The 72,089-nt window shown below is 44.5% G+C and overlaps 1 protein-coding gene and 1 long non-coding RNA gene across 4 annotated transcripts; both read right to left on the reverse strand.

Moving 5' to 3' along the window:
• Positions 1-887: 887 nt before the first annotated feature.
• On the reverse strand, positions 888-33,996 carry ADPGK (ADP dependent glucokinase). Of its 2 annotated transcripts, none has more exons than XM_061430294.1 (7): positions 33,684-33,996; positions 25,299-25,524; positions 21,763-21,825; positions 12,880-13,000; positions 8,409-8,605; positions 7,691-7,789; positions 888-2,477 (listed from the first exon to the last, which is right to left on the reverse strand). In XM_061430294.1, the coding sequence occupies exons 1-7, from the start codon at positions 33,914-33,916 to the stop codon at positions 1,926-1,928; spliced, it is 1,491 nt and encodes a 496-aa protein (XP_061286278.1). In that variant the 5' UTR covers positions 33,917-33,996; the 3' UTR covers positions 888-1,925. The 2 variants fall into 2 exon arrangements, with proteins under 2 accessions (XP_061286278.1, XP_061286277.1); XM_061430293.1 differs by having other exon boundaries at positions 888-2,480; positions 33,684-33,995.
• An 8,052-nt stretch (positions 33,997-42,048) lies between these two features.
• LOC133255740 (uncharacterized) lies at positions 42,049-47,905 on the reverse strand. 2 transcript variants are annotated; one of them, XR_009739039.1, is made up of 2 exons: positions 47,002-47,905; positions 42,049-45,946 (listed from the first exon to the last, which is right to left on the reverse strand). It is a non-coding gene; the product is annotated as an uncharacterized LOC133255740 (long non-coding RNA). The 2 variants fall into 2 exon arrangements; XR_009739040.1 differs by having other exon boundaries at positions 42,049-45,949.
• Between the last annotated feature and the right edge of the window lie 24,184 nt (positions 47,906-72,089).

Below are 72,089 nucleotides of genomic sequence, written 5' to 3' on the forward strand. Positions count from 1 at the left end.
CACTCAGGAATATAGTTTTATAAACAATACTTAAAAGAATTATTCCTATGATGTATGATGCATTTTGATACTTTATAACCCAAGTTGATTTAGTCATGATTAATAGTTCAAAACCCACCTTTTGGAAAACACTGCTGTCCACACCTCCTGATCATCTTCCTTGACATCACCAGCGAGAACTGGAGAACTTGTTGAGAATGTACTAAGGACAAGGGCTGCCTGTAAGAAAAAGATGACACGGAGAACATTGCTGCTTAGGGTTAGAACATAAATGATGAATTATTCTTTCTTGGGAAAAGAGAAATTTCTTCTCACTTAAGCTTTTCTAATAAAAACATAAGATTGTTGAATTATTTTTAATTGAGTTTCAAGGCAGACTGATGAGGTAGCAGCCAGAGATTTCCTTAATAAGCTCCTTGGCTTTGAATTTCAGTCTGCATAGTTCTCTAGCCTTGTCTTCAAAGGAGTAATCAAGCTGTTCCTTCTCAGCCAAACCAGGAGGGAAGGTCATAAATTGAGAACGCGAGGTGGCTTTGAGATTCCAGAAGCTGCTGCTGTGAGCCCAGCATGAATGATTACCCCTGACCCAAGAAGGCCTGCCACCAGTTGACACGTGTTCCCAGGGTTCTCTGAACAAATCGAGATGGCTCTTCACACACATTTTCAAATTACTGGGTCATATTGGCTTGACTGCTTGAGACTAGTATGTCACTTTAAACCAGAGGACAGACCTACAGCTCAGACTCAATGTGATGGGGAAGACAAGATAATCAAACACCTCAACAGCAGAGGAACATGTAAGTCACAAGTCAAGATCAAAATGATTTACATTTTAGCTGGCTCCAGAATCATGGGAGAAATGAAATCAATCACAGACAGACTTAGGATTCCAGAAATGTAAATCGTTTTTAATATATTTAAAAGCACGCTGAAGTCTCGATTTATAAAAATAAATACGTAATATGACAAATTTATTTATGATCCTGGGGCTCTTAGGAGGTTGAACTCTTTAACAGATGTGATGTATCACTGTAAAATATACATGATCTGTTATACACCCAGAAGCAGATTCCAGTTGTAAAAGTAAAATTCCTTTAAGGATCAGAATGAACACAGATCAGTCTTCTGCTATAGCAATCATGTCCAGAGCTGGGCAATGAAGGTGGGCCCAGGCACAGCAGCCTCTGACCAGCCAGTCTACAGTTAAGGAGCCAGGGCAGGAAAGTGCAGCCCTTTAGCTCACAGCACCACCCTGCAGGCCAGCCAGGCCCCTAACTGCAGAGTGACTGGTTTCCTCAAAGGCTCCACGAGGCACCCAGCCTCTGCTGTCTCTCTGAAACACAGGAGGGCTATTTTGTCCTTACCTGTGGCTCTGTCTTAATTTGGGAGCAGAAAACTGAAAAGGCGTATTCACTGAATATTGTCATTGTAACACTGAATGGAAATTATGATCCTGTCATGGGTGCTGAGCTGAGAGAATGCAAGAACTCACACTGGGCTTTCAGAGACGGGGAGAACGGGTGAGTGAGCATGCACATCTGAGGTGGGCAAGAAGGGAGTGCTTTCTCCAACTGACATGCTCTCATGGGCAAGGAGTCTGGCCTAAAATACCTGAAAAGGGGTTGGAGAATCAAGTTTTTACCCCTGTAACACACAACATAAAAATAAACAACGAGAACAAAAATCCAGTCTTGTTAGTAGATAGCTGAATTGCGATTAAAACCTGAAATGTTTCTGTGTAATTGTCAAAAGGCTGGAATGTATCTGGTACAGTTTAATCTGCTGTTGTTTCTTTGGCTGTCTTTCAGTTTGATCAACAGAAATGGTTTTTGACATTCTCAATCCTATTTCCCAGAGCACTGAATTCCTGTCATTTTTAGGTTGGCTAGTTTTCCTTCATCAGAAAAATGACCCCAACAACCTTCCTACAAGTGAGGGTGTACTTCTGAATAGAAGAGTCCTTCGGCTGAGATGGCATCTCCGAGGCCCACAGTTCGAACAGGATCTTTACACACCAACACTGGTGTGAAGTGGAAGGATACGCCCTCCCTGTGCCATTCGACCACTGGCTCATTTGGGTTTAACACAACCCTGGAGCCGGCCTCCAAACGGGAGGTCATGAACTCGTGGGGTGCCTTCAGAGATACGCGGCGGGTGTCTATGGTCTCCGTCGCGCAGGCCTGTGTCGCCGCCACGCGGGCGCCTGCAGCCACAGCAGCCAGCTGGTTGGCCCAGTGTCCATCCACAGTCGCCAGGATGTGGTAGGCCAGCGTGTGGAAATGGATCCTGCTGAGGTCGGAGGCTCTGCCTTCACTTTTCCCATGTTCCTTCAAGATCCAAAAGAGGATGTCGCTGACCACGCCCACATCAGGAACACCATTCCAGGAAGAAAGAGAAGAGTGAGGTCCAGATGCCGACTGGCTGAGAAATAACAGCTCCTGTTCATTCAGCCCCAGGGAAGTCACGGCAGGAAAGACCTGCTAACAGAAACAAAATGGGGGTCTCTTTCTGATGGACACCTAGCGCCTAACCTCCTAGGACATGGCCAGTGACGGAAGTCAAGGTCACTGTCTTGGCTCTCATACCTCTAGCTATCTCCACTTGCAATATCACACAGTAACCGGGAAGGTGCAGTGATGCTGTATTAGAGCCAGCCTCCTGTTACACGCTGGAGGACAAAGCAGAGTGTGCACTCTGGATTCCTTTCCACAGTGCCCAGTCTCTGCCTCGGCACACGCAGCAGAGCCTCTCACCACTGATGGGGCCTGACTCTCAGTTCCCGAACATCAGCAGGTGTTATACCCGCACAGTGGAGAAGAGCCCACCCCACAGCCAGGGTCGCCAGGAGAGTGCCTCATGTCAGATCTAAGTCTTTTGAGCAGGTGTGGATTATGAAGACTGTTACGCGATAATAACACTGTGGAAAACGGCACCGAACAGGAGCCAAGTCTTCTATTTTGAGGGGAACCACGATGTCCACCTCACTATCTTTCTTACTTAGCACTTCCTTCCTCAGAGCAGGGACTTGCATAAAGTGAATGTTTGTGCAAGAGAGATGAGCCCTGTGTGTATTTATATAAAAGTCAGGGGTGCTCATGTAACAGCACTTCTGTTTGCCGTATGGTCTATATCAGATGCCACGCTAATGGCTCTATTTCACTCACTTCTTGCTGTAACGCTCTGAAGGAAGGAGGGGTTGCCTCCACCTTACAGATAAGGGGACTGAAGCTTAGAAAGGTTAGGTAGTTATGCAGAAAATGAAAGATGGCTTTTTAAAGAAGTGAAAAAATAACCTCAAGGAAGAGAAATACATGAATAAAAATCATACTGAAAAGCACCAGGCGTGAACCCTAATGTAAACTATGGGCTCTACATGACGACGACTTGCCAGTGTTGGTTCACTGACTGTGACAAATATCCCATCTGCGGACAGGGGAGGCTGTGGCTGGGGGCGGGGGTGCGAGAGCTATGCGGGAACTCTACATCCTGCTCACTTCTGCTGTGAGCCTAAAACTGCCCTAAACACCTTTCACATGTTTGACTGATAAGAAAGCACATTTAAAAATCATGTTTCACCAGAAGGGAAAGAGACACATGTACCCCAATGTTTATAATAGCCAGGACATGGAAACAACCTAGATGTCCATCAGCAGATGAATGGATAAGAAAGCTGTGGTACATATACACAATGGAGTATTACTCAGCCATTAAAAAGAATACATTTGAATCAGTTCTAATGAGGTGGATGAAACTGGAGCCTATTATACAGAGTGAAGTAAGCCAGAAGGAAAAACACCAATACAGTATACTAACGCATATATATGGAATTTAGAAAGATGGTAACGATAACCCTGTATACGAGACAGCAAAAGAGACACTGATGTATAGAACAGTCTTATGGACTCGGTGGGAGAAGGAGAGGGTGGGAAGATTTGGGAGAATGACATTGAAACATGTAAAATATCATGTATGAAACGAGATGCCAGTCCAGGTTCAATGCACGATACTGGATGCTTGGGGCTGGTGCACTGGGACGACCCAGAGGGATGGTATGGGGAGGGAGGAGGGAGGAGGGTTCAGGATGGGGAACACATGTATACCTGTGGTGGATTCATTTTGATATTTGGCAAAACTAATACAATTATGTAAAGTTTAAAAATAAAATAAAATTAATTAAAAGAAAAAAAATAAAAAAATAAAAATCATGTTTCAGCAGGAAAAATAAGAGCACTGCAAAGAAGTAGAAGTAAACCTGTGCTGTGCTCATGGATGCTAACTTTGCAGGATCAAACTGCCAAATGCTTTTTACGCCCCAATCTAGCAGTTCAACTTCTGAGAATGTATCATCCACATGTACCTGGTCATGGGTCGAATTAAATTCATGTAAAAGGGGACGACCCAGAGGGAGGGTATGGGGAGGGAGGAGGGAGGAGGGTTCAGGATGGGGAACACAGGTATACCTGTGGCGGATTCATTTCGATATTTGGCAAAACATACAATATTGTAAAGTTTAAAAAAAAAAAAAAGTTAAATTAAAAGTTCATATTTGAACTTTGAAAAAAAAAAAAAGGTTACTCACTGCAGCGCTGTAGGAACAGAAAAGGGCAGTGAGCCAAACACTCGGCTCTGGCTGGCATTAAAGACCCTGTGTGCACCACGGCTGCTTCTACGCATGTGGCAGCAGGGAGACTGATGACTCTCCACGTGATGACAGAGAAAACATCTCCAAAATGCATCCAGTGGAAAAAAGCAAAGTGCACAACTGTCTATGCAGTATGCTATGCTATCTTTTGGGATAAAGAGGGATGAAATTATAAGGCTCTTCCCCATTTGCTTATATATGCACACAATGAATCTGGAGGGATGAGACAAAACTCGTAAGGAGGTTACTAACTGGGTACAAGGGCAGGAGGAAGGGAGATTTCACTGTGCATCTTTTAATATTTTGTGACTTTTGAACCATACATTACCCCATGAAAGACGTTAAAAAACAAGAGGTTAACTAACCTGCCTATGTTCACAGAACTAGAGAGTGGCAGGCAAAGCTGGTATTCCAATCCTGGTTTTCAAAATCTGTGCTCTCAAGCATCCTACTCTTGGATTTATCTGATCATTATTACTGTCCAAAGGCTGAACACCTGGGGGCCTGATGGCGAGGGAGTGAAGTGTCCCCCAAATTTCCTTTCTCTGAGCTTCCTGAAGTTCAACTGAAAGCACCAGGGTTGGGTTTTTGGTTTTCTCCTTTGGGTTCCACTGCAAAAGGCATTCACTTCCAACCTCCCCATGCTAGAAGGAGAAACACACACTACGAACCCATTGGTAACACACCCCGTGAAACACATCAAAATCAGACTGATTATAGTTTTTGCAGCCAAAGATGGAGACGCTCTATACAGTCAGCAAAAACAAGAGTGGGAGCTGACTATGGCTTAGATCATGAACTCCTAATTGCAAAATTCAGACTTAAATTGAAGAAAGTAGGCAAAACCACCAGACCATTCAGGTATGACCTAAATCAAATTCCTTATGATTATACAGTAGAAGTGACAAATAGATTCAAGAGATTAGATCTGATAGAGTGCCTGAAGAACTATGGACAGAGGTTCATGACATTGTATGGGAGGCTGTGATCAAAACCACCCCCAAGAAAAAGAAACACAGAAAGGCAAAGGGTTGTCTGAGGAGGCCTTACAAATAGCTGTGAAAAGAAGAGAAACGAAAGGCAAAGAAAAGGAAAGATATACCCATCTGAATGCAGAATTCCAAAGAATAGCAAGGAGAGATAAGAAAGCCTTCTTAAGTAATCAATGCAAAGAAATAGAGGAAAACAATAGAAAGGGAAAGACTAGAGATCTCTTCAAGAAAACTAGAAATACCAAGGGAACATTTCATGCAAAGATGGGCACAATAAAGGACAGAAACAGTATGGACCTAACAGAAGCAGAAGATATTAAGAAGAGGTGGCAAGAATACACAGAACTATACAAAAAAGATGTTAAGGACCCAGATAAACATGATGGTGTGATCACCCACCTAGAGCCAGACATCCTGGAGTGCGAAGTCAAGTGGGCCTTAGGGAGCACCACTACAAACAAAGCTAGTGGAGGTGATGGAATTCCAGCTGACCTATTTCAAATCCTAAAAGATGATGCTGTGGAAGTGCTGCACTCAGTATGCCAGCGGATTTGGAAAACTCAGCAGTGGCCACAGGACTGGAAAAGGTCAGTTTTCATTCTAATTCCAGAGAAAGGGAATGCCAAAGAATGTTCAAACTACTGCACAAATGCACTCACCTCACACTCTAGTAAAGTAATGCTCAAAATTCTCCAAGCCAGGCTTCAACAGTACTTGAACCATGAACTTCCAGATGTTCAAGTTGGATTTAGAAAAGGCAGAGGAACCAGAGATCAAATTGCCAACATCCATTAGATCATAGAAAAAGCAAAAGAGTTCCAGAAAAGCATCCACTTCTGCTTTATTGACTACGCCAAAGCCTTTGACTGTGTGGATCACAGTAAACTATGGAAAATTCTGAAAGAGATGGGAATACAAGACCACCTGACTTGCCTCCTGAGAAATCTGTATGCAGGTCAAGAAGCAACAGTTAGAACCAGATATGGAACAATGGATTGGTTCCAAACTGGGAAAGAAGTACGTCAAGGATGTATATTGTCACCCTGCTTATTTAACTTCTATGTAGAGTACATCATGTGAAACGCCAGGCTAGATGAAGCACAAGCTGGGATCAAGATTGCTGGGAGAAATATCAATAACCTCAGATATGCAGATAACACCACCCTTATGGCAGAAAACAAAGAGGAACTTAAGAGCCTCTTGATGAAAGTGAAAAAGGAGAGTGAAAAAGCTGGCTTAAAACTCAACATTCAAAAAAATAAGATCATGGCATCTGGTCCCATCACTTTATGGCAAAGAGATGGGGAAACAAAACAGTGACAGGCTTTATTGTTTTGGGCTCCAAAATCACTGCAGATGGTGACTGCAGCCGTGAAATTAAAAGATGCTTGCTCCTTGGAAGGAAAGCTATGACCAACCTAGACAGCATATTAAAAAGCAGAGACATTACTTTGCCAACAAAGGTACTGTCTAGTCAAAGGTATGGTTTTTCCAGTAGTCATGTATGGATGTGGGAGTTGCACCATAAAGAAAGCTGAGTGCTTTTGAACTGTGGTGTTGGAGAAGACTCTTGAGAGTCCCTGGGACTGCAAGATCAAACCAGTCAATCCTGAAGGAAATCAGTCCTTCACTGTAAGGATTGATGCTGAAGCTCCAATACTTTGGCCACCTGATGTGAAGAACTGACTCCTTGGAAAAGACCCTGATGCTGGGAAAGATTGAAGGCAGGAGGAGAAGGGGATGACAGAGGATGAGGTGGTTGGATGGCATCACCAACTCAATGGACATGAGTTTAAGTAAACTCCAGGGGTTGGTGATGGACAGGGAGGCCTGGCGTGCTATACAGTTCATGGGGTCACAAAGAGTCAGACATGCCTTTTTAGTTTAGTTGGCTAAACTGAACTAAATGAACCCATCAGTAACTCTGCCGTCTTCCTAACTTAGCAGGAGATCCTGCTCCAGGGCAGTCCTGGCTCCTGACTTGGGTCTCGTGGACCGGGTCTGGGTGAGATGACACCCACAGCACACTGAGCCCCGAGTACTGCCCGTGGGTTACCTGGTGCACAATGGTGCTCATGAGCTCCTTGTTGGTCATGCTGGCCAGCTCCAGGTGAACTGGAACACCCGTAGGGATGTCAGAAATGGAGGTCACGACCTGCAGAGACAAGAGAAGAGCACTGCCATCAGAAACAAGGAGTCAGGCAAGAGGGAAGGATGGGTCCAAGAGGCAGTGCATCCTCATGAGAGCTCCTGGCTACGTGGGCGACCACAGTCTCTGTGGACAAGGGAGGCTTTGCCCAACAGGGACAACTAGGCTCTGCAGGGAGGCACTGGGGTTAAGGACTTGGAGTGCACTGGGAAACCCCCCTGAACGTTCACACAGCCAGCCTCTTCCTGGGGACCTAAACTGAGCAATCGGCTTCAAGTGCTGTGTGAATCTGCAACACGCTGATGTGAATGAGATGATACAGAAAACATGAAGGACACAGACCACAAACACTGCAGCCTGCAGCCATGTTTGGTTTAGCACAGGAAGCAGAGGCTCAGGCAAGATGATGTTCTGACCTGTCCTACTCAAGCTGCCGCCTGCGCCTGGAAGAACACCGTGAGGTGCCCTGCTGGAGTGGGAGGCAGGCTTCTTGGCCTCCACGACCTATCCCGGGAGGCTGGGACCTAGGGCAAGGCAGTGCGGGCTGCAGAGGCCGAGAGAGGCGGAAATCCGAAGGAAAACATGAGCTGCCATCTGTGAAATTCTGTAACAGTGCCACCATTACCTCCAAGAGCCTCTTCCTCTGGAACTCCTTGCTCTGTCCCTCCATCATGTGCAATCCAGAGAGGACCACAAGGTCTGGCTGAAACTCCTCCAGGCTAGACACAAACACCTCCAGCATATTCATGGCCCCGTTGGAGAGGTCGTGGGAGAAGATGAACCGGTTGGCATGGGGAGCTTTTAACTGGTCCCACTCCTCCCCTAGAAAAGCCCAGTCAACACAACGGGAAGAAAAGGAAGAAGCTTTGAGTCTCCAAGCTGTGTGGGGAAGGCAGGACCTCACTGGAGCCTTGGCTCGGGGCAGGCGGGCCTCTGGATGAGTGAACCCCAGCTGCCATGGCCTAAGGGGAACACAGTGCCACGGCCAGGACCATGGTTGGCAATAAACCAGAAACCCCAACCCCACAAAAACACAGTATGGGTGCTGTGTGCCTTTGTCAAGGGCTGGCAGGGTCATGCCCCTCAAGTCCCAGGAAAGTTCTGTCCCCTCAGCCCTCATACCCAGGAGCCCGGGTCCCTCCCCACCCAGAGCATGACTCCCAAACCCCAGTGTGCAGCACACCGTGTGGGCCTGCATGCAGGACAGGCTGCTTTTCCTGAAGCAACTTCTACCTCACGGGCGCACCCTAGCACCTGTCACTTCGTTGGGACCTAAGGAGGCTGGAATTCCAAGAGCCAGGCTGACCACACCCCACCCCCCAGCCCTGCTGCCCAATGGTGACTTCTGGGCATTTGATCTGGAAGCTAAGAGTAAATGGCTGCTCCAGCCTCCTGTGAGCAAGCTTCTGTGGAATAATGACAGTAATAAGGAATAAAGACTAAGTTCACGCATTATTTCCTCCCTAAATGGTTGCTGACTGCTCAGCCCAAGGTGTACTCCCGCTACTCTGAGGATCCAGTGGTTTTCCTTTACACGGTTTGATGATCTATCACTTTGCTTTGAGTTTTCTACTGTTTTATCTAGTGTTCAAACCTGTATCATTACTCATCTTTGGGCCACATCCCCACTCAATACTGTGTGTCTTTGATTCCCACAGCCCAGTCACGGCCCCCTGCAGAACCTGCCCACTCAGTGTTCACTAATCTGACCCAAGCAGGAGGAGGCCAGGCCCTCCCCAGCTGGGTCCTGGGCAGCAGCAGCTGGGAGTCTCTGCAGCTACAGGAGTGCCTCTCAGCATCGGCCTAGTCAGAACCTAGTTTTTAATGTGCAGACAGCAGCCCCTGTAGATCCTGGTGTGCAGTTAGGTGGTGAAGTACCAGTTAAGATGCCCCCCACCCCACATACACACAGCTGCCACACACCCGAGGGGAGGGTGCTGGTGCCTGAGTCCTAAGGGAGGGCCGTGTGGGGCACAAGGTTTTTCCAAGCTCACTCTGCGCCACACCATGAGGATCCCACATTCCTCTCCTTAAAGTCCTGAAAATCTCAAAACTCAGCCTAAGGGCTGCCTAGGCAATTCCTTAAGGCCATGTCCCCCTGAGCACCAGGGGAAAGCAGTCACCCCCAGCCTGGGGTGCTGCCAGAAACTGGCATGATTTATGACCTGCATTTACACAGCTTTCCTTCCACGTGAAGCATCTGTCCCATTTACAAAACCAAAGTCCATATGATGAAGCCTAGTTTTTCATTGGTTTCATCATTTACTGGCTATTCCTTCAGAAAGTTTTTCCCAAGGCAGACTAACCCTGGCAGAGGGTCTCTACGCTGCAGGCTGATCTGTCCCCTGGGTCAGCGCCCCGCTTCCTTCCTGCCTCCGCTGGGCCTCTGTGTTTTTTTTTTGGGGGGGGCGGGGAGTGGGGTGGTGGCAGCCATCCTCCCCTTGCTCTGAGTTCAGCTTTACTGAATCCATTCCTCTGAAAAACATTTTATATGTGGGACATATGTATAAAAATCTATGAAAGCAGGAAAGAAAACATCACCAATTTCCTAAAACCTAATGTAATGGTTATATTTGTTAAAACACCACATTCCTTTCTTAACTCCTCACCCATATCTTATTCTTTGTCCAAAGAAAATGCCCCATGGTGATCCACAGAGCTGATGGCAGCATTCCCCCTCTGCTTCATCTCTGAAGACCCAGTGCAGGGGGCCTCACTGAACTGTCACCTCCGAGCAGACTCAATTCCAGCACCTTCTCCCCCAGGCCACTGCTGTATTAGAGGACTCGGCACGTGACTGTGCCATCATTTATTCAAGAGTCCATCTCCTGTAGTGATGTGTGGGTTGGGGAAGGGGCCCGTGTCTTCTTTTACCAACACACTTTTACTGCCTCACACCACACCTGGCATTCAGCTGCAAGACCGAAATCAGCAAAGGAACAGTGAAGAAGAGGACAGACCCATGACTCAGGTGCCCACAACAAACGATAGGGGTGTGCGTCCTAAACCAACACGATTCTGTACAATGGCAAAAACACGCAACACGGGTATTCTCTGCAGGACAAGACCGGGAACTGCTACTCAGACTGAAAGTGTGCAGAAGCACGATCTAACCCAACCTAGGAGAGAAGAGCCACACAGCATTCAAAACAAACGAATCTCCTCAGCAGAAAGGAGAGGGAGGCAGAAACAAACATGCTTCCGCAAGACAAAGACAAGGAGGGGTGTGGAGAGCTGACCGCTGCAGTTTCCACAGGCCTGGTGGGGTGGCTCGAGAAGCAAAATGACTGAAACGCAGACAGGGTGAGCCTGTGATAAAAGTCCATACCCTTCTTTTCTAGGTTTTGAATTTATTTCCTTAAGTGATCCCTTCTCTCAGTTTATGATCCTGCCCTTCAGCCAGTAAGTCAGCAAAACCAATGCAGTGACTCACTGGCCCAAAGCCTGAAAATAAGCTTCTCCGAGGAGGTCTGGTAGGAGAGAAGGGACAAATGTTGACAAATGCCCTCTGGGAATTTACCCATCTAGGTTAGAGGCGCTGGGGATGGATTTATGTTGAGAGAGCTGACCTGAGGGCTGCTGCCACCAGACTAGGTTTCCTCCAGAGGCTGATGAAAATGCAACTTCACACTGAGCTAACTGGAAGGCCGCTGCTTAGTACTAAGAAATAAGGCACAGAAAAGAAAAACCAAAGTGGGAAGCTTGTAAACCCAAGGATGGAAACAACTTCTTCTCAAGATAAGCTGTGCTGTCTTCTTTACCACATACAAGGCACAGCGGTCAAATACACCAAAGGCTTGGTGCTAGTTCTCTCCACTCCGTCATCACCAGAGACGATGACTGGAACAGGGACCACAGGTTGCGAAGGGAGCACCAACAAAGCGAACACGAGACGGACGTGGAACTAGCAGCAGCGGCAGCAGCGCCCCAAAGGCACACCTTCAGCTGCTCTAGACCCTTCCAGTCAACAGACTGACTCATGCCTTTCGCTGAAGCAGTTCACTGCTCACCACCACCTTCAGGCACTGAAAGCCATTACTCTGCTCACCCATGAAAACTGAGAGAAACTCAAAAACTGTGCAGATGGGAACTGCCCAGTCCAACATTCTGGCTCTAATTTTCAGACTCTGCCCTTCCTAACCCCCTCAATTCTACTAAGCATCCAAAAGAGAAACAGAAACAATTCTTTTTTTGTACTTGGAGGAAGGCGTAATTTTTAAGATGCACTATATTTTATATCTTAAAGTCAGTTACTCTAGTAGGTAAGAGCTTCTTAAGCATCAGACTTGGAAGCACTTGGCTAATGCTTATCAACTAAGCACTGCTTTAAGGTACCATTAGTCTATTTAGTTGCTTAAATCTTTAACTTGAGTTAACAATGTGATAAATCGAAAATTCAAGAGTTCTGTGCACAGGAAAGACACAACAGCAAATACATGGACTCAAGCAATTAAAATACATTCTGGTATTTAGGATCTCTCAGAAATCAGATCTGTGTTCTGTTTAACATATAAAATCTAGTCGGGGTAGGGTAGGATGGGGTGAATTTGGAATTCTAAATCTTGCAACATTATATAATGGGAAATAGTATGTGTTGTTAAATATAAAACGCTTCCACTAATGCACCCAAAGGAAAGGAAAATCCTTCAAAGGAAGTTTGCCAGAGGCCTGGAATTAATCCTGAGCAGCCTGGAACAGCTTGCCAGCAAGGCCGAGGGCAGAACCCAGCACAGAGCTCAGAGATGTTACCTGCCCTTCTCTTTTCTTTGTAATGAAGGAAAACTTTATATACATGTGTTTCACACATTTTCATTTAAGGTGCCTGCTCTCCTACCGCCTGATTTCTCTTGGGTTCAGATCAATCATACTTGAGGACCTGGGAACTTTATTCAGTGTTGTAATACTCTCCATTACTCTCCCTTGAGACAAAGGCCTGTATCAGCTCCATAGGACCAGGGACCAGGAAACGTGTGGTAAGGCAAGAACAGGGCCCTGCCAATTTACAAAGAAACATTTCTAGCGCATTCATACCCCCAACCTGACAACACACAGCCTTCTGACCAGGCTTACGCCATTACTTACTCATTTCCTCTTACCTGCTTGATACTCTAAAATGAGGTGGAACTCATCCACTTCCTGCAATGACTCTGGTGGGACAAATACATTGTCATCAAGGAGCTCATGCAGCTTTGGACCAACTGGACCACAAAGAAGAACCTGGAGACAAGCAATATGAAGTCTATCAGGAGATCTGCCCCCTTCCCGTGAAATCTGTTCAGTAAGGTACATCCAGCACTTTCATTTTTTTCAACAAAAACCACTGGACTCCAAATCCAATTCTGAAAGCTTCTGGTTTGGAGGTATGGACTGGAAGAGCTCCTACCAGGGTGCAGGCCTGGAGGGTATGGACACAAAGTACCCAGAAATGAGAAGCTGGCAAAAGACCCTTGTCAAGCATCCACGTGTGTTACACGGGCACTCGTGCGTCTGCTGAATCCCAGGCACTCTGTTAGGGGCTGAATGTTTGTTCCCCGCCCCCCTGGTTTCCATGTCGAAGTCTAACTGTCAATGTGATGATACTGGAAAGGGTTTTCAGGAGGTAAATGAGGTCATATGGGTGGGTTCCTAAACCAATCGGACTGGCAGCCTTAGAAGAAAAGGGGGAGAGAAACTGCCCTTTCTCCACTACATCCATTAAAGAAAGGCCCTCTGAGGACACAGAGGCAAGCAGCAGTCTGCAAGCTGGAAAGAGAATGCTCGCCAGGAACTAGCCCCTCCTGCAACTGTGATCCTGGGGCTGTCCAATCTCCAGAACTGTGAGAAAACGAATTTCTGCAGTTCAAGCCACCTCGTCTACTGCATTTTGTCATCAGGGCAGCCTGAGAAGACTAAGATGCACTGTACCTCACTTTCCTTTCTTTACTGACTCACATCCTGTGTAAGCAAAGAGATACTGGGTGCTGTCTGCTCAAAGCTGCCAGACAAAAGCAACTGGTTGACTTGTACACAGTATAGAAAAGAACCTCAGGGTCACAAGACTCTAATCAACCAGTGACCTAACTTGTGGGGGCAGGCTCCCTACTACACTTAGCTGCCTTGTGAACAGGACAGACTTCCCAGCAGAAGAATTAAAGAGCACTTCAGTTCATTAAGTTTGGGGGGAGGTATGCTGCAACTTTTAAAAAATATTTTCTTCAACTCCAACCTGGGCCTCTTCCTGGAAGTTCCTTCTAGAAGCCATTTCACACCTTCTGCTGTTTCTGCCATGCCAGCTCTGGCCCCACTCAGGACCAGGCCAGACTCAAAACCACTGAAGCATGAAGGCTTGGACCAGGAATCAAAGGAAAGTCCTCAGAGATGATCGTCATCATTTCAGGTTTAATATGCCCCACCACAAGCTTCCAAAAGTATTTTTACTTGCTAATTAATCACTTGTTTGTACAGAGGCATTTTCATGTACCTAAGAAATCCCAGCTACTGGGCAAAAATACATCTCCCTCTCCTTGACACATGTCTGCTGTTTGCCAAATCTGAAAAGTCTCACCCCTGTAATTTTATTTATTTTCTCTAATTATTGGCTAGAATTTCGGCTTCCAAGGTGAGACAACAAGGGCCAGATTTACCCTCCTGCCTGAAACAATAACAATAAAACAGATACAATACATGAAACAACGGTTTTCAGAACATTTGGGCACTGGGCAACAAGGACAGTGATACCTATGAAACAGAAAAAAACTGAGTGAGCCCTACAAATCCCTCTGCAAATGAGCCCAAAGGAATGTTCAGATGTATAGATGGTCAATACCAAAATCAGACTGATTTTATTCTTTACAGTTGAAGATGGAGAAGCCCTATACAATCAGTAAAAACAAGACCTGAAGCTGACTGTGACTCAGATCATCAGCTCTTTATTGCAAAATTCAGACTTAAATTGTAGAAAGTAGGCAAAACCACTAGACCATTCGGGTATGACCTAAATCAAATCCCGTATGATTATACAGTGGAGGTGACAAATAGAGTCAAGGGATTAGATCTGGTAGATAGAGTGCCTGAAGAACTATGGACGGAGGTTTATAACACTGTACAGGAGGTGGAAACCAAAACCATCCCACAGAAAAAAAAATGCAAGAAGCCAAAATGGTTGTATGAGGAGGAAATAGCTGAGGAAAGAAGAAAAGTGAAAGGAAAAGGAGAAACGGAAAGATACACCCATCTGAATGCAGAGTTCCAGAGAAGAGCAAGGAGAGTTAAGAAAGCCTTCTTAACTGAACAATGCAAAGAAATTGAGGAAAACAACAGAATGAGAAAGACTAGTGATCTCTTCAAGAAAATTGGAGATACCAAGGGAATATTTCATGCAAAGATGGGTACAATAAAGGATAGAAATGGCAAGGACCTAACAGAAGAAGAAGCTATTAATAAGAGGTGGCAAGAATACACAGAAGAACTACACAAAAAAGATCTTAACAACCTGGATAACCACGATGGTGTGGTCCTTCACTGAGAGCCAGACATCCTGGAGTGTGAAGTCAAGTGGGCCTTAGGAAGCATCACTACGAACAAAGCTGGTGGAGGTGACAACATTTCAGATTAGCTATTTCAAATCCTAAAATGATGCTGTTCAAGTGCTGCACTCAATATGCCAGCAGATTTGGAAAACTCAGCAGTGGCCACAGGACCAGAAAAGGTCAGTTTTCGTTCCAACCCCAAAGAAATGCAATGCCAAAGAATGTTCAAACTACCATACAATTGTGCTCATTTCACATGCTAGCAAAGTAATGCTCAAAATCCTTCAAGCTAGGCTTCAACAGTGGATGGACCAAGAAATTCCAAATGTACAAGCCAGATTTAGAACAGGCACAGGAAACAGAGATCAAACTGTCAGTGTCCGCTGGATCATAGATAAAGCAAAAGAATTTCAGATAAACATCTGGCTCATTGACTACTCTAAAGCCTTTGACTGTGTGGATCACAATAATCTTAAAGAGATGGGAATACCAGACCACCTTATCTGCCTTCTGAGAAACCTGTATTCAGGTCAAGAAGCAACAGTTAGAACCAGACATGGAACAACGGACTGGCTCAAAATTGGGAAAGGAGGACATGAAGGCTGTATACTGTCACCGTGCTTATTTAACATCTATGCAGAGTACATCATGAGAAATGCTGGGCTGGATGAATCACAAGCAGGAACCAAGAGGCTGGGAGAAGTATCAATAACCTCAGATATGCAGATGACACCACCCCTATGGCAGAAAGCAGAGAGGAACTAAAGAGCCTCTTGATGAAGGTGAAAGATGAGAGTGAAAAAGTTGGCTTAAAACTCAACATTCAAAAAACTATGACCATGACATCCGGTCCTATCACTTCATTGCAAATAGATGGGGCAAAAGTAGAAACAGTGTCAGATTTTATATTCTTGGGCTCCAAAATCAATGTGGATGGTGACTGCAGCCATGAAGTTAAAAGACGCTTGCTCCTTGGAAGAAAAACTATGACCAACCTAGACAGCATATTAAAAAGCAGAGACATCACTTTGCTGACAAAGGTCCGTACAGTCAAAGCTATGGTTTTTCTAGTAGTCATGTACAGATGTGAGAGTTGGACCATAAAGAAAAAGCAGAGTGCTGAAGAATTGATGCTTTTGAACTGTTGTGCTGGAGAATACTCTTGAGAGTCCCTTGGACACCAAGGAAATCAAACCAGTTAATTCTAAAGGAAATCAATCCTGAATATTCATTGGAAGCACTGATGCTGAAGCTCCAATACTTTGGCTACCTGATGCTGGGAAAGATTGAGGGCAGGAGAAGAAGGGGACGACAGAGGATGAGATGATTGGGTGGCATCACCGACTCAATGCGCGTGAGTCTGAGCAAACTCCAGGAGATAGTGAAGGACAGGGAAGCCTGGGTGCTGCAGTCCATGGAGTCATAAAGAATCAGACAGGACTTACTGACTGAACAACAATGAGATATACAGAATCTGAAAGAATTCATCACCAGCAGACCTGTACTACAAGAAAGGAAATCCTTCAGGCAGACGGAAAATACCAGATGGAAATACTAATCTAAACACACAAATAAAGAATGCCAGGAATGGTACGCTGTGTAAGCACGTAAGATCTTTTTATTATTTAACTGTCTTTAAAGAGAATTAACTATTTGAAGAAAAGTATTAACAGCATAGTGTGAGATGAATAGTCTGTCTTGAAGTAACATATATGCCGACAACAGTATAGAGACTGGAGGAGAAAAATGAAGGCACACTACTGTAAAGTTCTTAAACTCTATCTGGTGGTTTAATAATATCACTTCAAAGCAGACTGTGATAACCTAAAAATGTACATCAGTAATCCTAAATCAACCAGGAAGAAAACAAGAAGCAAGCTGTGAGACTTAAATTTAACCTGATACAACAACAATGACACTAAATGAAAATGGTCTAAATGCCCCAATTAAAAGGCAGGAAGGCCTTCCCTGATGGTCCAGTGGTTAGGACTCTGCCTGCCAATGCAGAGGACGTGGGTTTGATCCCTGGTGGGAGATCCCCCATGCTGAGGGACCACTAAGCCTATGCACCACAACTAATGAGCCCGCGCCCCTGGAGCCCTTGCTCTGCAACAAGAGAAGCCTGGGCACCACAGGAGAGCAGCCCCTCCCCGCAGCAACTAGAGAAGGCCCGAGCACAGCCACAAAGGCCTAGTGCAGCCAGAAAAAAAGATAAGGAATGTCAGAGTGCGCTACAAATCCAGCCTCAACTGTACACTGCCTTACAAGAAACACATTCTAAATATACAGACACAGACAGGTTAAAAGCAGATGAACGGGAAAGGATACATCACGATGACACTAATCGAAACTGGAAAGGCTATTTTAATCAAAATTGATTACAGAGCAAAGAATATTATGAAATTATTTTCTTTATCCCTGGTAATGATAAAAAAAAATGTCAGTCCATAAAGGGATGAAACAATTCTACACAGTTATGCATCTAAAAAGAGGCTGAAAAACACATGAACCAAAAAGTCACAGAACTTCAAGGGAAACAGACAAGTCCATAATTATTGTGGGAGATGCCAATCTCTCTCTCTCAATAGTAGATAAATCAAGTAGACTGAAAATCAGAAGACTACAGGAGACTTGAAATCAATCGACTTGGCCTAACTGACACTGATGGAACACTCTACCCAAGGGCTCACCAAGGCACACTATCTGCACGGCCATAAGTCTCCATAAATTTAACAGGAGTCAGAAAAGCGTGTTCTCTGATCACAATGGCATTAAAATAGAAATCAATAATATACAGATATGTGAAACCCTCTCAATATTTAGAAACTAAATACCACTTCTAAGTATTCCACAAGATAGGCTATTAAATACCTCATCTCAAGAAATCAAAGGGAAATCAGAAAGCATCTGGATTGAATGAAAATAAAAAAGAATCAAAATCTGGGGGATAGAGCTAAAACAGCACTTAAGGGGACGTTTACAGCACTAAACACCCTGCATCAGAAAACAAAGGAAGTTCTCAAATCAGTGACCTTAGCCACGACTTTTAAGAAACTAAAAAATGAAAGTTAAATTAAAAACAAATAGAAACCAATGAAATAGAAAAGAAAAAAAAAGAAAAAAAATCAATGAAACTGAAAGCTCTTTATTTATTGGAAAGATCAATAAAATTGATAAACCAATAGCCAAACTTATCAAGGAAAAGGAAAAAGAAAAAGATATAAATTACCAGTTTCAGGAAAGACAGAACATCACTACACATTCCACAGACTTAAAGGAGTAAAAGAACATTATGATTAACTTTAAGTCAATAAATTCAACAATTTAGATGAAATGGACACATTTCCTGAAAGACAAAACTACCAAAGCACACTCAAGAAGTAGATAATCTGAATTTCCTTTTATCAAATCATTAAACACCTTCCTACATCAAAAACTTCAGGCCTCTACATGGGAAAAGAATTCAAAAAAATAGTAAATATATGTGTAACTGATATACTTTGTCGTACACCTGAAACTAACACCACACTGCAAATAAACTATACTCCAATAAAATTTTTTAACCCCCCCTCCCCAAAAAACAACAAAGTGAAATGGAAAAATAAAACACTAAAAACCAACCAAACAGCAGAAAAACTTTATGCCTGGAGGGCTTCACTGGTGAGTTCTACACAAACACTTTTAAAAAAAAAATCAAAATACTCCCCAATTCATTCTATTAGGTCAGTATTACCCATATTAAAACCAGACAGACATATGAGAAAAGAAAAATACAGATCAATATCCCCCAGGGAAATTGATGTAAAAATTTTAAACAAAATGTAAGTAAACTGAATCCAATAATATATAAAAAGGGTAATACATCAGAAGCAAGTGAGGTTTATTCTGGGATACATGGTTCGTTTGACATTTGAAAAATCAGGGTAATTACCATTTACCAAAGTAAAAAGCAAAAACCACACAATCATCTCAACAGATGCAGAAGCAGCATCTGACAAGATCCAACATCTCCTTCTTGGCTAAATTCCAAAATATATTTCGTTAAGACACTGTTCTCTTCTGCTATCTGGCTTCTATTTCACCATTCCATAACATCTGCCTTTATTATATCCACCAGGGTCTATTTCTGAGACACAACATAGTTTGCTTGGAAACAACATGGACTCTGGAGCTAGACGGCTTGGGTTCAAATTCCAGTTCCACTCCTTACTAGGTATGTGACCTTGAACAGTTTTAACTTCTTCATGCCTCATTTTTCCTATCTACAAAATGCGGATAATAATCGACTTCCCTCAAGGGCTTTTTGAGGATCAAATAGGTTAATATAAAGTAAAGCACTTACGACAGTGCCTGGGAAACAGTAAGAACTATGAAAATGTTAATGATTATTATTACCTATGGAAAATGCTGCTGCTGCTGCTGCTGCTAAGTCGCTTCAGTCGTGTCTGACTGTGCAACCCGGTAGTCTGCACACCACCAGGCTCCTCTGTCCCTGAGATTCTCCAGGCAAGAATACTGGAGTGGGTTGCCATTTCCTTCTCCACTGCATGCATGCATGCTAAGTCGCTTCAGTCATGTCTGACTCTGTGTAACCCGATGGACAGCAGCCCACCAGGCTCCTCTGTCCACGGAATTCTCTAGGCAAGAATACTGGAGTGGGTTGCCATTTCCTTCTCCCTAATCTGTGGTTGTTTTTAGATGATCACTTGGTTATGTTGAGAGGCATTTCAGCAAGTTAAATTGAATCTGAGACAGCAGTATAGGGTGGTGAGGTCAAGGCAGAGCCTGGTGTTTGAATCCTGGCTTTATTATTTTATCACCCAGCATCAGCTGGGTGACCCTGGGCACATTACTTAACCTCTCTGGACCTCCTTTCTTTAAAAGGATGGTAATACCTAAACCCATCAGATTATTGTGAAGATCATAACAATCTGATGAAGGAGTAACAGATACCCTTTTCTTCCCCTCAATCTTTTATTAAGGTCAGGCTCTTTTTTTTTTTTTCCTTCCCCTTTTTCTTACCAGAATACTTTCCAATTGGACTGGTCTCAGGCCCAGATTCCCTAGTGACCAAGAGCAAATACTGGTCTCAGAGGAGGAAATACTGAAAGGAACATCTAACCTAGAACTTCCAGGGACAGAATTAAATTACTTCTCAGGGTCAAGAGGGTGTTCTTTTCAGGGCCCAAATGCCCAGGATTCTGATGCAAAGGGCCTGGGTTCTTTCCATTGAGCTTATGATTGATCTTCTCTTTCATCCATTAGCTGGCAATACTTCTAAAGACCAGCTCTGGAACTTCTAATATTCTTTGTTTGGGAGTTTATTACTATCTATAAAGATAATGACTCTTAAAAAAATTTCCCACTGTAATCTTTTATTAAAATTTTAATCCTTGTAAAAATGTGAATGTCCACACTTAAATATGCTCTCTATATCTAAGCACATCCATCCCTTGGTGTACACTGTGGGTCCATATGAATTTTGTCCCCTCACACTGTTGATCATTTATCTGTGTTTCTGGGTCCGTCTCTGCACTTTTGATTCTGCACCCCTAAGAACTGTTGATGGTTCCCTCTCTCCATCGTCAGTAGTCACATCTATTCTGCACTTCTCAAGTTCATTTACTTCAGAACCATCTCCGTTAAACTTACCTTCTTTGTCCCTACATATGGTCTATCACCAAGTGATTCCACTAGGCTTTAGACAGACATGTTTCTCTTCTTCTGGCTACTCGAGCCCAAGTCAGCAAGGAGGCTAGTGCTGTGGTCTTGCTGTAAAATGATTGCTTTTATAAGACAACAGCAATAACCTCCTTGTTGGCTTTCCCTCTTGGACCTATTCCACTTCCAGCAAAAGAACTTCTTACTCAGAAGCTATTTTGAAAATAGCAGTAATTTTAATTCTACTTAAACCAAATGGTTTAAGACTTGAAGACACGACCCTAACAACCCCCATCCAGTGGCCTTTGTTTTTAACACTCTGGATCCAGCCTCAAGAATCAGCCAACTAAGTCTTCTCTCATCACTGCACAATCCCCAGCCTCAGGCACTGACTCCAGAGCCCACACGCTCTTAATGACTACACGGTAAGGTACTCGAGGACATGGACTCTGGGGTCTGAGGTTACAACTGTTCTATTTGTTTAATACAATTGTTCTAGCTGTAAACTTCTCTATGCCTCAAGCTTCACATAGAAAGCATGACAATAACAGTACCAACAACAGTACCTATGACCTTATAGGTTATTAAAGGAATTAAATGAGGTAATCTACGTCACACACTGGAGACAACATCAGACATGCAGTAAACACTCAGGAATCATTAGCTACCGCTCCTCTCCTTCGATGACTCTATTCCTAACAAGAATCCCAAGCAAACTGAATTAAGGAATGGGCAGGTACTCAGTATTGCCTCTAAAATTACTGAAATACTAGTGAAGGACATAGGTTTTAATCTGGGAATCTGACTTACCTTTAAATCTGAGTTGGCTGCAAACTTCTGTCCAATTAAAGCTGCATTTCCTCCTACATAGTGCTGTAAGACAGTTCAAGGTTATTAGGCAGTTTTTTAACATAACTATGCTACTCAAGCTTAATAATGTTTTGATTTATTTAATTATACTCCATTTTCCCCCCCAAAAAATTTGAGGTGACTTTACAACAAGTACACACAGATGGGGTTAATAAAAACATTAACTCCACAGATGAGGAGACAATGAGTTATAAGGAAAGGTGAAAAAAAAAAACCAAATTGCTACCTTTGGAAAACAGTATAATTGCCTTAACTGTAGATCAACCTTGGCTTTGAGCTTCCAGGCAGCCAGAACAGATACATGAAACAAAAGGAAATACAAGTATGGACCGACTTTACCTTCTGCACTGTGATCCTTCTAAAATGAGTGTATGACTATGTCAGTCTCCTCCTGAAAATCATTCGATACTACAATGATCTAAAACTCTCAATTTTTTTTCCTGATATATATTTGATACACAAGTTACAATGGTACAATGTAGTGATTCACATCTTTTCAAAGTTACATCCCATTTATAGTTATTATATTTTCTATATTCCCCATATTGTACAATATATCCCCGTAGCTTATTTTATACCTGACAGTTTGTACCTCTTAATCCCCTACCCCTGTACTGCCCCTTCCCCCTTTTCCTCTCCTCACTGATAACCACTAGTTTGTTCTCTTTATCTGTGAATCTGTTTCTTTTTTGTTATATTCACTAGTTTGTTGTGTTTTTTAGACTCCCCATATCTAAGTGATAACATATAGTATTTGTCTTTCTCGGACTTTATTTCACTAAGCACAATCCCCTCCAAGTCCATTCATGTTGCTACAATGGCAAAATCTCATTCTTTTTCAGGGCTGAGTAATATTCTATTACATGCATGCACGTGCACACACACATCTTTATCTGTTGATGGACACTTAAGGCTGCTTCCTTATCCTGGCAACTATCAATAATGCTGCTGTGAACACTGGGATACATGTATCTTCTTGAATCAGTTTTAAAATCCAACTCTTAAGTGAAGTACACGGGTCTTTATCTGTCCACTGCTTTCCTTTCCGCTTCTACCTGTCTATAGCTCTCCAAGCCTTCCTCTCTGTGTCTATGCCTTTAAGCACATGCTGCTGCTTTGACTAGGATGCCTCCCCTTTCTCATTCACTGGTCAGGGATCACTTTTCAAATATCAGCTGTAACGTCACCTCTTCTGTACTGCTTTCTGTTGCCCTTTTCCTATGGTCACCTCCATCTCCACAATCCTCCTTCTAGAGAGGATTACGGATCCTTTGCTTCTTGCCACCTCTAGACTCAGAACAGACCTCCACTACAGCCCTTGTCCTCGTGAGCTAGTGTCATCTGGGGACATGTCTAGCTCCTTCAGGGCAAGGACTGTCTTCTTACAGTAAGTGCTCAGTAACTGCTGCTAGATTTTGAGAAAGGAAGAAACACACACTGATGCATCAGGAAAGGTAATGGGTTCTAAAAGATGACACACCCCATCTCTCAGCTGAGGACTAAAGGAGAAGAGCAGAGAATTCTAGTATTCCTTTGTTCTAAGGATGGATTCACATGCTCTGGAAACCTGACAAACAGGAAATAAAGCTCTGATGCTCTATTATGTAAGCTGAGAAAATGCATCAACAGCCCTGTCTGGGAGGACTGAATGCTATCAGCTTACCTCTCTAGTCCCTAGCCCCATGAAGAGGCACAGACTAAACAACTCAATTCTACATGCTCAACAACACTTTTAGTCCAATCAAGTTTTGTGCTGATGTATCACTGGGCTCAGACGGGACAGTGATGGCTTTCTATAGATAAATTTGAAACGCTGTGATACACAGGCTGAAATCTGGCCTTTTAACATGTTTAAAGGCCATTTAACTCTGATGGTTAGAAGAATTTACTAGAAATTCCAGGGAAACATTAAGATTCCATGTAATGGATTTTAGAGTTTTCATTTAATAGTTATTATTAACTGCTGTTTATCAGTCCATCTGCCTTATAGTTTAAGGGAGTTTGACAAAGTACCAAATGAAGTGTCACACTAGTGGAAGATAAATAACACATTTTAGGTTTTACAATGTTAAGAAATAATTTTGATGATGTAAAAGATAGATAAAATTTCTGTAGAAAAAATGTCTGCATTATGAAACAAAAGGCCAAAGAGACTAAACAGAAAGCAAATTGGTATTTTAGATACTACAATCTTAAAGACTTTTAAGCAGGAGATTTGCCATCTTGTTAGAACTTTCAAGACTATTTCATAAAAGATAGAATCTTGGGAGTTCCCTGGTAGTCCAGTGATTAGGATTCCACTGGGGAACTGAGATCCCACAAGCCATGCTGCATGTACAGAAAGCAAAAAAAAAAAAAAAAAAGATCAGAATCTCACTACCAAATTCAGCTATCAAAATGACTAAGTGAGGTTTTAACAGCTTGCTGTCTCCTTGAGAAACTCAGCTGGGAAATACCTGTGCCCACTGCTAATGTTCAAATGGGTGGCTTCCAAAGAATAAAAAAAACTTGAAGAGCTCCCCAAGTGAGAAGTACATCCAGACTGGGGTGATGGGTAAGAGAAGATTTTAGGTAAAAACTGGGGATGAGATGCTCATGAGATGCAGTGGGCATAAAAGAGATGCTTAAACAACAAAATCCTGCCCTTAAGAGGTGTGTGAGCCTTGAGGAAGTGTCTGGACCATGCAGGCTCCAGAGCCTTGTTTGTGATCACCCGGTGGGTGTAGAGACTCCTAAGTTCTATCTCTGACAGTCTTCACCCTGTAGACGAATGGGTCTCAGAACAAGGTGTTCAGAATAGCATCAACATAACCAGGAAACTTGCTGTAAGGGTAAATTCTTGGGACCACCCCACGAGTACTAATCAGAACTCTGGAAGGGGGGCCCAGGAGTCTGTTTCAATACCTTCCACATGACTCTGATGCACATTCAGGTCAGAGAGCCACCAAACTAGACCAGAGGTTCTCAATCAGGGTGATTTTGCATCCCTTCTCTCCCTGACCCTGGAAACATCTGACGTGCTGGGAGACATTTTTGACTGTCACAATATGGGAAAGGAGGGGTGACACTGTCACTATTTCTCTGCGGGTTTGGCCTTTTTTGGTTTAGGAAGAACTGAGCCATATTAATATTACTGCAAGGTATCAGCCAAGCAGTACCCAGACAACTCTGGAGTAGACATTTTCCTACTTTAAACCTGAGTAACATGAAAAGAGAGCAATTTCATGGATAACTCAGGGCTAAAATTTTAGTAAGTATGCCCATTAACGTTGGCTGAAGTGAAATGACTAGCAACAGCAGAGTTAAAGCAAGGTCAGGTACACATTTTTCCAAAAAGAGAAAAACACTACAGAATTGTATTGCCAACAATCACCCTCAATGGGTGAACTGGAGAAGAGTTGCTTGGTTGCTTCTAGAAACCATACAAACAAAGTATCTTTTCCCACCCTATCTGAATTTACCACTGGTAGACAGACCTGGGCTTCTGGGAACTCTGATGCAACCTGGGCAATGTCATGGAAAGTTTCCTTATCACTGAAGAAGCGTTCAGCAGCTGCTCCTTTCCCCATGAAGTGAACGAAGGCTTCTTCTAGATCATTCCTCGAATGCAGCTCGCTGTGATCTTTCCCATTCCCAGGACTCAAGCCAAGGGCCTGCAAGAGCTTCACCCCTGACAGCACTACGTCTACACAGGCATTGACGCTGGAAGGAAGGAAGGAAGAGATGGTGTGAGACAAACAGAAGCACTGGGGCAACAGCTTTGCATTTAACAACAGGGAAATGTTTCAGAGGCCTGTGTTCAAACAGGGAAACAGAGGTAGTGGATCTGAAACCCTACCTGGAAAGCAAATAGCATATGGTGGAAGGAGGATTACTTTATCTGGATATGTATGTCTATCCCGGCAATAGCTTGATAAACTTTTACCCTCATTACAAAGAGAGAAGACAGGTGTTCAGCATTTCAGAACAAAGCATCGTAACACAAATACACCATTTCTGAGAAAATGATGGCAAAGCCAGACTGGATTCAACCTGGCTGTGTGACCTGGGCAAGTCACTTCAATTTCTTTGTCTTCAGTTTCCTCCTCTCTAAAATCATGTAATATGAGTATTTAACTCATAGGGCTGTTGTGAAGATTAAATAAGATAATACATGTTTAAGACCACTGCTTGCTACAGAGTAAGCAAAGTCAAGTTTTGGTCGAAAGCCACCTTCCCTCAAAAGACAGCTGAGGATGGTGGTAAAATACACTGACTACTTCCCGGTGAAACTGAGAGCTGAGTGATGGCTTAAAGACTTAAGCGCACCTGCAGCCTTGTAACAACTCAACACTTGGCAGGTGTTCATCATGAACTTTAAAGACTAGTAAGAAGTCAGTGTGGTGTCACCTGGTTAATGCTTACAGATTTATAAAATACACATAAGGTTGTCTGGCCCCACCTCTCCCATGCACACATGCCGAAGTTGTGGCTTACATTTTCAGTGTTTTGTGTGTGTGTTTTCCAAAAGCCATTTCTTAAAAAAGAAGTTCCAAATACTTTGGGCAGGTAGGTGAGGTCCCCGGGCACCTTTATTCCTGCCTCTGCCATCCCTGCCAGTGGGGTTGGATGACCAAATGAAACAGCCTTGGGCGACAAGGGTGGCTGCCCTTCCACGTTAGTTCCAAGTATTTATGAAGCCAGAAGTTGTGTGCTTCCCTGGTAGCTCAGATGGTAGAGTCTGGGTTGGGAAGATACCCTGGAGAAGGAAAAGGCACCCCACTCCAGTATTCTTGCCTGGAAAATCCCACGGACGGAGGAGCCTGACAGGCTACAGTCCATGGAGTTACAAAGAGTCGGACACAACGGAGTGACTTCATTTTCACTTTTCATGAAATCAGAAGGTAAATTCATCAATCAAGAAGGCCCAATGGATTGGATTCTGGTGTGTAATATATAACTACAATGTCTCCCTTGTAGTCTCCTTTAAAAATCTCTTGATCACCAAATCGTTAATGGTGGCCAGCTCTAAAGATGAGGAAAGAGACTGCAGTAAGGGAGAGGAATTTTATTTTTCATCAGATGTATTTTTAATGTTGATAAGCATACATTACTTTTAGAACTGAACAAATAATTCTTAAAAGGTCCTCATGTGGGGTAGATATTATTTACATCACTCAAGGGAGGTTTACAAGGGCTGGAAGAGACACAGCCCTCCTCACAACACAAAACTGACTACATTCTCATTAAGATTCTATTATTAACTCTTCTCCTATGAATCCCACATTTTTGAAAAGGTTTTTGCCTACCATACAGCATTTAAATACTCAAATGGTCTTACTCTTTTGAAGTCAAACATACATAATTACTCTGGTCAACTGGGAAAGCATAGCCTAAGAGTCCACCTTTCATACAAAGCACATAACACACACTGACACGCACGTGGCAGGTTCTTACTCACGTAAGACATTCCTTTCTTACAGGATACGAACCAACGCACCTTGTAAACTGGTCTCAGTGCCACCTCACACGAGTGTCCTTTCTTTCTACTGGACACCACACTGGATGTCTGAAGGGAGAAGCTTAAAAGGGATACAGGTATCCCTGGCTCTCGGACTCCAGGGGCTCCCAATGTTCAGACAGTAGACGTCTGGATAGTGTGGGACATTATTTCCATGAAGTAGTCCTACCTCAAATAAATGTATCTAAATGGATCTGGGTCCTGAGTCTGCATAGCAAAGGTTCAGATACCAAGGGATGTACCCGTATTTGGAAATAACAACTTCAAAATAGACATCAATAAACACATCACTTCCATATCTAGTTCTGCTGAGAACTTAAGTAGTTTGATTTCTTAAAGATGAGAATGGAGGAAGTTTCAGTTACAAAAAACAAAACCAAAAAGAACACTATTTAGCACATTTTGCAGCACAAGACGAAACCCAACTGAACTAATTTTGAGTTTAAACAATATAACTACCATAGGAACATTTTCCAACCCCCACCTAATCATCCCATGAATACTAAAGAGGAAAATCATAGGAAAAAATTTACTTGGTAGCTATTAAAATAATTGTACCCTACTATGTGCCAGATACCAAACAAAGTACTTTTACCTCTGCTTTCTAGTTATATTTTATAATGCTTCAAACAGAACAGGAATCTTTCTCTGCACTTACATCAATTCAACAGCATACTAAAATGTAAACAAGCACGCTACTTATAGGGAAAAGAAGTGTGTGTGTGTGTGTGTGTGTGTGTGTGTGTGAGGGGGTGGTCTGCTGCTGCTCCCCCGTCCCTGGGATTCTCCAGGCAAGAACACTGGAGTGGGTTGCCATTTCCTTCTCCAATGCGTGAAAGTGAAGTTGCTTAATCGTGTCCGACTCTTAGTGACCCCATGGACTGCAGCCTACCAGGCTCCTCCGTCCATGGGAGGGGGGTGGTCAGGGTGGAGCAAAAAAAAAAACAGAAGACAAAATTATGTTCATTTGACACTTATGTAGAATTTCACAAAAATGTATCAAAGATTACAATGTGAGTTTTGAGAAAACACAGACACAGATAAAAGAACTGGAAGGTAAAATGAGGTAACAGACGCTGAATGCCTACACAAGTGGCTGTACTAGCAGAGGGCGCTGGGAGCCAGGGCTGCCAGGCATATTATCAGAGATTTCGGGTTGGGGTGGGAAAGAGGAATACTTTCTTCTAGTCTGTAAATTCCTTAAAGACAAGGACGGTGGTTCTTATCACCTCCCTTCTGTTTTATCATCTGTAAAACGTTTCCTAAGGTTCTTTTCAGCTTTCACACTATGCCTGAGCTAGTATGAAAGCTAATCATAATCGCTCTAAGATACACAACCACAGAGAAGAGAAACCCAAGAGGGCAGGATCAGCAGTCCTTGGGCCACACCCTGGATGATGCTCTGGACAGAGAAGAAGGCAGGCATTTTCAGACAGACCACACCGATCTGCAAAACAGTCTAAGATAGGGAAGCAGTCATCACTGCTTTCAGCTGAGAAAAGTAAGGCTGGGGGTTAACTAACATTTCAAGGTCATGACTGGAGGAGCCCACACTCAAACCCAGATTTATCTGATATTGAAAGCCATAGGAGCAAAGACGTAGAAGAAGGGATTAACCTTGTGTCTGGATATAACAGGAATGGTGATCCAGTTAGGAGAGTCTGAACATGGTCCAAGAAGAGCAAGGCAGGTTTCAAAGGTCGGAGTGAAGCCAGGTGAGGGAGAGTGAGTGCTAGGATGAGGGTTCATCAGGCGCCCAACGAGTCTGAGGACCAGGGCCCGACTCTGAAGCAGAGGAGGCAGCATACGTTTTAGAAAAAAACGTGGTGTGGGCTTGCCATTGACCATCTCCTTGAAACCACTCCTTTATTTCTCTGGTCCTTTCCCATCAGGCCCTTACATGGCAGTGCCCACCCCTCCCCCCCGCCCCTGCCATTTGCCTTCCCTTCTTGTTCTCTTCCTGGGTGATGCTGTCTAGCCTCTGGCCTCAACCTAGGTGCAGGAGTCTCCAAATTGAGACCATGCTCCTCAACTACAGCCTCTAGCTGTCAGCAGCTGAGGGCTCAGCTTCCTCTATAATCCTACAGGAATGTACATTTCTTCCCTCTGAAACCAAACTGGTTACCTTTCGCCACAAACTTGTTCCTTTCTTAATCTCTCTTCATGGCAACAATGTGGCACCTAGAGCCACAAATAGGTTTAAGCTGCACCTCTGGCATTTGACAGCTGTGAGATCATGGGCAGGTCAGTATATATGCTAAGCTGTGTCTGACTCTTGTGCAACCCCTGGACTGTAGCCCATCAGGCTCCTCTGTCCATAGGATTTCCCAGGCAAGTATACTGGAGTGGGCTGCCATTTCCTTCCCCAGGGACTGAACCCACATCTCCTGCATTGCAGGCAGGTTCTTTACCACTAAGCCACCAGGAAAGCTTGACAATATCTGTATCTGTCTACATGAAGTTATAACATCCCCAATACTAAGAACTTGTCATTTGCAACTGCCTCTATTTACTCTACCACATCTAGCCTCTTGTCAAATCTCACCTGTTTAGCACCAATGCCAAACAAGAAAAAGCTCTATGGCTTCATAGCTAGTGTCAGGGTTTCAAGACTTTCCTCTTTATTAGTCTGTTACCCACAAAAATAATGTGAAGCAGTCAGTAGGTCAGAACCACTGCTCAAATTTTCCACTCCTCCAGTTAAGTCTGTGAAAAGAACTTAGCATCATTGTGTGTGTGCACGCCCATTCATGCTCAGTCGTGTCCAGCTCTTTGCGACTCCATGGACCGTACCTGCTTATTAACTTTCATGGTTTTCCCATCACCCACACTGACACACAGGGCTCCTTTCAGATTCATCTCAACATCTATCATAAAGTCCTTGCCCTAAACACAGGACCAACCTTGCCAAACAAGCCAAATACCTTTTCACATTTGGTTCTCTCTTCCCAGGTGGGCTGATTCCCCAGCGTTCTTGTGGATAAATTCTTTTTTTCTCCAGGGCCTGACCCATGCACGTCACCGTAGCAGAATATATTTTCCGAGGTGGCCACAAGATGCCCCGTCCCACGTGTTCATTTTACAATGAGACGCTGACGCCCCTCCCTCCCAGGTGTGTTCTCTGTCCCCTCTCCTCAAAACCATTTGGACCTGAGCCTATGGGAGAGGTGACACTGTGTGCTTTTAAGGTCAGGTCATAAAAGGCATTAATGCTACTGCCTGGTCCTCTTGGGGAATTCCTTCCCCTAATCCAGTCATCCTGCAGTGAGAAAGCTGAACAATTACAAAGAGAAACCGCCTGCATGTGTTCAGGTAAAACCACGACTGAGGTCACAGCTGATGACATCAACCAACACCTTGAGATGATCCCAGGCCCAGCCATCATCTGCCTGAAACTGCACGGAACCCCAAACGAGAATCGCCTAGCCGAGCCCAACTGCACCTCAGAATCATGGAATAAAATGACCATTGGTTTAAGCTAAGTTGTGGGGTAATGTGTGATGTAGCAATAGTAAATGGATTGTCAGCTTCTAGATGGAGATTCTCTTGAAACCTCATCCTGGGAAGAATTACTAGTTATTCTCTGGGACACAAGAAAGCACTTTTTTAAATTGTTATGGACAGCATTGTGTCCCTCTCTCCCACCCCCCCCCACCCCACCCCCCGTTCATATTGAAGCCCTGACCACAAATGTGACCATATGTGGAGACAGGGACTATTTAAGGAAGTAATTGAGGTTAAATGAGGCCATTATGCAGGATTCCCAGGTGGTGCAGTGGTTTTAAAAAAAAAAACAAAACTGCCTGCGAGCGCTGGAGACAAAGGAGCTGAGGGTTCGATCCCTGGGTTGGGAAGATGCCTTGGAGCAGGAAATGGCATCAGTCTTCTTGCCTGGACAGAGGAGACTGGTGAGCTACAGCCCCTGGGGTCACAAAGAGTCAGACGTGCCTGAGTACACATATATGCAGCCATTATCCAATAGGACTACTGTCAGTTTAAGAGGAGGAAGAGACACCACAAGTGCTCAAGAATGGAGTAACGGCCGCATGAGTACACAGCGAGAAGTCTGAAAGAGAGGACTTCTTGGATTATCAGCCTGGAGAACTTTGAGAAAATAAATTTTTGCTATTTAAGCCCCTAGTCTGTGGTCCTCTGTTATGGCAGCCTGAGTGAACTAATACAATAATGAATATATTTGTTTCCAAAAAATGAGGCTGGGACCTTGCTTCATTCATCCCTGGATTCTTAGAACTTAGCATGGACCTGCTGCATACCATGTAGTTAATGAATATTTATTGAAAGTGTGTGCTCAGGAATGTCTGACTCTTTGCAACCCCATGGACTGTAGCCCACCAGGTTCCTCTGTCCATGGGATTTGCCAAGCAAGAATAGCTCCAGGGGATCTACCCAACCCAGGGATCGAACCCATGTCTCTTGCATCTCCTACATTGATAGGCAGATTCTTTACCACGGCACCACCTGGAAAGCCCATGAATTGACTGAAGACTCACAAAAGCAGGGAGGACAATTAAGCTGATAAGGATACAGGTGAAAGTGCCTGAACTTGAAAGAAGAGTTAAAAGAAGATACACCTGAAGAATCAATAAAAATGTTAACATATATATATACACATATATATATACACACATATATATACTACCTAACCGGAGAAGGCAATGGCACCCCACTCCAGTACTCTTGGCCTGGAAAATCCCATGGACAGAGGAGCCTGATAGGCTGCACCATGGGGTCGCTAAGAGTCGGGCACAACTGAGCGACTTCACTTTCACGTTTCACTTTCATGCATTGGAGAAGGAAATGGCAACCCACTCCAGTGTTCTTGCCTGGAGAATCCCAAGGACAGAGGAGCCTAGTGGGGTGCTGTCTATGGGGTTGCACAGAGTTGGACACGACTGAAGCGACTTAGCAGCAGCATACTACCTAACATTAGCTGTCTGCTCTTTAAAGCAGATACTATGCTAAATAACAAAGATAATTTAATCTTCATGATAACTCTGCTTGGCTCAGAGGTTAAAGCATCTGCCTGGAATGCGGGAGACCCGGGTTCGATCCCTGGGTTGGGAAGATCCCCTAAAGAAAGAAATGGCACCCCACTCCAGTACTCTTGCCTGGAGAATCCCAGGGAGGAAAGAGCCTGGTAGGCTACAGTCCATGGGATCGCAGAGTCGGACACGACTGAGCGACTTCACTTTCACTTTCAATTTGTGGTCCCAATACTCACAGAACTAGTAGCGTACTTGGTAGAAGATCTGCTTCTGTGGCAAGATATTCACGTCGAACTTAGACAAGAACTAAAATTTGTAGAGGGAATAATTTACTTACACGCGAGAGGAGAATATAAAGAAAGGAGGCACTGTGATTCGAGAGAATCCTAAAATTGCAATGTCATTGAAATCTGGGGAAGAAGAGTTTCAAGAAGGCATGCTTAACGTGTGGAAGGCTGCAGAGAGCTGACAGTGAAGACTAAAAGTGGAAGCTGATTATGAAAACCCACAAGGCTTAGATAAGCTTTGAGAGTGAAGTTTCAGTAGAATGGTGGTCTCCAGACTATGGCATTAAGGAAGCGAAAACAAGGCGTAAAGAAAGAAATTCAGCAGCTAAAGACAGCGACTACACCTTCAAGTAGTTCAGAAGCAAGAGGGTGCCACTAAAATGGAAAGACCAAGCATTTTTGACTGCAAAGGAGTAGCCGCCAGAAGAGCAGAGATTGGAATGAAAGCGACTTGAACTTTACGGAGTCAGGCTGAGCGGGATTTCCAAGAGGCTATTAGGCTGGTTTTACGGGCGATGGCACTCCACTCCAGTACTCTTGCCTGGAAAATCCCATGGGCGGAGGAGCCTGGTAGGCTGCAGTCCATGGGGTCGCGAAGAGTTGGACATGACTGAGCGACTTCACTTTCACTTTTCACTTTCGTGCATTGGAGAAGGAAATGGCAACCCACTCCAGTGTTCTTGCCTGGAGAATCCTAGGGACGGGGAGCCTGGTGGGCTGCCGTCTATGGGGTCGCAGAGAGTCGGACACGACTGAAGCGACTTAGCAGCAGCAGCAGCAGGGGCTGGTCCTACCGAGACGAGGAGGGTGCAGGGGCCAGCCGAGAGGAAAAAGCAGTCTGGTTGAGTCCCGGCAGCAGTGACGAATGGGGCTCGTCCCAGACGTGCGACGCTTCTCGCCAGGCAGGTAGCGTGGACACCAGCACCAAGAGCCCTCCGGGGGACCTCTAGGAATCTGTTTCCACGCCGTCTGACCTCCGGCAAGGCGGCCCTCAGAGGCCCAGAGAGCCCGCACCTCCTGCAGACACTTGCCTGCTTGCCCAGAGAGGCAAGCCCCGCAGACACTCACCCCACGGCCACGCGGCGCCAACGCCGGGCCGGCCGCACGATGAGCGCGTCCCAGGCGGCTGCCAACCGGCCCTCAGGGGAGCCGACTCCTGGGGGCGCGGGCGCGGGCCCCAGCTGCAGCGAACTCCACAGCGAGCGCAGGGCCGACCCCGGCAGCTGCGGCTCCAGCAGGAAGACGCAGCCCACCGCGAGCGCCAGGAAGCCAGCGTACGCGGAGCCGCGCCACAGCGCCATGGAGACAGAGGCGTGGAAGCGGCGGCGAACACCTCCTTGCCCAGCCCGCGCCTCTTCCGGGCTCAGCACGCGCCGACGTAGACTCGCGCGCCACGTCACGCCGGCGCGTCGTGGTCCCTCGGATGGGCGGGGCGCCGCGGGGAGGTGGACTTAACAGAGGGGCGGAGACTCCTCTTCCTTGGTCCGAATTTTAGCTCTTGGGGGCGCGCGCGGTTTTGAGGCACTGAGGGAGGTTGGACAAAGGCCATAATGCTTGTCCAGGCGCTGTACCTTTTCCCAGAACTCCATTCGTACCCAAAAATAGAGAGGCAAGGATCCGTTTGTTTTCCCAGTAGGATGAACCAGACCGATTTTGAAGAAGCGGGTAAACCTCGTGTCAGTCTTTGAGCCGGTCGGTGTTCCCATTTGAGCTGAACCCGCAGTTCCTCGGAGGGGCACAAATCACACTCCCCCTGTTTTAATCTGTCCCTCTGCCAGTCTGTCCATCCTCCATTGTTAACTAAGCTCACCCTCTTTCAGACCCGGGGCTTGGCCCTCCCCGAAGGAATACGATGGCAGCGGCGCTGCTTGTGAGCCCTTGGGGACACGAGTGGCAGGGGGATTCTGTCCCTTTGGAGGGTGACCGAGACCTGCAGCTGCTTGGGGGCGTTTGCCGAGACTGAGGGGAGTCCGCAGGGATTGTCCTCGCTGGATGATCAGCTTCGAACCTTAAAATAACCCTTTGGGGGCGCTGTTCCCTTTAACAACCTCAGAACATGTACACATGCACACAATCTTGTGTACAACACAAGGGGTTTTGGACATGCGTTAAGAAACCCTGGTTTCTTCTTCTCCTTTAGTAACATGACTTACACCCAGCAGACCCTGTCTTCACTATGACTCTTCTGTGTGTGAGCCTCGGTTGAGAGTCAGTGAAGCTAGGCTTACTGCCAGCTCATTCTCAGCAGTCGTCTTGCCAGGCCTGGTCTTGTTCCTGGATGGTTTCCATTTTTCCAGTTCTGCTGGCTCCTGACCTTGGCTCTGCGTCCGATTTTCCACTCTGCTCCTGACCTTTGGACTTGGCAGTGGTTCTTTATTTCTCTAGCTTTGATCTTGGGCATTTGGCTTCATTTCCCCCAGCATATCCTTATCCTGGTCATCTACCCTCCCTGTCTCACCCCACCCAGCCCACCTGACCATAACATCCCTTTCAAAGGAGATGTTCACACAGGAAGAGATCTGGGCTATTACAGAAAGGAAAGGAGCCAGTGAGATCTGTGTGAAGCTGTCTTCACTAGAGTTACCTGCCCCTTCTCTCACCTCAGGGAGACATGTCAGTTAGTTCCCAGAGAAACTGTTCCCCCACATGACCCCCAGTGAGCAGGTTTTCCTACCACCCTATAAGTGACTGAACCAGCACGTAATTCAAAAGCAGTGAATTCACTGGCCAGAGCTCTCCACTGAGAATTTGAGCCAAGAGTCAAGAGTCTGTAGCTAGTCGGTTTGGGTTGTGGATCTCCAAGGTCATGTAACGTTGAAGGTGAGATAGGGCCAGTTAAACAAATTCCCAAGGTGGAGTTTTAGGGGGGGAGCTGAGGAAGCTGAACTGTGGGAAGACCATGGAGCAAACAAGCTTAGAGGAAGAGGAAAAGTGATGTAAAGAGAAAGCCACCTGGGGCCTTCCCTTCTGGCTCCCAGAAGACTTGCTAAGCTGCCAGCACTTTGTACTAAATTCTTTTGCTTTTTCCTAATGGCACCCCACTCCAGTACTCTTGCCTGGAAAATCCCAAGGACGGAGGAGCCTGGTGGGCTGCAGTCCATGGGGTCACTAAGAGTCGGACACGACTGAATGACTTCACTTTCACTTTTTACTTTCATGCATTGGAGAAGGAAATGGCAACCCACTCCAGTGTTATTGCCTGGAGAATCCCAGGGATGGGGGAGCCTGGTGGGCTGCCATCTATAGGGTAGCGCAGAGTCGGACACAACTGAAGCGACTTAGCAGCAGCAGCAGCAGGCTTGCCAGAACTTTTTCCCCCTCTAGTTTTATTGAGATATAATTGGCATATAACATTGTACAAGTTTAAGGTGTATTACATATACATTTTGTGCAATGATTACCATAATAAGTTTAGTGAACATTTATCACCTGCATAACAATTTTCTTTTTTTTTTCTTGCAGGACTTTTAAGATCTACTATATTAGCAACTTTCAAATATACTAGAATTTGAGCTTTACTCACAGAGGCAAAACTGAGGGTAGAATCTGGGACCCTTTACTGCGGTCCTTTTACCTGGACAAATGTCTCCTCTCCTCCTCCTGGAGAAACAGAATACAAAGAAACTATGCTGCTGCTGCTGCTAAGTCGCTTTAGTCGTGTCCGACTCTGTTCGACCCCATAGATGGCAGCCCTCCAGGCTCCCCCGTCCCTGGGATTCTCCAGGCAAGAACACTGGAGTGGGTTGCCATTTCCTTCTCCAATGCATGAAAGTGAAAAGTGAAAGTGAAGTCGCTCAGTCGTGTCCAACCCTCAGCGACCCCATGGACTGAAGCCTACCAGGCTCCTCCATCCATGGGATTTTCCAGGCAAGAGTACTGGAGTGAGGTGCCATTGCCTTCTCCGAAGAAACTAAGAGGGACTAAAAATAACTGAATATTTTTATATTCAGTTATTTTCAGGGGAGTCAGGCAAATTATGAACTATAAGATACAAAACGGCCAAAACACAACTGCCACTTCTTTTTTTAAATTTAGTTAATTTTTTAAAATATATTTTTTATTGAAAGTGAAAGTGTTAGTTGCTCAGTGGTGTCTGACTCTGTGACTCCATGAATTGTAGCCTACCGGGCTCCTCTGTCCTTGGCATTTCCCAGGCAAGAATACTGGAGTGTGTAGCCATTCCCTTCTCCAGGGAATCTTCCCTCCCCAGGGATTGAATCCGGGTCTCCTGTATTGCAGGCAGATTCTTTACCAGCTGAACCACCAAGGAAGCACAGCCCCCCCCCCACCCCCCGCTTTTTTTTAATTGAAGTATAGTTGAATTACAGTGTTATATTAATTACCCATACACAGAAAGGGACTCAGTTATACATAATATGTACATCCTTTTTCATATTCTTTTCCATTATGGCTTACCTCAGGATATTGAATATAGTTCCCTGTGATATACAGCAGGACCTTGTTGTTTATCCATCCTATATACACCAGTTTGCATCCAACCAGTTCCCAATCCAACCCTCTCCCATTCTCCTGCCCTTTGCAGCTGCCACTTCTGAGGTGCCGGGAGCCAAACCAGAGTACTGCATGTGATCCCTGCAAACAGCACCACGAAGAGGGTGGGCAAACCACCTGAGCCAACCTTCCAACCAGACCCACCAATCCACCCTTACCCTCCCCCTCTTGAGGGACCAGCTCACCCGTCCTCCCTTAGAGAGCCAGCAAAGGCACCTGTTAATTGTCTTCACTGCCTTGTGCTACATCATGAGTTCCAGTAAAGCCTTGCCTGAATTTCTTGTCTGGCCTCTCAATAATTTCTGTTGATTAAAGGGTTCAAGAACCCAGGCTGGTAACAAACAACAGCAGCTTGAACAAAACGGAAGTTGATTTCTCCTGTAAAAGTCCAAACGGGACTTCTTTGGTGGTTCAGTGGTTAAGACTCTGAGCTTCACAGTGCAGGCAGCTTGGATTGGATCCCTGATTGGAGAACTAAGACCCCACATTCCACGAGGTGAGGCAAAACAAAAAGTCCAGACAGGGTGCTAATACTCCGTGGGCAACAGCAGCAAGCTAGAGATGCTCTGTGGCTCCTATTGGTTGGTGGTTCAGTGTCAGTTTGCATTGTGGATGGTAATAAGGTTGGACGCGGTGCTCGCCTAATTCTAACTGAGAATTAGAGGCAGGAGCTGCAGGAATTGAAGAATATGAGTGAGCATTGCCCGTCATGGTGGAGGCTGTTGCGGCTTCTGGTCTCATAACAGTCACAGGGGCCTTGATTCCTTCTACTCACTAGGGGCTCAGGGGCAGGCATTCAGTGTTCTTGGCACTACAGTTCCTCTTGAAAGATTTCATTAGTGAGCAATAGTCATTTCAGATTTTGATCATTGATCTGTTTAATGACTCTGGAATGCTTTACAAGCCAATTGTTTTTCTTGAAGTTAGATTTCTGGGGGCAGTTATACAAAACAGCCCTAAGTAGATAGGCGGGGCTGCCCAGTTCTGAACAAATAGAAAAGGACTGTACAAACCTCAAGGCACCCTTCCCCCAACCCAAATTGCTTCCAGACATGGCCTTTGTTATTGGTTATCTCTCTGAGGACCTTGAAATGAGAGCAAAAAGCAACTTTATTTCAGAAAATTCAGAGGCAGATGGAGGCTACAGGTGTCCCACCCAAGACCCTGACCTGGAAGGCCAAAGAGCAGATCCCATATTTATATAAGAAGTTAGCAGAATCCTGTCAGTCCCAAATTAGCTTAAGGCAAGGTCTTCCTTGATGGCTCAGAGGTTAAAGACTCTGCCTACAATGTGGGAGACCTGGTTTGATCCCTGGGTTGGGAAGATCCCCTGGAGAAGGGAATGACAACCCACTCCAGTGTTCTTGCCTAGAGAATCCCATGGACAGAGGAGCCTGGAGGACTGCTGTCCATGAGGTCGCAAAGAGTCTGAGCACTGAGCAACTAGCAACTAACACATGCACAGTCCTTGCTGCTGCTACTGCTAAGTCGCTTCAGTCGTGTCCAACTCTGTGCGACCCCATAGACGGCAGCCCATCAGGCCCTGCTGTCCCTGGGATTCTCCAGGCAAGAACACTGGAGTGGGTTGCCATTTTCTTCTCCAATGCGTGAAAGTGAAAAGTGAAAGTGAAGTCGCTCAGTCCTATCCGACTCTTAGCGACCCCATGGACTGTAGCAAGGGATTTTCCAGTCAAGAGTACTGGAGTGGGTTGCCATTGCACAGTCCTTAGCCTTGACATAAACACCAGTCAACACACAACCTATGTTACCTGAAGGGTTTTAAGAAGCAAGTTTGTTCCCACATTTGGAATAGAAACTAAAGTAGGACCAAACAGGCCTCATGAAAGCTGGGATAACCCACTTTTCCCATAGTTTCAAGCCTCTAGGGTTTGATCCAAGGTGCTCGCTGAAGTCCATACTGTGTCAAGGCCTTTGCTGATGCCGGGGACATCACCCAACACAGGTCACACCCGAAGGCCAGCATCAGAGCACAGCTTTGACGGTTGTAGAAAACTCCCAGGAGACAAAAAAGAAGGAATAAAGGATCCTGGGATCCGAAAAGAGCAGGCTTTGTGTCTGGAGCCAGAGCTCTCAGGCCATCAGACATCCTCCTCCCTAAGCTGAATCAGGAGGAAACCAGCAAAACAGAGGCTGGGCTTCTGCCTGGGGCGAGGCGGCGCCCTTGGAGGCAAGGAGCTGGGTGACAAGAATGGTGGCAGCAAAGCAGTGAAGAGAGGTGTGCTGGTTCCTTGCCAGTGACCAAACCTTGCTGCATGGGTTGGGAACTTCTTAGTGTGTAACACTATTGTAACGATGCAGTGGTCCTACGTTTACACTTCAGGATGAATTGCTCAGAGAGAGTGCTGAGCAGGGGAAAGTGGGAGGTGCAGTATTTCTGTCTGGCAGGGACCCAAGAGCTTCACAGGGCAAACTAGTCAGCAGGCAGGGGAAGCACGGGCTGGTCCCATGGTGCTGTCTGGGCACCTCAGGCTCCCTGGAATACCACCATCACACTGCCTGGGGACTTCCCTGGTGGTCTAGGGAATCTGCTTTCCAATGCAGAGGACTCAGGTTTGATCCCTGGTCGGGGAACTAAGATTCCGCATGCCATGGGGCAAATAGGCCCCTGTGCTGCAGTTACTGAGCCCATGTGCCACAACTAGAGAGCCCTCACACCGCAGTGAAGATCCCATGTGCCTCAACTAAGACTCAACGCAGCCAAATACATATATAAATACTTTTAAAAATAGACAAACACTGCCTGTGCAGCCTTTTCGAGTGCACAGGCCCTCCTGCTCCGTGTTCCTCTGCAGGTCGTGTCCACCAGCCCTGTCACGCATCGTGCAGTATATGCTATAGTTCTGATTTGGGTTCTGAAACCCTTGCAGCATATGTTTGGAAGGAAATGGAAACTGTGCCTTCAAACTGCATTTCCTTCTTAATTCAAGAACCTTAACCATTCTTGAAGCATTCTGCCTTCGAGAGTTGTTTTCCAAACTAACATAAAGAAAAAAAATAAATGAAAGGAAGCAAAAACTGATCTGGCAGGACACCTCTGCTCTCCAGTCATCAGGGGCTCAGACTTGTTCTGTCTTTTGCTCTGCCATCCCTAGGGGACAGCAGAAAGGCGGGAGTACCTGATGACAAAATCATGATGGCTTTGAAAGAATCAAATCAGGGCTCTGAAAGAAAAGAGAGGCAGTGAATGCTTGTTGCCAGGCAACCACCAGTTTCTACTTAAATGGAGAGATTGTGGGGCTTGATGCCTGTGTGTGTGTGTGTGTGTGTGTGTGTGTTTTCCGGTTGTTGTTTGTTTTTGGCCAAATTACATGGCATGTGGGGGATCTTAGATCCCAGACCAGGGATTGATCCCATGGCTGCTGCATTAGAAGCGAGGAGTCTTAACCACTGGGCAACCAGGGAAGTCCCTGATGCTTGGTTTAAAAACTCCACTTCTGCCATCCACTATCTGTGTGACCTCAGGCAAGTCATTTAACCTTTCTGTTCCTCAGTTTCTTTACCTGCAAAATAATTCCTACTTTACCAAATGGTTGCGGGCAATAGAGTTATTCTAAAAGAGCCTACCACATGTCTGCTACATGTTGACACGTGCCCAAACACTCCCTGCCATTGCTCTGATTGGTTCTTGAGAACTATATTTAATTTTCTTCTCAGGCTTCCTGGACTGCCACTCTCTCACTTTAAGGAGGACTGGCATCTCTGCATGGATCACTGTACAAGTGGCCTTTTCTAATTTTTAGCTGCTCAGCACCTGTACAATATTCCACTGAATGAAAATATGACAGTTCATTTATCAACTTTACTGTGTGTAGGACATTTGTAATTTTCCCAGTGTTTTCCCATTATGTATAATACTGCTCTGCACACACTTCTGATATGCATATACAGATGCTCCTTTAGGGTGGACACTAAGAGTGAAATTTCTGAGTCATATGCTCACCCTTGTCCTCCTCAACTTCACTAGATAATATAAGACATCTTTCCAAGTGATCCATCAGTTTACCCTCCCACTGGCAGCATATGAGTTTCTGTTGCTCCAAATACATACCAACAGATTCTTAACATTTTGCCATTCTATCGGATGTGCAGTGATATCTGCCTGTGGTTCTGACAAGGTTTTATCTGTTAGTTATGAATATCTCATCCTCCACCCCTGTCGCTTGTTTTTTCATTTTCTTCATAATGTCTTTAGTGAATAAAGTTCTTAATTTTAATGTAGTTAACAGTTTCTTCCTTTTTATTGTTGCCTTCTCCTTTGTCATTGGTACTTTTTGTTACTGTTTTAAAAAATAGTTCCTTACTTGGGGTCATGAAAATAAATATTCACCTATTCTCCTTTTCAGAGGTGTAAGTTTTTATGTTTCAAGTTTATATGTTTAATCCACTTTGAAACCGATTTTTGTATGTTGTGGCGGGAATTTTTACAGATACCCAATTGGCACAGTGCCTTTTATTGGTCATTTCTCAACAACTCTGCATTCCCACTTTTGTCCAATATCAATTATCTACATATACGTGGATCTGTTTTGAGGCTCTTTATTCTGCTCCATTGGTCTATTCATTTATCCTCATACCAGCACCTCACTATTTTGATATGAGAATGTAAATTTTTTAACCTTAGTTTGCAAGAGCAGCTTGGCTATCCTTGGCCTTCTTTTCATTTCTGAATACATTTTCAAATTGACTTGTCAACAACAACAAAACAAAACCAAAAAATCAGTTAAGATTTTCATCAGTTTCATTTGGGGAGGACTGACATCTTTTCAGTATTGAGTTGTATTTCCTAAGACTACAGTATGTCCATTTATTTATTTAGACCTACTTAAATGTTTTGCATAATGTAATAGACTTTTATGTGTAGAAGCTTTGCATATTTTTAGCATGATTTACTTCTAGGTGCTTAAGATTTTTAGTACCTTTATTGAGATAAAATTAGCATGCAAGAAACTTCACAATAGAGTGCACAATTTAATAAGTTTATCCTGTATAAACATCCCAAACCATCACTACAACTCAGATAATAAGCATATCCACACCCTGAAGGATTCCTCATGTCCACCCTCTCATCCCTTCCTGCCCAGACATCCCTGCTTCTTACTCTATACCCAGGCAACTGATGACATACTTTCTGTTGCTATCGGTCAGTTTATACTTTCCAGAATTTTATATAAATAAAACCATACAGTATGTGCTCAGTTCAGTTCAGTTCAGTTAAGTTGCTCAGTCGTGTCCGACTCTTCGCGACCCCAACAGTCGCAGCACTCCAGGCCTCCCTGTCCATCACCAACTCCCAGAGTTCACTCAAACTCATGTACATCGAGTCAGTGATGCCATCCAGCCATCTCATCCTCTGTTGTTCCCTTTTCCTCCTGCCCCCAATCCCTCCCAGCATCAGAGTCTTTTCCAATGAGTCAACTCTTCCCATGAGGTGGCCGAAGTACTGGAGTTTCAGCTTTAGCATCATTCCTTCCAAAGAACACCCAGGACTGATCTCCTTTAGAATGGACTGGTTGGATCTCCTTGCAGTCCAAGGGACTCTCAGACAAGGGTCTTCTCCAACACCACAGTTCAAAAGCATCAGTTCTTCGGCGCTCAGCTTTCTTCACAGTCCAACTCTCAAATCCATACATGACCACTGGGAAAACCATAGCCTTGACTAGATGGACCTTTGTTGGCAAAGTAATGTCTCTGCTTTTGAATATGCTATCTAGGTTGGTCATAACTTTGCTTCCAAGGAGTAAGCGTCTTTTAATTTCATGGCTGCAATAACCATCTGCAGTGATTTTGGAGCTCAAAAAAAAAAAAGTCTGACACTGTTCCACTGTTTCCCCATCTATTTCCCATGAAGTGATGGGACCAGATGCCATGATCTTAGTTTTATGAAAGTTGAGCTGTGCTAGTGTGTATCAATAGTGGGTGGGGCTAGTGGTAAAGAACCTGCCTGCCAATGTAGGGGACTAAGAGATGCAGGTTGGATCCCTGGGTCAGGAAGATCCTCTGGAGGAGGGCATGGCCACCCACTCCAGTATTTTTGCCTAGAGAATCCCATGGACAGAGGAACCTGATAGGCTGCAGTCCACAGGGTTGCACAGAGTCAGACACGACTGAAGTGACTTAGCATGCAGACTGTAGTGTGTATCAATAGTTAATTGCTTTTGGGACTTCCCTGGTGGTCCTGTGGCTAAGACTACACTCTCCCAATGCAGGGGGTTCCATACCTGAGCAGGAAACTGGATCCCACATGCTGCAACTGAGAGTTTACATGCCGCAGTTAAAGATCCCGCATGCTGCAATGAAGACGGAAGATCCTGAATACTGCAACTAAGACCCAGTCAAATACATAAATAAATATTAAAGAAAAAGGTTAATTGCTTTTAAAAGAACTTTTTTACTTTGAAATAGTTATAGATTCACAGGAAGCCACAAAAAACTGGTTCAGAGAAGTCCTCTGGACCCTTCACCCAGATTCTCCCTTGGATCTCTACCTGCCTGGTTGCTTCCTGCCATTCATGTGTGTGTGCATGCTCAGTCACTCAGTCGTGTCCAGCTCTTTGTGACCCCACAGACTGTAACCCACCAGGCTTCTCTGTCTATGGGATTTTCCAGGTAAGAAAATTGGAGTGGGTGGCCATTTCCTTCTCCGGGGAACTTCCCGACCCAGGGATTGAACCTGGGTCTTTTGCATCTTCTGCACTGTAGGTGGGTTCTTTCATTCATCTCTCTGCTCAAATACAGTCTGCTCACACAGAGCTTCCCTGAGCAACCAATGGAATATCATGAGCCTGGAGGACTCTCACCTCTCCCTCTTTTACTTTATGTCTAGAACTTATTCATATCTGATTTTTTCATTTGTTTACTGTGATCTCATCCAATTAGAATATGAATTCTGTGAAAACAGGGACCTTGTCTGTCCTAGCCAGCGACTAGAATAGTGCCTGGCATTCAATAAATACTTGTTGAATAATAACAGATCTTTCAGCAACTGCACAATATGAATATTGTTCTCTCCATGTCACAGATGAGAAGCTGAGAAAGATTATGTGCCTTGCCCCAAACCACACAGTTAGTGGTGGTGGTGTGGACTTTGGAAGCTGAGATTTGAATCTCTGATTTCTAAAGACACACTACCCTCTCTTCTTAAAAAAATTCTGAAACAGGAAGCAGGGCAGAATGAGGGTGACTGCATCTATCTCCTTAACAGTAGCTCTTTTTTTTTCCTTTTTATAACTTTATTTATTCTTATTTTGGGCTGTGCTAGCTCTTCGTTGCTGCACAAGCTTTTCTTTAGTTGAGTGACCTGTGGCTACTCTCCTGTTGCGGTGTGCAGGCTCCTCATTGCAGTGGCTCCTCTTGTGGAACGTGGGCTCTAGGGCCTGTGGACTTCAGTAGTTGTGTGTGTGTGGGCTGTAGCGCACAGGCTCAGTAGTTGTAGCGCACGGGCTTAGCTACTTCTCGGCATGGGGGATCTTCCCTTACCAGGGATCAAACCCGCATCTCCTGCATTGGCAGGCAGATTCTTTACCACTGAGCCACCAAGGAAGCCCAGTAGGTCTTCTTTATACCACAGACTTAGCCCCTAGTGCCAGGCCAGGGGTAGCGAACATTCCAAGTGGTCAGTTCTTGGGGTCACTGGCCTCAGTAGCAGTGGCAGGGCCTGTAGGTCCCAATGTGGAATATTATTTCCCTACCTCCCAAAAAGGGCAGGCAATTCATCCCCCCTCATGTTCACGTTTTTCTTTTTGTTAATGAATTAATATTTCTAGCAATTTACTTCTAAACCATTCTTTAAAAGGTCATCTAAATCTTTAAAGGGCCATTATAGTTCATTACAATCTATTGCAAGCCGATTTCTTTAAACAAGCCATTCCTGATGCTGAAATTATAATTTTTTTTTTTTTTTAGCTTTTGGCACTATGTACTGTTTAGAACAATAGAGGATAACTTTTCAAATAAAAACTGGGTGATACACTGGAAAAATACTGAGTAATACATTGAAAAAAATATTTTCACATGTAAAAATTCTGCATATCTTCAATTAAGGTTTATGAAAAAGTTAATTTCAAAAAAAAGATACAAGCTTCATAACTCATGATGAAAGTTAGCTGGCTTTCTTGAGAAGTGAAATTAAAAACAGACTGCACTGCTTACTTTTCAGCCAATTCCACTTTGCCAGATTTCAGAAGGAAAAAGCCCAACGTAGTTTCAGTGTTGTCTCCTTGTCTGGGAGAATCCGGATGACTTGCTCCTCTCTGACAGCCTACTTTGTCCTCACTGCTCCCAATCACAGCTGAATCCATCAACAGGACGGCTTCACATGCTGATCATGCACAGCCAAGAATGACAAGCCCAGGTTGGTGCAGATAAATCCTCTGCGTCTTCATTGGATCTCAAACATTGTTCTATATGCTCCAGTCAATTTGCGTGGAGCTGGTACAAGAAAGAAACCACATTACTTACTGCATATTCATCAACCTTCTGGAATCTGGTGCATTGGTCAGTTACTTTATCCAGTACAACTTGAGTGGGTGTCCAGTAGCAATTTTTCTTCCAGAGCTCCTGATCTGTGGCCAAATGCATGATCCACTAAACTGAGTCATGCTGCAAACTGTGTTATAATCAACACTTTGGAAAATGTTTCATCACTATCACGTTCTTCAGAAGGAGCCGCTCTTGGGGACCATGATTCCTGTGGCTGTTCTGGCGTGGGCATAGGAAAGGCCCCCATAATCCTCTTTCCTACTTCCTTTATTCAACTTTTTTGGCTGCTCTTTCTCCAGTAAGTGAATACCGGACTTTTTCTGCTTAAAAAAGAAATTATAAAACAATACATATTCAGTATATATCATTTAGAAAATGTAGAAAAGAATGAGTACTTTAAAAATCACCCTTAATCCCATTGATCAATGTTCTGTTTTTTGCTGTATAGCTTAACAGACTTAAAAAAAAAAACTTTTATGCATTTATTTTTGGCTGTGCTGGGTCTTTGTTGTTGCACTCAGGCTTTGTCCAGTTGCAGTGATTGGGGGCTGCTCTTCGTTGCAGTGGACAGGTTTCTCACTGCAGTGGCTTCTCTTGTTGTGGCTCCCAGGCTCTAGAGCACAGGCTCAATAGCTGTGGCCCATGGGTGTAGTCGCTCTGAGGCATGTGGGATCTTCCCACACCAGGGATCCAACCCATGTCTCCTGCATTGGCAGGTGGATTCTTTACCACTGAGCCACCAGGGAAGCCCTTTGCAGACTTTTTAATATAATGTGTGCACACAGATACATACATCTTCACAAAAGTGGAATTTTATTATTACATATTTTGTTTTGTAGATCAGCCCTGGGTGTTCTTTGGAAGGAATGATGCTAAAGCTGAAACTCCAGTACTTCGGCCACCTGATGCGAAGAGTTGACTCATTGGAAAAGACCCTGATGCTGGGAGGGATTGGGGGCAGGAGGAGAAGGGGACGACAGAGGATGAGATGGCTGGATGGCATCACGGACGCAATGGACATGAGTCCATTTTGAGTTTGAGTGAACTCCGGGAGATGGTGATGGACAGGGAGGCCTGGCGTGCTGTGATTCATGGGGTCGCAAAGAGTCGGACATGACTGAGTGACTGAACTGAACTGAACTGATTTTGTTTTGTAATAATTTTTCCCTTAACTATATAATGAACACTGTGATATCACCAATTTTTTTAACCCAGTATGATTTTTCATGGCTGCATAGGCTGCTAGTTATCTAATCTACTGGTAGAAAATTAGACCATTTGCAAGTTTTTGCTATTACAAACCATGAAGGAGGAACATTCTCATGGCAGAATCTGCAGTTTTTTAAATGTCTCTTTAGGATAGAGTCACACCTACCTCGGAGGACAGTTCCGATGATGTTCTCAGATTCGCCTCCATTAAAGTTGCTCTACGTTCCTTCTGCAGTAGCTAAGAATAACCCCACTCCACACACACTCTTGTTCATACTGCAGCCTTGCCAGCCCATCCCAAGAAGGATGCTTCAGGTGATCTCTCTGGCTTCAAGAAACCGCGAAGAGAGGGCAGGTAGAAAGGGACTCAAACCATGTCCGAGGTCACATCTAGGCTCTGTAAGGCAAAGGATGGGGTCCCTAGGTGGAAAAAGACGAGAGAGGATGGGCCTCAGGGTCCCAGAGACTCCTCTTGGTGCCGGTGGATGTGTCTTAGAATCCCGGCTTCCTCATCTACGGAATGAGGATGGGATCTCTCGGTGATGGAGATGCGTGGATGTCACCTTCAGAGATGCATCAGAACCGAGCCGCGCCTGCAGGAGCGCTCCCGGCGCCTGGAGGCGACCGAGGACCGGACAGTCTGGCTGGCAGCCTAGGAGCGCCCCTCAAGCTCGAGCTGACGTCTCCCGGCTGGCCCGTGCCAGGAGGGAGAGCCGCTCGGAGCCCCCAGGGGGCGCCGCAAGCCCACCGCAAGAGCCTCACACTCGCCGGGTGGGGACCGCGCGAGCCTCGGGGAGTGGGTCCCGAGCCTCGCGGCTCATGGGCTAGGCCCCGCGATGGGTCTTCATCCCCTGTGATTTCTTTTTCCGCACAACAAACAGAAATGCCATCAGCTCAACCCGGCCGCGCTTGCAGCGTGGGCTTTTTTCATCCCCTGCTCAGTCCCGCAGCCTCCGTGCAGTTGCTCCTGGGGTTGAAGTCTTGGATTCCAGGGTTTTCAAACCTCAACTCAGAGGCCATCGCCTTCCTTGACTCCCACAGATCTCGGGGGCGTGGGGCCCGGATGGAGCCTGGTCCTGTCCCGATGCGACCCACTTCCCAGGCTGGGCTGTCTAAGGATGGGGCTTTGGCTGCCTCCTTGAACTCGAGCCCTTATTGCAACACCTAAGCACCACACTGTCTCTGGCCTATGGTTATAAGTGAGGGAACCGGCTCTTTTCTCTGCGTGGCACAGTCAAAGGTCTGTGGGAAGGGATCACGCCCTTCAGCCGCTTGGCAGAATAGAACCCGTGGCCCAGTTGTGTGTGTGTGTGATGAGTGGGTCTTGCATCTGTGTGGGAGTTTTTACATGTCAGCAGAGTGTTTGTGCATATGTGATTGTGTGGATATTTGGGAGAATGCATTTTCTAAATGAATGATATTCTATATGGAGTTAAATATATGTCAGTGCGGCCAGGATTTCAATCCCTGTTACTTGATGGTATAGGTAAAATGGACAAATTTGAGGGCCGGGATGTGTGTGCCCTCAGTCGTATCCGACTCTTTGCAACCCCATGGACTGGGGCCTGCCAAGCTCCTCTGTCCATGGGATTCTTCAGGCAAGAATACTGGAGTGGATTGCCATTTCCTCCTCCAGGGGATCTTCCCAACCCAGGCATCAAATCCGTATCTCTTGTATCTCCTGCTTTGGCAGGCAGATTCTTTACCACTGCTCCACCTGGGAAGCCCTTGAGGATTGGAGGTTGGTTCTATATTTGCAACAACAGGCACCTAACCTCGGGCAAAACTCCTCCTCATTGCCTCCACTTTCTTAAAAGATTGTTGTTTAGAAGGAAGAATCATAACTCATAAATATACAACATGAACACGTGTGAGATTTTAATTAATTAATGAGGAAACCAGTGATGTGTTAAGCGTTTCTTCAGAGGACAATACAAAGACCAGTTACACATACTGGCACTCAAGAATAATGAAATGAATTTGTTAATTGATCCAAAATTGGCTTCTTCCACAGTAGGGGAAAATCAATTGTATCTCCACCTGAGAAAATTCATTTGCTGCTGTGGACAAGAATCATTTGTATAACTTTCAGTTTTCTATAACTTACGGACTCAAAGACAATGACAGGTGAAGACTAGGGCAGAGTCAGATAAGGAAGGTTACACTAGCTCAGTATTCGATAGGGTACTTTTCCTCCTATTTCAAAAGATTTTCACGATTTTTCCTGACTGTACAGTAGGGTTGGGCGGCACAAAGTTTCTTCAAAATTTTTGTGGAACTCTTTTCTAGGTGAAATCCTGCAGGAAACCCTAATATATTTTTAAATGTGTCAGTTAAAATAATTTATTATACAGTTAGTACATGTTCATTATAAAAATGTCAAATAGTACAGAAGGTTATTAAGTAAAAAAATCAGCCTCCCTTCTCTTCCCCTCCCTCCCTCTCCCCTTTCAATTCCAGACTTATCTACTGTAACAGTTTCCTATATACCCTGTAGGTACCTTCTATGCATGCACAAGCATGTTTTTTAAAATACAAATGGGATAAAAAGAATTTGTTCTTCCGTACTTTACTTTTTTTTCAATTAAAAAATATATTGTGGGAAAGCATTAGGGAAGTTTCTCAAAAAACTGAAAATACAACTGTAATGATCCAGCAAGTCCACTTCTGGAGATATAGCCAAAGAAAATGAAATGATAAACCGAAAAGATACATGTACCCTGATGTTCACACAGCACTATTTACAATATAGCCAAGACAAGGACACAACCCATGTCCATAAACAGATGAATGGATAAAAAGAATGTGGTATATCCAATGGAATATATACGCAATGGAATATTACTCAGCCATAAAAAGAATGAAATAATGCCATTTGCAGGAACATGGATGGATCTAGAGATTGTCATACTGAGTGAAGTAAGTCAGACAGAGATATGCAGAATTTAAAAAGAAATGATATGAATGAACTCATTTACATAGCAGAAAGAAGGAACTTATGGTTGTCAGAGGGGATGGATGGGGGGAAGAGATAGGGAGTCTGGGATCGACATGTACACAATGTTTTATTTAAAATGGATAACCAACAAGGTCCTACTGTGTAGCACAGGGAACTCTGCTCAGTATTATGTGTCAGCCTGGATGGGAGGGGAGTTTGGGGGAGAATGGATACATATATATGTATGGCTGAGTCCCTTTGCTGTCCCCTTGACTATCACAATATTGTTAATTGGCTATACCCCAATACAAAATAAAAAAATAAAAAATGAAATTTTGCCATTTATAACAACATGGATGAATATGGAGGGTATTATGCTTAGTGAAATTAGTCAGAGAAAGATAAAACTGTATGTTGTCACTTCTATATGGAATCTAAAAAATAAAACAACATAGTAAATATATAAAAAAGAAACAAACTCAGATAAAGAGAACAAACTAATGGTTACCAGGAGGGAGAGGGAAGGTGTGAGGGGCAAGGTAATAGTAGGAGATAAAGAGGTATATTGAGAAGGAAATGGCAACCCACTTCAATGCTCTTATCTGGAGATTTCCATGGACAGAGGAGTCTGGCGGGCTACAGTCCATGGGGTCACAAAGAGTTGGACATGACTGAAGCGACTTAGCATAAGTAGTATTCCATGGTTTGTGTACCCTTAACTTTTTGAAAATTAATTTTTATTGGAGTATAGTTGATTTACAGTGTTTTGTTAGTTTCAGGTGTACAGCAAAGTGAATCAGTTATACATAAATCCACTTTTTAAAGATTTTTTCCTCATATAGGTAATTACACAGTATTGAGTGGAGGTCCCTGTGCTCTACAGTAGGTTCTTATTAGTTATTTATTTTATGTATAGTAGTTCGATACCCTTATTTGACCAGTTTTTTATTAACAGATTTTGTTAGGTGTTTCTAATTTTCTGGTTTGTAAACAAATGAACCTCCTTAATAAGTATTTATGTACGGTGATATTTATCTACATATGGAACAACAGACTGGTTCCAAATAGGAAAAGGGGTACGTCACGTCTGTATATTGTCACCCTGCTTATTTAACTTCTATGCAGAGTACATCATGAGAAATGCTGGGCTAGAAGAAGCACAAGCTGGAATCAAGATTGCTGGGAGAAATATCAATAACCTCAGATATGCAGATGACACCACCCTTATGGCAGAAAGTGAAGAGGAACTAAAAAGCCTCTTGATGAAAGTGAAAGAGGAGAGTGAAAAAGTTGGCTTAAAGCTCAACATTCAGAAAACGAAGATTATGGCATCTGGTCCCATCACTTCATGGGAAATAGATGGGAAAACAGTGGAAATAGTGTCAGACTTCATTTTTTTGGGCTCCAAAATCACTGCAGATGGTGACTGCAGCCATGAAATTAAAAGACGCATACTCCTTGGAAGCAAAGTTATGATCAACCTAGATAGCATATTGAAAAGCAGAGACATTACTTTGCCAACAAAAGTCCGTCTAGTCAAGGCTATGGTTTTTCCAGTGGTCATGTATGGATGTGAGAGTTGGACTGTGAAGAAGGCTGAGCGCCGAAGAATTGATGCTTTTGAACTGTGGTGTTGGAGAAGACTCTTGAGAGTCCCTTGGACTGCAAGGAGATCCAAGCTGTCCATTCCGAAGGAGATCAGCCCTGGGATTTCTTTGGAAGGAATGATGCTAAAGCTGAAACTCCAGTACTTTGGCCACCTCATGCGAAGAGTTGACTCATTGGAAAAGACCCTGATGCTTGGAGGGATTGAGGGCAGGAGGATAAGGGGACGACAGAGGATGAGATGGCTGGATGGCATCACTAACTCTATGGACGTGAGTTTGAGTGAACTCCGGAAGTTGGTGATGGACAGGGAGGCCTGGCGTGCTGTGATTCATGGGGTCTCGAAGAGTCGGACACGACTGAGCGACTGAACTGAACTGAAGGTAAATTTTATGAGTCGAATCACTGGGTTTAAGGTTAGCTACATTTAACGTTTTGACATATATTGCCAAGTTACCTATCCCAGAAATTGTAATCTTTTTTTTTTTCTACCAAATGACCTATCTTTATACCCCCACCCACACTGGATATTATCAAACTTTTAGATCTTTGCAATCTGATAGAGGAAAATGACACCTCATAATTTCAGTACATTTTTCTTCAGTTATCTCTAGCAGTTAAACATCTTCCCTTCGGTGGGAAATCGCTTCATTATTTGTGTGACTTCTTTCTGCAGAATAATTCACCTGGCATAATTTGAAAACCCTTGAGCTAGATTGATTCTCTGGGATCTGCTATCCCTGGAGGCAGTTTCTGGGTAAGTGGGGGTTGGGCCCTGCTGTGTCAGCGTGGAGTTCGCGTGTCACTTGCACGTGTCTGAGTCTGATGTGTGTCTGAGCACAAACGTGTTCCTGTCAGTGAGTGTCCACGTTTCCCTGACAGTGGAGAACAGAGGTCATGCAGGTTACAGGGATGGAGGGTAGTTATTGCAGGAAACAGAGAACTCTTTCAGTTGGGAAAAAAAGAACAGCCAGGCCTTCTGTTACCTAGAACTGGAAATGGGAAAAGGGCGGAGGACAGAGGCAACTTCATGTTCTTTGTCTCCATCACCACACTCTGCTCTCCTGGGATGTGCTCCCGTCTCTCTGTGGACTCATAAACTTCCCCAGGAGCCCAGAGCAGCCACCTCAGTCTGAGTTTGCTTGCCTTTCAACTAAAGTGGCCATTGCTGTCTGGAACAGCAGCTTGGTTTCCCAAGAAATCAACCTGTTAGTGTGACTGGGGAAGGGGAAATAGCCACCAACAGGGTCTGTTTGCAGGGGCTTGAAGGAGTGACTCTAAATCTCTGCTTCATCATATGCTCCATTGTCTGGAAGGCAGCTGGAAGCTCAAGTCTCTGTCCATGGACAGTGCCAACAGTGTATATGGAAGGGAGAGTAGGAACTCAGGAAGCAGACAGACCTGGGTTCCAGTCTCGGCTCTTGCTAGCTGTGTGACTGGGGTAGGCCACTTGACTTCTCTGAGCCTCCAGCCCTCATCTGTGTGTGCGTGTCTGTGCATGCTCAGTTGCTAAATCATGTCAGATTCTGTAACTCCATGGACTGTAGCCCGCCAGGCTCCTTTGTCCATGGGATTTTCCAGGCGAGAATGCTGGAGTGGGTAGCCATTTCCTCCTGCAGGGGAGCCCTTATCTGTAAGTTGAGATTAATGGCACCCCTATTGTGAAGCTGTGAGGATTAAATGAAATAATAGATGTCATGGATCATAACAAATACTTCAGTCAGCACTCCCTTGAAAGTGACATTTTGATAATCACACTTTTCAAAATGAGGATCTCAAAGAAGGTCCTCAAACATCAGAAATGGAGGGGATCCTTCCTCCTTTTGTGCACCCATTCAGCAGCAACCTTGTGGCTGTGGTCTCTTGCAAGAACTGCAAGAGCTGGTTCTGTCTCCCCTCCTGTGCCTCTTGCTGCTCACACTTTTATTTATTAAAAAAAATTTTTTTTGGCCACACCCTTCAATAAGTGCAATCTTAGTTTACTGACCAGGGATCGAACCTGCATCCCCTATGAAGGAATAGTCTTAGCCACTGGACCACTGGGGAAGTCCCACTATTCACAGTTTTTTAGCCAAATCATGCCACTTCATGCCTCTGCTCCTGCAGGCCCGTCAGCCTGGAGTGCTGTCCCCAAACTCAGTCCACCTGGCAGATGTCTACTTACACCTCAAAACATAGCAGGGCAAAAATATATATTATTTAATCTAGCACATTTAGCTATTCGTCTGAAACAGAGTCAGAGTGGATTTCTATCTTATCATATACAGAAATAAAACTCCAGCTGAATTAAGGGTTTAAAATGTAAAAAAGAAAATATTAGGAGTTTGGCAAGACAAATCACAGTGCAACACCAGCGTGTACCTACCTAATGAAAAAGTCGGATGATACCGAGTTCTGGGGTGGATATAGAACAACTAAGACATCTCTCACATTACTGGTGAGGGGGTAATTTGTACCACTGCTTCGGAAAACTGCCAATACCTACAAAGGCTGAATGTACACATATCCTGTTATCCTGAAATTACATTCTTGGGTAAATACCCAACAGAAATGTAAACATAAATTCGCCAAAGTTATATACAAGAACATTCATAGCAGCACTGTTTGTAAAGGCTGCAAGCTGGAAGCAACTCAAAAGTAAGACAGATAAATAAAGTGTGGTTTATTTATATATATGTGAATATTATGTATATTCATATATATATTCAGTATTCAGTATTATGAATACTGCACAGGAACGAGAATGAGTGGGCTACATGAATGAATCTTATAAACACAGTGTTGAGTTAAAGAAACTAGACACAAAAGAATACATATGGATGATTCATTTAAGCAAATTTTGACTCTAACCTATGATTTTAGAAGTCAAGGTAGAGGTTAATCTTTAGGGAGGGTGATGACTGGAAGGAGACATGAAAGAGCTTCTAGGGTGCTGGGAATGTTCTGTTCCTTGAGCTGGGTCCTTGATTGCATGAATGTTTTACTTGTGAGATTTTATGGATCCACAAAAATATGTGTACTATTTCATATGTATGTTATACTTCAATAAAATTTTTGGCAAGGAGGCCTCATATAAACTTAGGGTTAGAAGACCTTCCCAACTAAGGTTGGAAATATAAGGGATAAAAAAGATAGCTATTTTTGCATATAGATATTTTAAAATCATTTTTATGGTGAAAGATACTGCAAGCAATGTCAAGAATAAGCATTAGATTTGGAAAAAATATTTGTAATGCAGGTGATAGTCAAAGCTGTAATGTGTAAAGCACTCTTACCCATTGATAAGACAACCCAATGGAGAAATAAATAAAATAATGCAAATGCAAGTCAGAGAAGAAAATTATTCAACTATATGGAAAAATGCTTAAAATCATTAGAATTCTGGGAAATGTAAAAGTAGTAATAAGATTACCAATTTGTATCCTTTGGGCTGGCAAAATTAAAAAGAGCTTCTATATCTATTGCATATGGGGGAAAAGTGTGCACTTAATCCTTGCTGGTGAAGATGTAAATTATTACAACCTTCTTGGAAATCAATCAGAAAAAATCCATTGAAATTAAAAATACATATGCCCTTTGACCTAGCAGTCCCACTCCAGAGAATCTATTCCAGAGAAATGAAAGTCTCCACCTAAGGGCCCATGTACAAGGGTGTTTATTGCAGCATTGATCGTAGAGGTGCATGCATGGCGCCTGTGTGTGCGGACATACACGTACACCTCCCCCCCGCCACCCAAAGCAAATGCCTCTCAGCAGAGAAGTGGTATAAATGATACTGCTTTCACAGTATCATTTGTACCATTTCACAGTCCAGAGGCCTCAGGGTAAACTGTGATCTTTCAGTCCATAGGAGGTCTTCACCTCGAGTGCGGGGGAGGGCGGACAGTTGTGGATGATCGAAAGCCCATTTCCTCTTGTCCTTAACCAGCAGCTTGGATTCCAGAGCAGGACTTGGAGGAGTGACCATCTAGGACAGTGGCATCCTCTCTTAGCAGGGCTCAGATCCTGTCCCTGCAGGATCAAAGAAGGGACACCCACAAAGGAGGATTACAGAGGTGGCTCTTATGGATATCCACTGTCAGTCACGCCTACAGTGGCTTTTTAAAGTCCAAGTCAGGCAAAAATCTCTACTACCTGAAGAATAAATGAGACATGAGACCAATTGCAAATAATTATTATCTAAAAGCTATGTTTCCCTTCAGATGTTTGCATTCAAGTCACATCTCCCTTCACCTGATGCTTCCTCTCTTAAGGGAATTAAAGTGTGAACTGAGCTCACTAACCTCCATTCGATTGCTGGGCCACCGTGGCTTAGCTCAGGAAAACAACTCTAAGCAGGTCTCTATACTAAATGGAGGGCCATGTCATACATGGGTAAATATTTAAAATTATAAGCCAAGCCAATCAACTATTATATAAAAATATTTTATCCTCCTATCTTGAAAAATATGCCTTCATAAGATAGAAAAATTAGTTACAGTATAACACTATGGTTTTTATGTAAATGAAAGTTGGCAAGCCAGTGAAGATTACAGAATTTATTTTTGCACATATTTGGATATTCTGTGTGAATATCCAAATAAGGATATGACTGGCTGGTGATGTTTTGATAAGTAATAAAATCAAGATCTACATAAATCATAAATTATTGTGTGGCTCAGCAGTGAAGAATCTGCTGCCAGTGCACTGGTTTGATCCCTGGGTTGGGAAGATCTGGAGAAGGAAATGGCAATCCGTTTTGCTATTCTTGCCTGGGAAATCCCATGGACAGAGGAGCCTCATGGGCTACAGTTCATGGGGTCTCAAAGAGTCCATCAGGACTTAGTGAATAAACAACAACAACAAATTTTTCATTAACTTTATTTTTCTTTCTTCCTTTATTGCAAAATTACTTAATCACCATTGTGCAAGGTTTTTACACAATTTATGCTCTATTGAAAATGATAACAAATTAGACTATCTTTTTTGAATCAATGCAATTCTTAGATAAATTTTAAAATTCATTTCAATTTGGATTAAGTTTCAATAATAAGTGAGATTGTTATCAAAATCTTAAAAACCACATCTATTTATTTTTCAAAAATTTATTTCTTTGGCTGCTCTGGGTCTTAGTTGCAACATGTGGGACCTAGTTCCCTGACCAGGGATCAAACCTGGGTCCCCTGCATTGAGAATGTGGAGTCTTAGCCACTGGACCACCACAGAAGTACCCTAAAAACCATATTTAAATTTGCAAGTGAACCATGAGTTGTACAAATCTATTCAAATATTTTAACAAAGTTAAGATAAATCATATTATTGCAGAAAATGTTATAAAATCTTTTAATTTCACAATATAAATTTTTACCTCTTACACTGTAAATTTTACTGTCTCTTAAAGGAATATCTAGGTTCATGCAGTGATAGGAAGAATTAGTGTCATGTACCTATATTTAAGATATATACTGTTTTAAAGGTAAAATGCGATTGGTGCAAAATGTTCCTCAGCCGCCATGTGAAACTGTGTAAGCCACACTGCTTCATGAGTACCCACTGGACCACAAACTGGAGCACAAAATGAAGCATGAAAATGGACGTATGGCCCTCCTGGGAAACGGTGCTTCACCCTGCAAGAAACTACTACATTCATGCTATCTGAGAAAAAGGATTTGACAAGTTAATTAATTTGTCTTTTTTTTTTTTTTCTTACTTAAGTGCTTCTGCCACTCAAATCTTCCTCTTATTCTGAAGCAGTGTCTGTCTCCGATGTTGCAGAAGCACAGCCCTGAAACCTTTGTGACATTCAGACATGGCTGCTCTTTGTGTCTAGGGCATAGGAAAGTGGTGTTTCCTGGGGCCTGAACTGTGTTACCTGCAGGCTGCGCTCGGCCCCTGTTGAGCACCAGATTCCAAGTGCTCCTTAATCCATTTATTTTTGGTGTATTTGGGATGTGTGGGAACTTCTAAAATAGGGCTTTGCAAACTTTCTGTGGTACAGGATTGCTTTTTAATTTTCCAATCCCATCCAAAGCAATTCTTTTGTAAAAAATCCAATAAAAATAAATCACTAGAAAAATGAAATAAAAAAAAATCCATACCAAATACAAGGCTGAATTTTTACAGATTCAACAGACATAAAATTACTCTTGGTTTCTGTGTGTACTCATCAAGAATCAGTAACAGACTGTGGACAGACGCTGGTCCATGGACCACATTGCTCAGAAAGTCAAGGGACTCTGGGTAGGAGCCAGTCTTGCTTGAATCCCACCCCACAGGCTTTTTCAGTCCCTGTGTGAGCTTTCCCCTAGGTCATGCAGCTCTCATTTCAGGCCACCAAGTCGTCTGTCCTGTCACTGTCCTGACATAGGGGCAAATGTCCAAGGTCCCATCATGTCCATGAGCCTCTATATCTCCTGCTTCTCCCTGAGTCACCTCACATCAGTGTATGAGGAGGGGCCTTGAATGTTAAGCCTGGAGAGGGGCTTCTAAGTCGAGGACCACGCGGAAAGTGTGATGTTGCCTTTGACACAGCCAGGACCTCTCCTAGGCCTCTCCCCACATTGCTGGGATGAGGGTCAGGCTCAAGAGGGCTTTTTTACCCCTTGAACTCAGGGAATGTGGCTACTTCTCTGCTCTGACAGGGCCAGAGGGCAGGAGCATTTCTGGAGCTGAGACTAGGCTATTTACCTGTCTTTACTCTTAGGGACTGAGGCCAAAATTTGAGACTGGATTGTTTCAGGTATTGTGCCTGCTAGAGTAGTCAGGGCCCTACATCCAGGGCAAATGGTAACCCATGCCATAGGTAGCAGGAGATGTTTGGATATGAGGTGTTTATGAAGATAAGACCATAAAGAATCCACCTGTAATGCAGGAGAGCCCGGTTTGATTCCGGGGTCAGTAAGATCCCCTGGAGAAGGGAATGGCAACCCACTCCAGTATTCTGCCTGGAGAATTCCATGGACTGTATAGTCCATGGGGTCACAAAGAGTCGGACACGACTGAATGACTTTCACTTTCATTTTCAGGATACTCTGGGTTTTCTCAGTGGAGGTAGGAACTTCCGTTAGGCCTGGAGTTAAGAACTCACAACCTGCTTCCAGAAATTCTACATGGGACAGATACAAGCCTCTAAAATCAGTCACATGTTTTTTATCACCCACATATTTTTTTATGACCCAACTCAAATTTTGTTTGTCATTTAACCTTCTCATAGATAATTTTTGCAGTGGACTTAGTTTTATTTGTTACCAACTACTGACCGTCCATCTAAACTTTCTCCTTTAATGTTTTAAAATTACAGAAGGAATTTCAGTTCAGTTCAGTCACTCAGTTGTGTCCAACTCTTTGCGACCCCATGAATCGAAGCACGCCAGGCCTTCCTGTCCATCACCAACTCCCAGAGTTTACCCAAACTCTTGTCCATCAAGTCGGTGATGCCATCCAGCCATTTCATCCTCTGTCATCCCCTTCTCCTCCTGCCCCCAATCCCTCCCAGCATCAGGGTCTTTTCCAATGAGTCAACTCTTCGCATGAGGTGGCCAAAGTATTGAAGTTTCAGCTTTAGCATCATTCCTTCCAAAGAACACCCAGGACTGATCTCCTTTAGAATGGACTGGTTGGATCTCCTTGCAGTCCAAGGGACTCTCAAGAGTCTTCTTCAACACCACAGTTCAAAAGCATCAATTCTTCGGCACTCAGCTTTCTTCACAGTCCAACTCTCACATCCATACATAACCACTGGGAAAACCATAGCCTTGACTAGATGGACCTTTGTTGGCAAAGTAATGTCTCTGCTTTTGAATATGCTATCTAGGTTGGTCATAACTTTCCTTCCAAGGAGTAAGTGTCTTTTAATTTCATGGCTGCAATCACCATCTGCAGTGATTTTGGAGCCCCCCAAAATAAAGTCTGACACTGTTTTCACTGTTTCTCCATTTCCCATGAAGTGATGGGACCAGATGCCATGACCTTAGTTTTCTGAATGTTGAGCTTTAAGTCAACTTTTTCACTCTCCTCTTTCACTTTCATCAAGAGGCTTTTTAGTTCCTCTTCACTTTCTTCCATGATCTTCCCTGGTGGCTCAGACAGTAAAGCGTCTGCCTACAATGCCGGAGACCTGGGTTTGATCCCTGGGTCGGGAAGATCCCCTGGAGAAGGAAATGGCAAATGACTCCAGTACTCTTGCCTGGAAAATCCCTGGGAAATTCCATGGACAGAGGAACTTGGTAGGCTACAGTCCATGGGGTCACCAAGAGTCGGACACGACTGAGCGACTTCACTTTCACTTTCTTTTCTGCCATAAGGGTGGTGTTATCTGCATATCTGAGGTTATTGATATTTCTCCCGGCAATCTTGATTCCAGCTTGTGCTTCTTCCAGCCCAGTGTTTCTCATGATGTACTCTGTATATGAGTTAAATAAGGAGGGTGACAATATATAGCCTTGACGTACAAATGGAAGTCTATATTCATCATCCCCACAGTCCTGTGCTCTTCAATCCTCAATCCCATTCCCAAGAGTTAAGGTGTTTTTTTTCTTTTTTACCGACTGTTAATGGTATACCCTTCCCAATTCCTGCCTACATATTTGCAAATACTGTCTCTTTATGACTATTGGGGAAGCTCTGTAATGAGCAACTAATGGAGAGGCCCAGGTGGAGAGGAACTGAAGCCTCTGGCCAGCAGCCATGTAAGTGAGTTGAGACTCAGGTCTTCCAGCCCTCACCAAGCCTTCAGTTGGGGCTGCAGTCCTGACTGGCCAGGACCACTTTGAGAAATTCCTCAGAAACTGTGTGAGATCATAAATTTTTGTTAAGTTGCTATGTTTTGAAGTTATGGGTTATACAGAAATACAATTAACACAACTTTCATTTCTCTCCAATTCCTGTATCATCGTTTAGTCCCCTCTGATAGCAAAGCTCTTCAAAAGAGTTGTATTGGGTTGGCCAAAAAGTTTGTTTGAGTGTTTCCATGAGAGAGTCCAGGAAAACCTGAAGGGACTTTTGGCCAACCCAGTGTTTACTCATCGTCTTCTTTTCCTCCCCATCGCTTTTATCCCACCCAGTCCTGTCTGTTCTAATGTGTTAGCCAGTAACTACCACCTGTGTGTCTAGGACAGGGCCCTGCCGTGTTCTGATTAGTCGGAATGTTCTCATGTGAGGTGCCTGTTGCAGACCCTGAGCTGACGGGTCACATGCAAGAGATTCATTAAGGAAGAGCTCCCAAGAGAGCTGGAAAAAGAGCTGGGGAAGCAGCACAGGGAAGGGGAAGAGGTGAAGCAAGACTGAAATCTCAGGCAAGTCCCAGTCTTAGACTGATCCTGATGGCTTTGGAGAAAATAACATCTTATGGTTTTGTTCTACCTTAAGGCAAGAGAGGGACTTCTCTGGCGGCTCAGACGGTAAAGCGTCTGTCTACAATGCGGGAGACCTGGGTTCGATCCCTGGGTTGGGAAGATCCCCTGGAGAATGAAATGGCAATCCACTCCAGGACTATTGCCTGGAAAATCCCATGGACAGAAGAGCCAGGTAGGCTATCCATGGGGTCGCAAAGAGTTGGACACAACTGAGTGACTTCACTTTCAAGGCAAGAGAGCTGGGCTTTCATGCTGCTAGCTGGTCATTGGATGGGCAACCCTACAGGACGTCAACTCCCAGACTCTTCTGGCTATCTGCATATACAGACAGAGTAACTCCATTAATCCAAGGGCAATTAAGGATCCAAGGGGAGCTGGGCAGAGTATAGTTAATATTTGTTTCAGCAGTGCTTTATTTACTTATTTACTTATGGCTGTGCTGGGTCTTGGTTGTGGTGTTGCCCCACAGTATGTGGGATCTTGGTTCCCTGACCTGGGATAGAACCCTTGTTCTCTGCATGGTAAGGCAGATTCTCAACCACCGGACCACCAGGGAAGTCTTTCAGCAGTACTTCTTAAACTTTAATGGGCACTCAACTTATCAGCAGTTCTTGTTAAAATGCAAACTCTGGCTAGGGAAAACTTGAGATGGGGCTGAAATTCTGTGTTTGTAACAAGCTTCCAGATCCTCAAGCTTTGAGTAGCAAGGAGCCACAGTACCATTCATGGGAACCTCATGTAATGGGAGCTACTCCTTCAGTGAAAGAACATCAGGCACGTTCTGGGCATCTACTGCTGTGTATCAAGACACCCCCCTCCCCCGAACAGAGTGATTTACTACTAATTTATTATTCTCTGGGCTGATTTGGCTCAGTGGGGCTCAGTGGATATCTCTCATGCAGTTGTAGTCAGATGTTCATTGGAGCTGTGTGGTTTTCTGTGTGGAATGTCCAGGAGGGTTTACTCATGTGGTTGGCAGCTGACACAGAGTGTTGTTAGGGACTCAAGTAGGGCTGCTGATTGTCACATCTCCCTGTGGCCTCTCTGTGTGGTCTGGACATCTCATAGCATGGTGGCTGTTCTAAAGTGTACCCAGGGGACTTCCCTGGTGGTTCAATGGTTAAGAATCCACCTTACAATGCAGGGGATTCAGATATGATCCCTGGTAGGGGAACTAAGATTCCACATGCCACAGAGCAACTAAGCCAGAGCTAGAACTACTGAGCCTGGGCATCACAGCTAAAGACTTTGTGTAGTACAACGAAATGTCCTGTGTGCCGCAACTAAGACCCAATGCAGTCAAATAAATAAACAGATATTTTTTAAAAGGTGGGGACTCCCCTGGTGGTCCAGTGGTTAGGAATCTGCCTGCCAATGCAGGGGACCTGGGTTCAATCCCTGGTCCTAGAAGATTCCACGTGCTGCAGAGCAACTAAGCCCGTGTGCCACAACTACTGAGCCCGTGTGCTGCAACTGTGGAAGCCTGCACACCCTAGAGCCTGTGCTCTGCAACAGGAGAAGCCACTGAAATGAGAAGCCCACACACCACAACTAGAGAGTAGCCCTTGCTGCAACTAGAGAAAAGCCGGAGGGCAGCAATGAAGACCCAGCACAGACATAAATGAATACATGAAAAGCGTACCCAGGCTTTGTTTTCATCAGGTATGGTAAGACGTGCAGACATGGAAATGACTGTCACAGAGGAAGACGTTTACATGCACAGGTCTCTAGAAACAGGAGGCATGTGTGCCATGCAGGGCCACATGAGGAAGCACTGGGGTTGGTCAGGAGGTAAACATCGGGGAGAAGAGAGCAGGATCAGAGTCTTTATTAGGGTTTTCATGGGAAGGCATGGGTGAGACAGGGTAGGCACAGTGAGTAAGTTTAGGATTGGATGGTTCAAATAATCTCGGTAGACTCTGGCTATAGGGGTGGTCCTAAATTGTCTGGCACGTGGTCCTGGAGTGATTTAGGGCAGGGAGGCTATTGGCTTAGTGTGCAAGAATATGATAAAGGAAGTGTGGGCTCTAGATTTGTTGGAAAGAAAGAAAGAGAAATCACTCAGTCGTGGCCGACTCTTTGTGACCCCATGGACTGTAGGCTACCAGGCTCCTCTGTCCATGGGATTTTCCAGGCAAGAGTACTGGAGTGGGTTGCCATTTCCTTCTACAGGGGATCTTCCCGACCCAGCGGTTGAACCTATGTTTCCTGCATTGCAGGAAGACACTTCACTATCTGAGCCACCAGGGAAGCCCAGATTTGTTGGCTTTTGTATCAAATCACACTCATAATGGAGGGTCTAGGAATGAACTAACCCGGACAGGGACATTATCTCTAGGATCCAGGCCTCGAATATCCGAGCATTAAGAATATGGAAAATAAGAAAATATAGTCAATAGCTCAGTTCTGAAAGGGACCCAAGAGAGAGCATTCCAGAGGCAGAAGGCCGAAGCTACTAGGCCAGTTAAAAGCTATGTGTAGAACTGATGCAATATCACTTTCCCTGGATTCTATTGGTTGAAACAAATATTGAATAACTTAGATACAAAAAGGGATATAAATTCCACCTCCTGACAGGGGAGTGGCAGGGTTCCATCACAGAAGGACAGGTGATATTGCTGTGGCCATCTTTGGAAAGTTCGATTGATCAGATGTATGTCTTAATCAATGTAAATATCCATACAAATATCTGACAACAGCCAAGTTGGGGGATTCTGCAGGTAAAATGCTCTCACACCGAGACAGTTCAATGTATCAAGGCTTTGTATCCCCACCAATCTGAACAGCAAGATGTTCAATTCTTCAAAGTGTTTCCCTCCTCGGTGTTTTCAAAGTTTCCAGTAAAGCCCAAGATAGCCTACAAACTCTTGCTCATCGCTGCCCCCTGCTGGTGAATCAGAAATTCAGGCACTCCCTACCAGCTACTGGCTCCCACCCTCATCATAAACTCCAAGTGACTCTAAGTTACAGGCTTAAATAAAAGGTGAGCCCTTCTGAAGGGTTCAGAAATGAGACATATATCTGGGGCTGCCCCAGTCCATTAGGCATGTTTTTCTATCCTCTGTGAAGAGTGATACTTATTTTTTTCCCCAGGGCAACTTGTGAGTACAGATACTAAAGACTCAGCTGGACTCTTCTGCCAGTAGTTTTCAGGCCCACCCCCGTGCAAACAGCTATATTCAGTTACCTAAGTCAGATTGGCACGGCAACCCTGGCTTTCCCAGGTGGAAATGGGTGGGCAAGGCTTGAAGAAGAAAGGAAGGATGTCGCTATTTCCTTTTCTCAAGGCATGTGGGAATGCAGCAGACACCCAATCAGAATGTCCTGTGACTTCAGATTTTAAAGTTTACAGAAACTGCACTCAGGCAACTGAAGCCCGGGCATCTTTCCCTGTAAAGATCTACTATTCCACTTTCTTGCTTTAGTCTGGGTCTCTTTTTCCTATGGTCTGATGAGGTCTGTGCACCCGCTTCTGGGTGCGACATCCCCTGCTAGGGTCTAAAGAAGGATTTCAGAGCAGTCTGGAAAGGAAGGCCCAGGAGGTTTGGGGAAGGTCCAGTGGTCAGAATGACCACTAAAGCTGCTCACTCATCCTCAGCCAGGCCTCAAAGTGTGCTCCCCACGGAGTTCTCACAGTCATTCACAAGGGAAAAAAGTTTTATGTGGAAAAATATGTTTGTTATTTACAACTCCCCACTGCCTCCTGAGAAACCTGTAGGTAGGTCATTGTAACCTATAGGGAAGCAACAGAATCGTACGTAGAATAACAGACTAGTTCGCAATTGGGAAAGGAGAATGTCAAGGCTGTATATTGTCACCCTGCTTATTTAATTTATATGCAGAGTACATCATGTGAAATGCTGGGCTGGATGAATCACAAGCTGAAATCAAGCTTGCCAGGAGAAATATCAACAACCTCAGATATGCAGATGATACCACCCTAATGGCAGAAACAGAAGAGGAACTAAAGAGCTCTTGATGAAGGTGAAAGAGGAGAGTGAAAAAGCTGGCTTAAAACTCAACATTCAAAAAAACTGATATCGTGGCATCCAGTCCTATCACTTCATGGAGAGTAGATGGGGAAACAATAGAAACAGTGGCAGATTATATTTTCTTGGGCTCCGATATCACCATGGACAGTGACTGTAGCCATGAAATTAAAAGATGCTTGCTCCTTGGAAGAAAAGCTACGACAAAGTTAGACAGTGTATTAAGCAGAGACATCACTTTGCTAACAAAGGTCCATATAGTCAAAGCTATGGTTTTTCCAGTAGTCATGTATGGATGTGAGAGTTGGACCATAAAGAAGGCTGAGTGCTGAAGAATTGATGCTTTTGAACTGTGGTGTTGGAGAAGACTCTTGAGAGTCCCTTGGACAGCAAGGAGATCAAACCAGTCAATCCGAAAGAAAATCAACCATGGATATTCATTGGAAGGACTGATGCTGAAGCTCCAATACTTTGGATACCTGATGCAAACAGCCAACTCACTGGAAAAGACACTGATGCTGGGAAAGATTGAGGGCAGGAGGAGAGAGGGGTGACAGAAAATGAGATGGTTGGGTGGCATCACTGATTCAGTGGACGTGACTTTGAGCAAAATCCGGAAGACAGTGAGGGACAGGGAAGCCTGGTGTGCTGCAGTCCGTGGGGTCACAAAGAGTTGGACATGACTGAGCAACTGAGCAACTGTCTTCTAAAGAAGATGAAGCTCAAAGACTGTTACTGGGGTCATGGGACAGAAACTCTAAAAAAGGAAGCAAGACAAGAAAGAGAGGTATATGGGGTGGGTGGCAGGAGGAGAGGCTGGAGAAGAGTCAGGGGAGGAGAATAAGCATGGTTGATAGAAAGTTTGCAGGGAGAGAGAGATGTCTAATTGAAATTTCTGTTGCATTTGCTGCATTTGCAATGTGACACCCTACTCCATCTTCCCTGTTGGAACTTCAGAGCAAAACCAGTTTCTTCCTTTAAAGCACTGTGTGGTGGATTTTCTTTGGAGGAACACAGAGGGTGGCTGGAGGGTTTTAAGGGTGGAGTGGAGGCTTCCGCCACAGAAGCGCCAGGCCTAGGCTCAGGGCCGCACAGAGCACTGGGTCCCTCTACGCTGTGTTCCAGTCTGGCCGTTCTCTTCTTTTGTTTTTGGCTGTGCTGGGTCTTTGTGGCTTGAGGACTCTTCCTTACGGCTTTCTCTAGTTATGGTGAGTGGGTTTAGTTGCCCTGCAGCAGGTGGGATCTTAGTTCCCTGATCAGAGATCGAACCTGGGTCCCTTGCATTGCAAAGTGGATTCTTGAGCACTGGACCACAAGGGAAGACCCCTGACCTTCCCCTTCTTGACAGAAAGGAACATTTAAAGTAGAGGGCACAACTAGGACAAAAAAGTGAGTTTGGAGAATGAAGAGGCTTGTAAGGTTGGGGATTGTGAGCTGGTAAGGAACAGTGGCAATAGGTGAGTTCGGGCTCTGGGTAGAACCTTGCTTATCTTCCACATGAAGGATTCTCCCAGATACTCTGCTAGTCGAAATCTTAGGGTAATCCAAATAAATCTCAACACTCCATGTGTTACTGACTTGGGTACTTGAACTCTTTAATCAATGGAAATTAGTAAGAGCCCAGATGAGGAATTCAGACAAGGCTCTACTAGGACTCACACTGCAGCACATGGACTAAAAGCAAGTAACAGCTGCCCCTGCTCATTTTCTGAGGAGGGCTGGCTAGTTCCTTTAGTGGGTGAGGGTGGGAGCAAATTGGTCGGTTGGGGCTTGAGGGGTGGCTTGGGTGGTCTGCCCATTCCCTTGGTGGTGCTGTGTTCAGGGATCATACCCTGCTTTTGCTCCCAGCATCTCAGAAATAGCTGTTGGTTTTGACCTTTTTCTATCTTCTTCTGCGTCACTTTCCTGATTGCACATGCATGCAGTTGTTTTTAGTCCCTTATAGTATGGTTGAATTCTGTTGCTCCAAGACCAGATGTTTGTCCAAGTGCAAGCACTTTGGTTAAGGGTCCCAGGTCCCAGCCTATCTCACCTGTGGCCCAGGCTTGATTCAGTATCACATTCAAAGCAACATAGTCCATCTCTGCTGTGGGAACCCCATCAGCGGTAATCATTCATTGTATGCATGCATGCGTGCTCAATCGTGTCCAACTCTTTGCAACGCCATGGACTACAACCCTCCAGGCTCCTCCGTCCATGGCTTAGCTTCCTCCAAATAAAACCTTTGATTCCACAGTGAGGAAGGCCCCCATTCTTGCCTTATCCCTTCTGCAGGGACCAACCACTGTAGGAGGACTTGGGCAAGGCATTGCATAGTCCTAGGCTGCTTGGGACATTTTGTAAGGCACATTCCAGCAGGAGGTGAACTAGCTCTGGAGAGGCAGTGTTCTGTTGGCTGTAGGGAGGTGTTTCGGATCCCTTACTCTTCTCTGTATGTTCCAGCAAAGGTCTCCACAGGGCTTCCTGGCAAACACATTTCACACTTTTTAACTACTTGGCAAGTGGCTTACAAATCCTTCTAAATACCAGCAGATTAGTCCGTGGAAATCCAAAACTTTAGAAAAAATTAATTGAAAGAACTATTGAATTGAGGAGGTTTTGCCTGAGTAAATATTTTCTCTATGGAATTCTGATCCATTCATTTAGTAATCCTAATTATGGTTTTGCTAATTTGGGAGTAGTTTCAGAGAAAGCGCTTTATTCCATCAGGAGCTGTCACTAGGTTAAGAGGATTTTGTTTTTCATCTGTGATGTTTCAAAGGAAATTCATTCTTGGAACAGCTTTAGCTCTTTTTTCGCTCATGTCTGCTGCTTTGCTGCTCACGGTTGACGAGAGAATACCACTGGCTTTTGTCGAGTTGCCGTGGCTGGGTCCCTTGTGCCCTGGCCATGCTCTCTCTCTGCCAGCCCTCCCGGGGACTCACAGCAGATGCAGGCAGAGGTGGGTGCACTGCGTTTTGCAGGAATCTCCATTTTCTTCATTGTCTTCAGAATGAAGGCCAGACAGAGCAGAAGCAACTTCTCTCAAGCCTTGGGGTCTTATTGTAGGCAGTGCTTACTGCCTGAAACTCTCCCCCTTCCTCTTCACCTGGCTCTCTCTAAGTCATTCTTGGGTTCTCAGCTCATCTCTTGCTTCTGGGAAGTTTTCTCTCACTCTAGGTCTATATCCACAGCCATGGGCCCCTCTTCTGAACTCCAGACCTCTGGACCCATTAGTACTGGACATTTCATTGGATATCCCATAGGTACCTCAATTTCAACATGTCCTAAACTGAGCAGCGCACCATTGCCCGTTCCTTCTCACCTCCATCTCTTCCCTCTCCTCTGCTCTAAACCCATGTCTTCTGCGGTGTTCTGTGTCTCCAGGTAGGGCACCATGGGCCATAAAATTACCGGTACCAAAAACCCAAGAGTTATTCTAGACTCTTCCCTTTCTCATATTCCCATGTCTCTCTCAATTCTTCTCCATTCCTGAATCCAATGGATCCCACTTCTTAAGTTTCTCTTAAGTCCATTTTTTCCTTTCCTTCTGTTACAGACTTGATGTTTGTATCCCTTCAAAGTTCATATGTTAAAATTCTAATCCCCAATGTGGTGATATTTGGTGATGGGGCCTTTGGGACTTCCTTATAAGAAGAGACACAAGAGGGCTTGCCTGTCTCTCTGCTCTGCACCATGTGAGGGCACAATGGGAGGGTAGCCATGTGTAAACCAGGAGGATGGCCTTTACCAAGAACCCAGTCATGCTGGTACCCTGACCTTGAACTTCCATACTCCAGAACAATAACAAATAAATGTTGGCTAAGCCAGCTAGTCTATGCTTACTTGTTACAGCACACCAAGATTCCTTCCTCTTTCTAGCTTGGGATGCTATCTTTGTTTGCTTGGATTACTGCATTAGGCTTCTAACTTGCTTCTTTGCCCCTGGTCTCACCTTCCAGCCTGGCCACCATACTAATCTCTGATGTGAATCATGCAAATCATGTAATTTTATTCCTTGCTCTGGGTTCTTCAGTTTCTACAGCCCTTATCCCATTGGATAGAATTTAAATTCCTATCTGGCCCCTTCCTACTTGTCTAACTTCATCTTCTGTCACTTTAGACCAGTCAGGGCTCTTTAAATTGCACGGAACAAAAAATCTAATTCAGGTGAACTTAAGCAAAAAGGAAATTTATTGGTTCACATAATGGAATGTCCTGGGGTAGATCTGGCTCAGCTTCAGGTTTAACTGGCTCCGAGGGCTCAAGCAGTGTCATCAGTTCTAACTCTCAGTTCTATTTTTTCCCTTCTAGTTCATTTCACCTGTAGACTTCTCTTCACATTATGGTAAGATAACTGCCACAGCTCCAGATCATCCTAACAGGAACACATCCAGGAGAAAGAATGTCCCTCTCACATAGGTGCTCAAGTTAAGTACAGGATTAGCTCTGGTTGGATCTGATTGGCTGGCTTTGGGTCAGGGGCCCACTTATTAACCAATCACATCTGTGAGAGGAAGCTGATGCTCCAATGGTCCAGGTCTTGAGCCCATCCCTGGTGCAGGGGTTGCAATCAGCTTTTCCAGGCAGCATTGCAGAGGAAAAATGGAGAACAAGCTGGTTTTAGAAAAGGCAGAGGAACCAGAGATCAAATTGCCAACATCTGCTGGATCATGGAAATAGCAAGAGTTCCAGAAAAACATCTATTTCTGCTTTATTGACTATGCCAAAGCCTTTGACTGTGTGGATCACAATAAACTGTGGAAAATTCTGAAAGAGATGGGAATACCAGACCACCTGATCTGCCTCGTGAGAAATTTGTATGCAGGTCAGGAAGCAACAGTTAGAACTGTTATAACAGTTAGAACTGGACATGGAACAACAGACTGGTTCCAAATAGGAAAAGGAGTACATCAAGGCTGTATATTGTCACCCTGCTTATTTAACTTATATGCAGAGTACATCATGAAAAACGCTGGACTGGAAGAAACACAAGCTGGAATCAAGATTGCCGGGAGAAATATCAATAACCTCAGATATGCAGATGACACCACCCTTATGGCAGAAAGTGAAGAGGAACTAAACAGCCTCTTGATGAAGGTGAAAGTGGAGAGTGAAAAAGTTGGCTTAAAGCTCAACATTCAGAAAACGAAGATCATGGCATCCGGCCCCATCACTTCATGGGAAATAGATGGGGAAACAGTGGAAACAGTGCCAGACTTTATTTTTTTGGGGCTCCAAAATCACTGCAGATGGTGATTGCAGCCATGAAATTAAAAGATGCTTACTCCTTGGAAGGAAAGTTATGACCAACCAAGATAGCATATTCAAAGGCAGAGACATTACTTTGCCAACAAAGGTTCGTCTAGTCAAGGCTATGGTTTTTCCTGTGGTCATGTATGGATGTGAGAGTTGGACTGTGAAAAGGCTGAGTGCCGAAGAATTGATGCCTTTGAACTGTGGTGTTGGAGAAGACTCTTGAGAGTCCCTTGGACTTCAAGGAGATCCAACCAGTCCATTCTGAAGGAGATCAGCCCTGGGATTTCTTTGGAAGGAATGATGCTAAAGCTGAAACTCCAGTACTTTGGCCACCTCATGCGCAGAGTTGACTCATTGGAAAAGACTCTGATGCTTGGAGGGATTGGGGCAGGAGGAGAAGGGGACGCCAGAGGATGAGATGGCTGGATGGCATCACTGACTCGATGGACGTGAGTCTGAGTGAACTCCGGGAGTTGGTGATGGACAGGGAGGCCTGGCGTGCTGCGATTCATGGGGTCGCAAAGAGTCGGACACGACTGAGCGACTGAACTGAACTGGGAGAAGTTGGAATGGAGACAGGGCAGGCCAACACAGACATGCGTGCGCACGCCCTTTCTAGAAGGACAACTCCTCCCGCTGTTCTGTTTCCATCTCTCCCTCCCAGCTGAATCCTTTCCTGTTAAGGTGCAGCCTAAATTCTTCCCCTTCTGGGGAATCTTCTCTAATCCTCAGAGAGGCTTGGTTGCCCTTCCTCGCTCTGTTTCCATGTCCCTTGCTTTGGGTTCTCATGCCTCTCTCCCTTCTAGACTGTGAGCTCCTTGAGGATAGGGACCCATTCTTTACATCTTGATATTGCTTGTACCTACTTGGCACAGGGCTTCCCTTGTATACAAGGTCTGACCTACAGTGGATGCCTACCAAGAGTTAAATGGTAAAGTATTTAAAGGGACCGCATACTACTCAGCCATTATAAAGAATGAAACAATGCCAATTGCAGCAACGTGGATGTAATTAGAGATTATCATACTAAGCGAAGTAGGCCAGAAAGAGAAAGACAAATACCATATGATATCACTTACATGTGGAATCTAAAACCTGACACAAGTGAACGTTTCTACGAAACAGAAACGGAACCAGAGGCATAGAGAACAGATTGGTGGTTGCCAAGGAGGAGGGAAGTGGGAGAAAGTTGGACTGGAAGTTTGAGATTAGCAGATGCAAACCGGTACGTATAAAATGGGTAAGCAACAAAGTCCCACTGTATAGTACAGGGGGCTGTATTCAATATCCAGTGATAAACCATAGTGGAAAAGATAATGAAAAAAGAATATATATATACATATATGTGTGTAACTGAGTCGCTCTTCTGTATAGCCATAATTAACACAACACTGTAATTCAACTACACCTCAATAAAAAATAAATTAAAAAAAATAAAGAGACCGAAGATGTCACATAGACTGCAATCCTGAATGCCATCAAGGTAGGAAGAGTAGCAGCATCAAGGATAACAGAATCAGGATCTGTGCAGAGTTCAATAACCTGCAAAAATGGACCAGATGTGCCAGGATAAACTGAAATAGAATGAAATGAATAGTCCTGTATTTAGGTCTAAAAAGGCATTTATTCAGGTGGGGGTAGTAGGCCTCTCAGGAAAAGAAACCTAGTAGTCTTTGTGTGGCTACTTAAAAATGCTAATAAGATCTTGTGTAGCCCGACAGGCTCTGCTGTCCATGGAATTATTCAGGCAAGAATACTGGAGCGGGTTGCCATTTTCTACTCCAGGGGAATCTTCTGACCTAGGGATTGAATCTGCATCTCCCACATTGGCAGGTAGATTCTTTACCTCTGAGCCACCTGGCCACATTAATGAAAATATGCTATTTTTTGACCTCTGATTCTTGGCATATTGCTATCATCAGCCCACACAAGGTCCCTTTTTCATTTTGTTTGCGTTTAAATTTACTCTTTTCTCTCTTCATTCCCTGACTGCCTAGAATACACTCTTCTTGTTTATATATCTTGTAAAGTGTGTATTGCTGTCATTTAAAATTTATATTAATATATGGCTTCCCTGCTGGCTCGGTGGTGAAAAATCTGCCTGCCAGTGCAGGAGATATGGGTTTGATCTCTGGTCCGGGAAGGTCCCACA

The sequence above is a fragment of the Bos javanicus genome, chromosome 10 (genome assembly GCF_032452875.1).
Source record: "Bos javanicus breed banteng chromosome 10, ARS-OSU_banteng_1.0, whole genome shotgun sequence".
NCBI classification, from domain to species: domain Eukaryota; kingdom Metazoa; phylum Chordata; class Mammalia; order Artiodactyla; family Bovidae; genus Bos; species Bos javanicus.

Excerpts from the sequence above, each read along its gene's own strand:
- ADPGK (XM_061430293.1), bottom strand. The coding sequence starts at position 33,916 with ATGGCGCTGTGGCGCGGCTCCGCGTACGCTGGCTTCCTGGCGCTCGCG. Across the intron at positions 13,001-21,762 it reads CAGCCAACTCAGATTTAAAG|GTTCTTCTTTGTGGTCCAGT; the intron begins GTAAGTCAGATT and ends GCTTGTCTCCAG. Across the intron at positions 7,790-8,408 it reads AGAGGAAGAGGCTCTTGGAG|GTCGTGACCTCCATTTCTGA; the intron begins GTAATGGTGGCA and ends TTGTCTCTGCAG.